This window comes from Papio anubis, chromosome 10 (assembly GCF_008728515.1).
Source record: "Papio anubis isolate 15944 chromosome 10, Panubis1.0, whole genome shotgun sequence".
Classification (NCBI taxonomy): domain Eukaryota; kingdom Metazoa; phylum Chordata; class Mammalia; order Primates; family Cercopithecidae; genus Papio; species Papio anubis.
The window spans coordinates 74,608,467-74,674,054 of record NC_044985.1 but is presented as its reverse complement, the minus strand read 5'-3'; the positions used below and the strand labels follow the sequence as shown (position 1 = coordinate 74,674,054).

General features: G+C 35.5%; 2 protein-coding genes across 6 annotated transcripts; one reads left to right on the top strand and one right to left on the bottom strand.

The window, feature by feature from the left end:
• Positions 1 to 5,115: 5,115 nt before the first annotated feature.
• On the top strand, positions 5,116 to 31,401 carry LOC101006230 (glutaminase kidney isoform, mitochondrial). 5 transcript variants are annotated; one of them, XM_031651881.1, is made up of 11 exons: positions 5,334 to 5,404; positions 8,244 to 8,415; positions 15,143 to 15,176; positions 15,952 to 15,984; positions 16,070 to 16,128; positions 19,803 to 19,869; positions 20,431 to 20,481; positions 23,185 to 23,361; positions 26,561 to 26,692; positions 27,664 to 27,756; positions 28,836 to 29,222. In XM_031651881.1, exons 5-11 carry the CDS (start codon positions 16,073 to 16,075, stop codon positions 28,980 to 28,982), a joined length of 723 nt encoding a protein of 240 aa, XP_031507741.1. In that variant the 5' UTR covers positions 5,334 to 5,404; positions 8,244 to 8,415; positions 15,143 to 15,176; positions 15,952 to 15,984; positions 16,070 to 16,072; the 3' UTR covers positions 28,983 to 29,222. The 5 variants fall into 5 exon arrangements, with proteins under 5 accessions (XP_031507738.1, XP_031507737.1, XP_031507741.1 ...); XM_031651878.1 differs by lacking the exons at positions 8,244 to 8,415; positions 15,143 to 15,176 and having other exon boundaries at positions 5,116 to 5,404; positions 28,777 to 29,228; XM_031651877.1 differs by lacking the exons at positions 8,244 to 8,415; positions 15,143 to 15,176 and having other exon boundaries at positions 5,118 to 5,404; positions 28,836 to 31,401.
• Positions 31,402 to 35,433: 4,032 nt separating this feature from the next.
• LOC116269236 (glutaminase kidney isoform, mitochondrial) lies at positions 35,434 to 61,537 on the bottom strand. The gene is made up of 6 exons (XM_031651876.1): positions 60,894 to 61,537; positions 46,629 to 46,725; positions 46,157 to 46,278; positions 40,383 to 40,512; positions 38,698 to 38,777; positions 35,434 to 35,694 (listed from the first exon to the last, which is right to left on the bottom strand). The coding sequence occupies exons 1-6, from the start codon at positions 61,277 to 61,279 to the stop codon at positions 35,505 to 35,507; spliced, it is 1,005 nt and encodes a 334-aa protein (XP_031507736.1). The 5' UTR covers positions 61,280 to 61,537; the 3' UTR covers positions 35,434 to 35,504.
• Positions 61,538 to 65,588: the final 4,051 nt, after the last annotated feature.

Here is a 65,588-nt window from a genome sequence, read left to right as displayed (position 1 = left end):
CGGCCTCCCAAAGTGCTGGGATTACAGGCTTGAGCCACCGCGCCCGGCCCTAAAATAGTTTAGTTAAGGCAGCTGGGAGTGCTGGGTGTGATTATTACTACATGTTGGTAATTATCGCAGCTAAATGATGGGTACATGGGTGTTCGTATATTTTTCTCTCTACTTTATTATGTTGTATATAGTATTTGAAAGTTTTATTGTGGCCCTGGTTGAGATAGTGAGGATTATTATTTTTTAGTGAGTGTTTTTACTTTTTCTCCTTATAACATTAAAAAATTTGAAAAATGCTTTGTGTTTAATGCTTGAATAACAAATCTTATGACTTTACAGGAATTCAAAAGAAAAGGGGAGGACAAAAGTAGTTAGTTTGATCTGATAGAGATTTTAAGTCTAAACATCATTTAGCTGAGTGCAAACTAAGTTAAACTATTCCCATGGTTTGGTTTCTGTTTTTTAATCTTTGAAGCATATGCTGTGTTTCTGATTGATGAGTTAAGATACAGAATTGAAGAAAGTGAGAGTGAAGGTTGTAGTAATGGCTGTGAGAGATACACTTTTATACTTTTTTCTTTCTGCTGTATAAAAAATGAAATGTGCCTTATACTCATTATTTTATTAGTTTGTAAGATGAAGTCGTGAGACTAGTATTTTCTTATGTTTCTCATCCTATTTAGAGAGCAATTACATTTTCTTTCCCATTTTACCATAACCTTTTTATTCTGATGCTACATTTGGTTTTATGGACATTACCATAAATTAACAACTTTGATAAGGACATCATATGCAGAAGCACTTTATTTACTAAGCTCATTGACATCTAGATTTAATATTGAAAGAGTTAATACTGTTATTCTAAAAATATCAAATATTTTAAAAGAAAAATTTAATACTTTCCATGAACAACAAAGGAGAATAGACGTGTCTAGTGAACTGATTGAGGAAGATACTTAAGAAAAAGAAAACAAATACAGTAATTTGAATGTTTAGAAGATTTCAGAAACAAAAAAAAAGCAAATAAAATGGGCTGGGAGCAAATGAACTTAACAGTATAAGTAATGAATTTTTTTGCCATGTATATTTATGGTTTTAGAAATCATGAATTATTGATACTGTATTCTATATAAGAAAAAAATAAGAAATCGGGAATTTAGAATTGTTTATAATAAGAATGAAACATAAAGTTTAACAAGAGATTTTGCCTCGATATTCATAGATGTTTTCTAAGCCTGAGCCAACACCATGAGTCTTGAAAGTAACGGTAAGGCTGGGTGCGGTGGCTCACGCCTGTAATCCCAGCACTTTGGGAGGCCGAGGCTGGCGGATCACAAGGTCAAGAGTTCGAGACCAGCCTGACCAACATAGTGAAACCCCGTCTCTACTGAAAATACAAAAGTTAGCTGGGCGTAGTGGCGTGCGCCTGTAATCCCAGCTACTTGGGAGGCTGGGGCAGGAGAATCGCTTGAACCTGGGAGGCGGAGGTTGCAGTGAGCCGATATGGCACCTCTGCATTCCAGCGTGGGTGACAGGGCGAGACTCCGTCTCAAAAAAAAAAAAAAAAAAAGTAACGGTAAATACAGGCTTTACTATATTACACCTTCCTGAATTCTTATTAGAGCCTGTGCTCTTGAATCCTGATTTAGTTTAGCCCCAGCAAAAACAATTTGAAGATCTCATTCATATTTAAAATTGCAAGGGTAGATTTTTGGTGAAACCATACACTTTTTGTGTGTGTATGTATATATGTGTATATCTAAAATAAATTTTTAAAAAATAAAAATATTAATGTTATACTAGCTTTATAAGATTGTGGTGATTTATTAAGACTAATAGGGATATAGTGCATAGATAGAGAAATTGTAGTAGTTTTTTGTAACAGTAGGTTTTTTTTATTTGTTTGTTTGTTTTTGTTTGAGACGGAGTTTCGCTTTTGTTGCCCAGGCTGGAGTACAATGGCGCGATCTCGACTCACCTCAACCTCTGCCTCCTGGGTTCAAGCGATTCTTCTGCCTCAACCTCCCGAGTAGCTGGGATTACAGGCATGCGCCACCACCCTGGCTAATTTTGTAGTTTTGGTAGAGATGGGGTTTCTCCATGTTGGTCAGGCTGGTCACGAACTCCCAACCTCAGGTGATCTGCCCGCCTCGGCCTCCCAGAGTGCTGGGATTACAGACGTGAGCCACCGCGCCTGGCAGTAACAGTAGTTTTAAAATGTTTGCAGCATAGAAAGTTTTGGTGGGAGGTGGCTGATATCTTTTATCATTATCAGTGAGCAAACAAGTTACTTTATGGAAATGTCAGTTTTGCAAACTACCATCTCCCAGGGAAGTCTTCTTTTTCTACCTTATAGTGATCAGGTTAACCAACAAATTATTTATATAGCTTTCCTTGTCTGTATTGTTAACAGCTCTGGAGGGTACATGGGCCTTGGTTCTTGGAATAAGTTTTCTGACTACAGGATACAGAAGACAGTTACATATTTCTAATACATGATGGGAGAAGACATACTTAAGCATCGAATACGGTTAATTGTATTATCTTACAAGTATGTAATTGACAGGTGCCAAAATATATGTGCTGATTATATGTATGGAGGATTGAGAAAGAAGAGGAGTTGAGTTAATTTACATGAGGATGACAGGTCTGAATTGATAGGATGAATTTAGGATGGTTGGGAAGAATGTGAGAGGGCACTGCACATTTTTTCCAACCATCCACAATGGGCACTGCACATTCTTCGCAACCGTATATATCCCAACCAGATAGAGAATGTTTTCTCTGTATCTAGAGAATATATTGTAAACGTATGTAATGTCAGATAATTGAGTTTAACTCCAATTTTTACTTGGCACTGTAAAATTCCAATATAATACCTAAAATATAAATATCCAAATTAAATTGGAAACCCTCTTTAATATTTTTTGTTCTTTAGTATATGTATTAGCAAACTTTGACTCAGCCTCACCTGTGAACAAAACCCTTGTAAAGTTCATATGCTTAGCAGCTTGAAAAGCTTCTTTTGATATAATATGAAAGAATGCTGTGTATTTTATTGCCTTTGGGGAAAATAAATACTTGTTAAAATTCATCAGTATTTTTGCATTATAGTTTAAAACATGTCCATAAATTTCAGGTGTCACCCATGTCCATTTTGTTAGTATAACATGCTCTGGTATCTCATTACTTTAAATGATAGCCTTTATTAGTGTCATAGGTTATTTCTGCCATTCATAAATATTTTTAAATTAAAAATTCTAAATTAAACCCATCAACTCCATCTTACCTTAAGACAGAGCAGGATACAAGAAAATTTCACAGTCATAGGTCTTAGACCGAGGTTTTATACTGCAATTAGGCTGGTGTTGTGTTACATTCTCTCTGGCGGGTTTCCAGATGTTCAGATGTCTGGCTTTTGAGCCAAAGGCAGAGTGAGCAATTACGTACGTCTGAAAATTGGGCTGTCATGCCGTAAAATGATTTAGTGTTCTTTAAACATCTTGAGTGTAATTTATGTAGCATTTGCAGAGTATTTATCATTTGGAAAATATTTAATACTCACATTTATGTGATACCGTTTGGAATACATAGATTAGCAGCCTTCTAGGACTGTAGAGTCTAAGCCTGATAATGTCAAAAGCTCTGAAATGACAGATAATGAACATCCATACAAATAAAAGTATAAAGTAATTTAACACAATCTGATTTCTAAATTCTTCTTTTCTCTCTACGTGGGCTTTTCTTTCAGGTGGATAATATTTGGAACATTTTTAGGTTTTGGCCTCCTCATGCCACATAGTATTCTTCTGGAACAGCAAGTGTTCTCATTTTATGTGTTCTCAGAAAAATCAAACTTCTCTTAGTATAATTTGGAATAGGCAAATCTCAATTGTAATAATCAGATATAGCACAAAGATTTTATTTTAACTTTTGGAACTGGGCATTATGAATACACCCAAAATGTATAATTTTTTTCTTTTTATTTACTTTTAATTGACAGATAAAAATTGTGTATATGGTGTACAACATAGTGATTTGAAATATATATGCATTGTGGAATGGATAAATCAAAGTAACATACATTACTTCATATATTTATTTGTAATTAGAAGACAAAGTATGCTTTCTTAACAATTTTCAATATGTAATTTTCAAGTACATATAATACTTGTTATTAACTACATCATGTTATAAAATAGATCTCTTGAACTTATTTCTCCTGTGTAACTGAAATTATGTATCCTTTGACCAACATCTGGCAATCCCTTCTCCCCCCTCCCCCACTTCTGGTAACCACCAGGTAGATAGATTAAGACATTGAGGTTTGCTTGTAAATAGATGTTTTCACTGTCCCCAACAGTTTCGTTTTTGGCGTTTGTGTCATGCAGTGAATGAGAATATAATCAGTTGAGTTTTTACATTCTTATTTATTATAAGAATTAGGAGAACTTTGGGAGGTCGAGACGGGCAGATCACGAGGTCAGGAGATCGAGACCATCCTGGCTAACACGGTGAAACCCCGTCTCTACTAAAAAAAAAAATACAAAAAACTAGCCAGGCGAGGTGGCGGGCGCCTGTAGTCCCAGCTGCTCGGGAGGCTGAGGCAGGAGAACGGCGTAAACCCGGGAGGCGGAGCTTGCGGTGAGCTGAGATCCAGCCACTGCACTCCAGTCTGGGCAACAGAGCGAGACTCCGTCTCAAAAAAAAAAAAAAAAAAAAAAGAATTAGGAGAAGAAATAGGAGTTTGGAAGACTGTAAAGTTTTAAGTAACTTTAAAATTATATAAGAAATACAAATATACCTCTATTGTCAGGAAATATAGAAAACCTAAAAATATCCCCTATAGGCTGTGCATGGTGGCTCATGCCTATAATCCCAGCACTTTGGGAGGCCAAGGCGGGAGGGTTGCTTGAGTCCTGGAGTTTGAGTCCCGCCTGGGCAACATAGGGAGATGCTGTCTCTGCGGAAAATAAAACATTAGCCAGGTGTGGTCTGTGCCTGTGGTCCCGGCTTCTTCGGAGTCTGAGGCTGGAGGATCACTTGAGCCTGGGAGGTCAAGGCTTCAGTGAACCATGATTGTGCCACTGCACTTCAGCCTGGGTGATAGTATGAAACTTTGGCTCTTAAAAAAAAAAAATCCCTTACAATTTTATTGTTCTATGTAAATCACTTGTTTGTGTTTTTAAATCCTTCTGTGTATGTACTTGTATATAAAGATAAAAATAAAGCGCTTAGAAAAAAGCAAAATTGAGTTTACGTTAGCTGTGCTTTTTCCAAGGTTATTTTTAATATATAATATTACTCAAGTGCTTAAGTATTTGAAATAATGGTATTGCTTTTATATTTTACAGATAAACCACATAATCCTATGGTAAATGCTGGAGCAATTGTTGTGACTTCACTAATAAAGGTAAAATGTTGATGTTGCATTTTAACCTAGTAAATTTTTTTTTTTAATAGCTAAGGCATAAAGATGAATCTGGGATTATTTATGTAGAATTGTGAAAAATTTTCTCATGGTGTTAAGAAATTGTCTTACAGTATAGAGTTAGGATCTTTATTTCAAAATGAATGATGTAGTCATTTCAAGGCAAAATTAAAAACAGATGACTCATTGTAAATTCCAACAATTATTTACTCTTGACTTGAAGATCTGGAAAATATTTAAAGTCTGCTGAATAAAGGCATAGAGGCTTTTTTTTTTTTTTTAAGTTTTGGTAATTTTCCTTTCATTTCCTTTTGAGTCTTCTAGAATAAACAGTTATAAGTAGAATTAAAGGCATTTTACTGCATATTTGTTATTAGTATATGTAGGAACAAATGTTCTAGTACTTAAGACAAACTACATTTACCCTCAGATTTTCTCAAGTCTTTGATACTCTCATGAGCTGAAATCACAATTTTTATTGGAACTTGTTTCATTTGGTTTTAATTAAAACAATTAAATAAGGCTTATTCCAATTAAGTTATATTTTCTTATGCTTTGAAATTTGCATTGTGAGGTTTTTTTGTTTTTGTTTTTTGTTTTTTGTTTTTAGTGTTTGGTTTGCCTTAATAATTGGAAGATCTAGTATTTGAAAATAAGTATTTGCAAATGGTTCTTGTGTAATAGATTTTTAAATCTATCACACGATTTTAGATGTTTCAGATTTTTAATTTCTAATTATAAATTTTATTTATATTTAAATAAATTTTATTTATGTTTGGAACATTTGTATACTTCTTTGGTAAATCTGTGCCTATCTATTCCAAGTTAGAGGAAAGCATAACTACATGGCTTTGTAAATGCTTTACCGTGGATGAGGTACCCTGGTTACATGAAGGATATTTGAGTATAAATTATACCCTTGGCCCAGTTCACAACACTTCATCTAATTTGTATACTAGAAATCCTTTAAGAGTTTTATATCTGTGAGAAAAAGCTTTTAAAATAGAAGGCTAGTATCTTAAGAATCTATGTGTTTACTTGTTACTTCAAGGCAAATTCTTTGAAAGTATTGGCCCATTTGATTCTTATAACTCTAATGAAGTAGATGTTATAGTCAAGTGTTTTTAAAATGTAACTAATTGTAATAGGCTATGGAGAAAGCTGTCAGTTTGAGGTGAAAGAAACCTGACAATGCGATTATTTGCAAAGCACAGTCCCACCTTTAGGTAGCTTACTTCATAGTATGGGATATGCAAAAGTAAATGGATCCTTATAAGAAAATCAATAAATGCTGTGATGAGAGAAAAGCCTCATTAATAATTGCTTAGATTTGAACAAGTAACTTAAATTAGAAATAAGGAAAGTTACTATAATGCTTGATGAGAAAAACACCAAAATTGTTTCTTCCCAGAAAAATACCCACATACCATAATTCTACGTAAACTTCCAGGTGTTCACTACTATTGGAGGCTGATCCATGGATCCTAGTTTAAGAACTCTTAAACTGGAGAGAAATTAACATACACTACGTATAGTCTCAAAAAGGGGTTTATGTAAATAATTAATAGAAGACTTCCTTAACTGCACATAGTTAAAAATCTTTCATTTAACGATTCATGGGTTTAACAGACTACACCGAAATGCTGCATGTGGGAGTTGCATATCTGGTTATCATATCATACTATCATTTCATTAGTTTCACTTGCCATGTTTAGTCATGAGCCATAAACTATATATTGAGTTACATTTTAGTATGAGCGATTAGAAACAAAGTTAAAAGATGCGTACAACATAAGTGTGGTTCAGTGTTCAACAGTGCAAAAATTTAATTGAGTCATCTTGTACCTACAAATTTGATCAGTAGTTTTCATAAAAATTTAAATCTATTGGCAAAGTTGGAAATGAGGCTTCAGGGTATGGTTTATATTTAAGGTCACTTTCTCCTGAGTTTTTGTTTTGTTTTTAGCATGTGTTTCTCAAGTGTTTTTTTTTAAGTGAAGTTCATAACAAATCTTGGAGAGGAAAGCCTGATGTAACCCTATGTAAAATTGAATGCCCCATAATGTGTAATATTTTTCTTAGGATCTTTTAGGGAAAGGATTAAATTCATATAAATATCTATAATGTGATCTCTGCAAATTGTATGATCACTTTGTATTTATAAATTGGTATTGGTTTGAAATTTAGGTAATAAAACCATAGCCAAAAGGGCTTAAACATTGTCAAACACAGTTCTCTTACTTTATATAACTGAGGAAACTGAGAACCTGGCAAGGTTGTAACAGCAGTAGAATTGGACTTGAACTAAATCTCCTGATATTCAATTTGCTGTTCATTACAATTCACTCCGCCATATTTAACCTAGGTGTTTGCTATTTCTCTTGATGACATCTTTAATTTTAATTAGCATAGTTGTATTGTCCAAAATGCAGAAGTACTATTTTCTTAATTTGAACTAGTTCAAACGATAGCAATTTATTGGTTTAAAAGTTGTATCTCATTTGATAGCAGATGTTATGTAGTCATTCTTTGGACATTAGTCAGTAAAGAAACAGGCCCTTTTCCAAGGTGCTTGCATCTGAGTACCCAACGCCACGGATACTTCACCATGGCTGCTAGAGGTGAATTCTGTTTTTAGCTCTTTTAATGGATGACCTTAAGACTATTTGTGATTTTTTTTTTTCTTTCAAAATTCAAGAATTTATCATGGTGCCATTAAAATCATTTTCTTCATGTTACTCCCCCACCCCAAAATTAAGTAGAGTCTTTAGTAAGACTCTTGATTTCATAATTTTGTAGTGTTGATATTTTTTCCTTGTAGGATTGGTGGTGATCCTCAGGAAATGGGGGAAGAGGCAGAGCAAATGTTCAAAAGCATTAGCAGATTGTGGAAAAAAGGAGAATTTGGACAGAAGGAGCCTGTTGCATAAATTCTTAACTACTAAGCTTATAGGAAAACTACAATATTTAAAATTTTAAACAAAGCTATATAGGTAAATACCTTTTTAAAAACAAATGTAATTTTATACTTAAAATGCACATAATTTTTAAAATCATAAGGGTACTATACTTCCTCTCTTCTTCTCTGTGGTAGCTACTAACTTTAAAGGAATACTTTTTGTTGTAATCTGTTTTATTTGGGGTGGTGATAATGTGTGATTGCTTGATTAAAAGGAAAGAATAAAAATAAATTTGAAAGGAACATTTATTTTTATATGACATAGCAGTATCCTTACTTTTTTTTTTTTTTTGTCTTTTCACTGGTAAAAATTTCACCTAGTTGTAGTTTAAAAGTTAAGATCTGGTGATAACTTAAGGGTTAAGATAGGAAAATGAGGACAACATGCTGCAAAATAATTGCCACACAATGCTTTTTCATGTTAGAAATAGTAAAAGTTACACTATCTTCTATGTTTTTACTTCTTAGAGTTTTTTGTTTTTTGGTTTTTAGAGACAAGGTGTCTCTCTGTTGCCCAGTCTAAGTGCAGTGATACAGTCATAGCCCACTGTAGCCTCAAACTCCTGTGCTCAAGTGATCCTGCCACCTCAGGCTCCAGAGTAGCTGAGACCACAGGCACATGCCACCATGCAGGGCTAATTCTTTTTTTTTTTTTTTTTGGAGACGGAGTCTCGCTCTGTTACCCAGGCTGGAGTGCAGTGGCCGGATCTCAGCTCACTGCAACCTCCACCTCCTGGGTTTACGCCATTCTCAGCAGGGCTAGTTCTTTATAAAGATGGGGTCTTGCCATGTTCCCTAGGCTGGTCCCCAACTCCTGGCCTAACGTGATCCTCCCAATTTGGCCTCCCGAAATGCTGGGATGACAGGCGTGAGGCATTCTACTTGGCATGCCTTATTCTAGTGGTAGTTTCCAGTTTTTGTCATTTAAAGAAGCTCAGTTTTCTTTTTAATCAAAAGTATTTTTGAATTTTAAAAATTAGGGTTTTTTTTTCTTTAAATAATTTGTAATCATACTCATTGAAAATCAAGACAAGCTTAGTTAATGTTTATGTAATGTTCAATTTGGTCATGTTAGCAATAGCCTGTTAGGTATGCTTATAAGACATGGTTTGCTTATAAGAGTGGTTTGTGACTCTGAGAGTAATGCATAATGCCTTGGACTGGCAACATTCAGAAGACAGGATTATATTGGTTTATTTACTTCACGTTTATATATGCTTTAGTTTTTTTTTTTTTTAAGTGAAAGGTAGAGCATTTATTGTCAAGTAAAAATTGTTCTGTTAACTTTATTTTTAGGGTTAATCTATGAAAATACTAGATCTAGAAAGACATTCTTTTTTACCTGGAGTGTCTTATTTTTTATTTTACTAATACTCTTTAGCTTTAAACCATTTTCAATCATAAGATTAAATTAAGAATATTTCGTAAAATCATTTTTAGTTACCTCTTTTTGCCTCTTCCTTTGTGATGTCTAATTTTTAATTGGCTTGCACCTCCATACTTTATGAATGGAATCAAGTGCGATACTTACAAAATAACTCTGATTGATGCATTGACTTCAAATGAGCCATTTTAGTATTAAATTTATTGACAGATGTCCTTGTTAACAGTGTTTTTCACCTGTGTTGTAAAGTATAATATATGAATCAATTCATAAATATGTTATAAAAAACTGTATAAAAACACTGCAATATAGTTACATTAATTTTTTAATAGATAATGTTAAAACTCAGTGGTGCTTTATCAAGTTTTCATTCATATAGTATTTTTCAAAGGAATGTAAATTCTGTAACTTGACAGGCATATTTACAGAAAAATTTGTATAGTTTTTTAATATCAGGATCTGGTTACCCTTTTCAAACAACCCATATGGGTTTGTTTTTTTTAAATCATTTGGTGAGTGGATTAGAAATTTTGGTAAGTATATTCCAATTTGGTTTATTTAAAAAATGTTTCTACTGTTTTTACTACAAATGATTATAACTTTTTAAAAAATAATACAGTATCTAATAATGCTCATACAGTGATCTTCCAACTGGGATAAACATATCTTTGGATTCCATACTTGGAATTCTTTCCAAGGAATACTGAGGAATTGATAGTTTTAAGATAAGTCAGTTTCAAAATCTGTTTCTATATGCACCTTTTAAAAAATTAATCTGCCTTTAGTCCAGGTGTCCTCCTATTTTCCAAAAGAAAGACATAGTTCTCATGTCTTTCAAATTTTAGTACAGTGCACAGCTTCAGGTTGTAAAAACCTCAACCCACCAGCAAAAGAGGACATTTTGAAATATTAGAGTCAGTGTTGTTAAGGAAGGTGAACCATTGTAATGACTGGTAATAAGTCATGTTGTATACTAGGTTGTTTCTAGTTCTTTGGTTTCAACAAAATCGAAAGAGAATCTAAGTAAGTTGTCAGTAAATAAGAGCATTAGCATAATTTTTGAGGATAGAGTACTGTATGACTTTTGGCATGTAATGAGCTGGAGGCATTAACTGACTAACACTGCTATAATAAAACTTTTAAAATTTCAGTGTACTTATCTATTATAAGCAAAGTTTCTCAATTCACACGTCTGTAAAAATTAAAAATAGGAAGAGAATTAGTTGTGAGTTCATTCTAGCAATAGAAAGATATCCACTGATACATGAACTAAAAATCAATGACTGTTTCAAATGGGAAAGAAAAATGCTCAAAAGGAAAATCTTGCAAATTAGTGTGGGAAATTATTAGCAAATAAATATTTTTCCTTTAATTTTTTATTGTGAAAAAATTCAAACATATATAAAATAGACGAGTATGACCAGCTCTCATATATGCATGCCCAGCTTTTATTTTTGTTAACATCTGTTTCTCCACCCAACTCACCCCACTACTCCATAATGATGAAGATAATGGGTTTTTATCATTTTTAGTTTTGATTTTGCATTGGGGGTGGTTTACTCTCTTTTGTATATGTAGGCATGTGCTTTTCCTAAGAGCTTTGCAAATAAACTTTTTACTGTAACTTTTTCAGAATTAATGTGACATGTTAATGATTATTAGATCTCATCAATCCTTGGGGTACATGAAGTCTTTCCAAGAGATACACAAGCAGATATATTTTATTGACTTAAGTTAAATGCCATTTCCAGGGTAAATTATATGAACAAATAATAATCAAATGCCTTTACATTTAAATGGGGGAAGTTTTGGGGAGAAACATTCTTTAGTCAGTGCACTTATTCAATACAGGCATACCTCAGAGATACTGCAGATCACCTAACTAAAGTGAAGATTGCAAAAAAGCACGTCATACCAATTTTTTTGTTAACCAATGCATACAAAAGTTGTGTTTATACTATAATCTCGTAAGTGTGCAGTAGTATTGCATCTAAGAAAAAATACCAGTGTGAATACCTTAAGTAAAAAATATTTTATAGGTAAGAAATGCTAAGGAGCATCTGAGCCTTCAGTGAGTTCTAATCTTTTTGCTGGTGGAAGGTCTTGTCTTGATGTTGATGATTACTGACTGGTAAGGGTGGTGGTTGCTGAAGATTGGGGTGGCTGTGGCAATTTCTTAAAATAAGACAACAATAAAGTTGCCACATCAATTGACTCTTCCTTTTATGAAAGATTTCTCTGTAGCACGCAATGCTCTTTGACAACATTTTATTCAGAGTAGAACTTCTTTCAAAATTGGAGTCAATCCTCCAAAACCCTGCCGCTGCTTTATGAACTAAGTTTATGGAATGTTCTCAATCCTTTGTTGTATTTCAGTGATATTCAGAGCATCTTTACCAGAGGTAGTTTTCATCTCAAGAAACCACTTTCTTAGTTCACCCATGAGAAGCAACTCCTCATCCATTCAAGTTTTATCATGAGATTGCAGCAATTCAGTCATATCTTCAGGCTCTACTTTCAATTCTAGTTCTCTTGATATTTCTATCACATGTGTAGTTACTTCCTCCACTTGGACTCCTCAGTCATCCATGAGGATTGGAATCACCTTCATTTGAACTCCTGTTAATGTTGATATTTCGACAACCTATGATCATGAAAGTTCTTAATGACATTTAGAATGGTGAATCTTTTCCAGAAGATTTTCAATTTACTTTGCCCAGATCTATCAGACAAATCACTGTTATTGCAGCTATGCTTTATGAACAGTGTTTCTTAAGTAGTAAGACTTGAAAGTTGAAATTACTCCCTGATCCTGCAGAATGGATGTTTGTTAGCAGGCATGAAAACAACATTATGCTCCTTGTACATCTCTATCAGAACTCCTGGGTGACCAGATGTGTTGTTAGTGAACAGTAATATTTTGAAAGAAATGTTTCGTTTTGTTTTTTTTCTGGCTGGTCATGGCGGCTCACCCCTGTAATCTCAGCACTTTGGGAGGTTGAGGTAAGAGGATTGCTTGAGCCAAGGAGTTCAAGACCAGTCTGCTCAGTATAGTGAGACTCCCATCTCTATTAAAAAAAAAATCTTTTTTTGAGCCGTAGGTTTCAACAGTGGGCTTAAAATATTCAGTAAACAATGTTGTAAACCGATGTGGTCCAATCCAGGCTTTGTTATAAGCCCAGGCAGGGTAGATTTAGCTTAATTCTTAAGGACTCTAGGATTTTTGGAATGATGAATGAGCATTGGCTTCAACTTAAGGTTACAAGCTGCCTTGGCCTGTAACAAGTCAGGCTGTCCTCTGAAACCAGACATTAACTTCTCCTCTTTGGCTATGAAAGTCGTAGATGTCATCTTTCAATGAAAAGCTGTTTCATCTACATTTAAAATCTGTTGTTAGTGTAGTCACCTTCATCACTGAAGTTAGGTAGATCTTCTGGATAACTTGCTGCACCTTGTGCATCAGCCCTTGCTGTTGTTTCACCTTCTTCTTTTATGTTATGGAGACGGCTTCTTTCCTTAAACCTCATGAATCAACCTCTGCTAGCTGCAAACCCATTTCTGCAGCTTCCTCACTTCTCTCAGCCTTTATAGAATTGAAGAGAGTTAGGGCTTCGTTCTGAATTAGGCCTTGGCCTAAGGGATATTGTAGCTAGTTTGATTTTTTTTTTTTTTTTATCTAGGCCACACAAACTTTCTCCATGTTACCGATTATGCTGTTTTGCTTTCCATCATTCGTGTGTTGACTGAAGTAGCATTTTTAATTTCCTTGAAGAACTTCAAGAAATGCAAAGGAAACTTTGCATTTACAACTTGGCTGTTTGGTGCAAGAGGCTCAACTTTTGGTCTGTTTTGACTTTCAACATGCCTTTCTTACTAAGCTTAATAATCATTCTGGCTTTTTAAAAGTGAGAGTTGTACAACTCTTCCTTTCACTTGAACATTTAGAGGCCATAGTAGGGTTATTAATTGGCCTGTTTTCAGTATTGTTGAGTCTCGGAATAGGTGGTCCCAAGAAGAGGGAGAGAGATGGGAATGGACAATCAGTGAAGCAGTCAGAACATATACAACATTTATAGGTTAAGTTTACCATTTTACATGGACATGGCTTGTGGCACCCCAAAACAAGTGTAATAGTAAGCAAAAATGACTGATCACAGATACCCATAAGGCATGTAATAATAATTATCAAAATGTGACGCAGAGACGTAAAATGAGCACATACTGTTGGAAAAATGGTACCAGTAGATTTACTTGATGCAGAGTTATCACAAACCTTCAATTTCTTAAAAAATGTGTATCTGTGAAACACAACGAAGTGAAGCTCAATAAAATGAGGTATGCCTGTATTTTGTTTTGCTCTATTTACATAATCTGTCTAGAGAATGTTGAGTACCCAAAATGTTATACTGTATAATGCTAGACATTGGTAAATACCAGTTGTTTCTTAAAAACAATGTAAGAGCAAAACTAATTGTGCTTTAATTTAGTAAGTCACAAAATAGACCAATTATGTTACCATAGTCTAAAGTTGAATGGTTTTTATTTTTGTATATTAAACATGACAGCCCAATGAAGACAACTTGTAAGAGTTTCGTAGGGTACAGTTTAGGTCACAGAATGAAAGTTCAACATAACGTGTTTATTTTACATTGATTGTTTAACCAGTAATTATCCATATGACATCGCAATGCAAATGCTGACATCCGTTTCCAAAAGAGTTGTTTTTTTGTGCTTTTTCTAAGGTTACAAAGGTTTTTGTGGTTTAAATGTTGTTACATATTTTACAGCATTAGGATCTATGGAATATTTTGACAACTGCAACAGTTCAATGAAGTTGGTAATTTCTTCTTTTAATTATTTTTCATTGAACAGCTTTGGAGTTACATTTCTACATTTTGATTTCTGGTATATAATATAAGGAAAGAAAAAATTATGTCAAAGGATACTTTAGAGAAAATACACAGCTAGTGATTACAATATGGCTGTAACTGAATTATCCTTAATCTTGTTGAAGTTTTGTTAATGCCTAAGTTTGATGAAATAGTATGGTGGTCCTTCTAGCTACTGATTGTATAAATGTGATTGCACGTCTTTCTTAAATAAGGTGATTTGTAGGTTTTCACATATTGTCAGCCACTCTCTAATCCTCTTGTAAAGAATGAACCTGGCTTTATTCAATTAAATAATTCTCTGGTACAGGTTTTCCTCCCATAATATTTTAAAGTATAATGTTTTAGATTTTTTTGAGGGTAAAGTAAAAAAAAATGTGTTTTAAAAACTCTAGTTGTCAAATTATTTTATTTTAAGCCTATTTTAGAAATTAGAGATGTATTGTTTCTTTTGGGTGCATATCACCAATTAATACGTTTGATTTCAGATCTACAACTTACTGCTTTGTAAACTTCGCCGAGGTAAAATGAAACCGTTTGGCTACTTGAACTGATCTACGTTACATAGGTTTTTCCTATTGACATTTGCAATAGATAACATGTCAGAAATGAAAGTGATGAAACAATACATCTTCCATACTCTGAATTGGCATAATGCTAAATACAATAGAAGCTAATTTTTTAGACTGTGAAATATAATTTTTTTTAGTTCAAATATTATTATAACAAGTGAGAGCTATTAGGAATAGAGCTTTCTCTACAGTAGTAAAATGTAACCAGAATGTTTGCATATACTGGAATTATAAAAGATTAGTTTTGCAGCATAACTCATTTTTCTAACTCTAATATTAAAGGATTTAATAAAATACAAATAGATTTTTCTTAATTGAAATATTTTATATATACTTAATTCTTTTCGAAGGGTGAAACTTTATTTTAAGTTTTTTAAAATATAAAATTAAATAACACATTTTAGCAAAATTATGTACTGTCATAAAAGATAAGGGAATTTCATGGTAACTTGTAGTTAAATTTCTGTAACTTTGGGTTGGGTAAAGATATACTTAAAATAAAGCATTCCCTTTGTAATTCTGATGCATTCTCAACAACATATGGGTATTAAATAACATGTAAAAGAGTTTATATAAATGTTAAATTACTTTAGAACTATTTCTTAGATTTAAAAATACTAATGCAGTATATTATAATGGTAGCTGTTTGAAATTTTGATATTAGCTTGAAACTTAACTGTGGTGGTACCTATATTAACATATTTATGTCTCTTATTTTTTTGCAGCAAGGAGTAAATAATGCTGAAAAATTTGACTATGTAAGTGCAACATGTAATTCACTTTTCATGCCACATTTTCTATATATTTGTTTTTTGATTACTAATTCCTAATTTTGGTTTATAGGTCATGCAGTTTTTGAATAAGATGGCTGGTAATGAATATGTTGGATTCAGTAATGCGACGTGAGTGTTTTAAATGCTGTTTTGTTACGTAAAAACACACACTGTATTTAGAATTGATCTGCTCTCTTTTCATTAGAGGGAAATGAATGATTTCTAAATTACCTGACAGAAACACTTAAAAATACTTTAAATAGTTTTGACAAATTTCTTATAGGTAATCATACAATCAGAAGAGACCCCAAGTTTATGTCAAATTACTGGTGCTTATTCAGTTTTATCTTTGCTTATAATACCTGTTTTACCTCTCTTCTATTTCTGTTCCAGGCTATCTGGATTTTTACCCCAATTTTTTATTTTAAAATTTGTCAGTCTATAGAAAAGTTGAAAAAATAAATCTTTTACTTATATTTTACTTATATTTTCTAATATTTTGTCTTACTTGCTTTTTCTCAACCTCTGTCTCTTTAGATAGATAAAAATATGTATGTAGGCCGGGCGCGGTGGCTCAAGCCTGTAATCCCAGCACTTTGGGAGGCCGAGACGGGCGGATCACGAGGTCAGGAGATCGAGACCATCCTGGCTAACATGGTGAAACCCCGTCTCTACTAAAAAATACAAAAAACTAGCCGGGCGAGGTGGCGGGCGCCTGTAGTCCCAGCTACTCGGGAGGCTGAGGCAGGAGAATGGCGTAAACCCGGGAGGCGGAGCTTGCAGTGAGCTGAGATCCGGCCACTGCACTCCAGCCTGGGCGACAGCACCAGACTCCGTCTCAAAAAAAAAAAAAAAAAAAAAAAAAAATATGTATGTATACCTCTGCATACAAATATGTAAATATGTATGTATATAGATTTTTTTCCCCTAAACCATTTCAAATTAAGTTGTAGACATCATGATACCTCACCCTTGAATAAGAAAGCACATACAGTCTAAGAATAAGGACATTCTCCTGTATAACCACAATATCATTAACACATGTAAGAATATTAATGTTAATTTTAAAATATCATGACATTAATCAATATATAAATGTCCCCATCTCTTCCCCAAGTGTCTTTTACAACTTTTATTATTATTTTTTAGATTCAGGAACAAATCAAGGTTCTTACATTGTATTTATTACGATGTCTGTTTTGTCTGTTTACTTAGAACAGTTCTCTGCTCTAGATCTTTGCTTTTAAATATTTTTATATGGGCTTTTATTTATTTATTTATTTTTTGAGACAGAGTCTTGCTCTGTCGCCCAGGCTGGAGTGCAGTGTCGTGGTCTCGGCTCACTGCAAGCTCTGCCTCCTGGGTTCACATGTTCTGCCTTGGCCTCCCGAGTAGCTGGGACTACAGATGCCCGCCTCTACGCCCAGCTAATTTTTTTATATTTTTAGTAGAGACGGGGTTTCACCATGTGAACCAGGATGGTCTCAATCTCCTGACCTTGTGATCCGCCCGTCTCAGCCTCCCAAAGTACTACGATTACAGGCATGAGCCACCGCGCCCAGCTATGGGCTTTTATTTTTAAAGAGTGCACGCTGCTTGTTTTATAGACCAGGGGTTGCTGACTTTTTCTTTGAAGGACCAGACAGTAAATAATTTATGTTTGTGGACCATACGGTCTGTGTCGTAACTTCTCAGTTCTGCTGTTTAGTAGAAAAGCAGCCATAGACAATACGAGGCTGTGTTCTAAAAAACTTTATAAAAACAGGCAGCAGGCCATATGGTGGATATTTCCCATTTTGTATTTGTCTGATTGGTTCCTTGTCATTAGAAACATTATTCTGTTAAACATTATTGTAATATTATTATGTTTTAGCATGTATACTACTATTTTATTCTTATTTTGCACTTCCTGCTTTGCATTTCAGGGGTAAGCATTTTAAGGTTGCATGCCTTCCCAACATTAATTCATCAGCTTAAGTATCTTTTCCAGGAAGTATTCCATGAATCTCAGCTTGCCTCTTTTCTGTGCTCTCCTATTACCATATTTTATCAAACTTATTACATGTCTCTCTGCCCCATAATCACCATTAGACTCTGCCCTCCTTAAGACCTAGATGGAATGTTGTGTCTTCCAGTTCATTTCTGTATGCATGTTATCTGGCAGATAATAGGCACTTGAGATAGTGTTGAAAAACTGTGTCAGTCACTTTGATAATTGCTGACTAGTTAGTCATTTATCTAAACTATGTTGATTTTTTTTTAAAAGTATGGCAAATTGATAAGAGTTTGAAATGTTAAAATGTACAATTAGAAGGGGCTGTCCACCTCAGTGATATAAAGAACATTACCCACAGTTCCTCTAATATCAGCAGCCCTTTTAGACTTGTAGGGTAATTCTCAAATATAATGCAAATTAAATCTGTCTAAATCAAAACTCATTCTCTTTCTTTCCAAACTGCTCTTTGCTCTACAGATAGATCCCTATGTCAGTTAATATTATCATGCTCTCAGGCTATGTTAGAAATTCAGGCTTTGTATCAGTCTTTACTCAGTCTCTCCTTTTCTTCATCAGGTTGGAAGATTATCCAACTACTTGCATGTTTGATCATACCTCTCCTTCCATTCCTATCACAGCTGCCTAAATTCAGGCTTTTGTAGCTCTCATTACAGTATTCTTTTAATAGATCAGTCATCGCTTCTTTTTCCCCTTTTTCAAACTGATGTCAGTTATCTTTCTAAAATGTAGATCTGATTAGGTAACTTGTTTGAAAGCCCTCAGGCTTTTGTTTTGTGGGTAGTAAGGAGCTATTACATTATTCGACATCTATTGATTTTGATAATTTTGTCCCAGTTTCCTTCGTTTGTTTGATGTTTTCCCACTCTTCTCCATGTGTGTTTCCTGGTTACATCAGAATATTTGCCATTCTTCAGTGGAGCCGTGTCCATAATACTTTTCTAACTGTTCATGCTGCATGGAATTTGCCAGTGCCTAGGCCTCGATGGTCTCGATGGTCTCGATGTACCCTGGAATCTGTTAGTCCATTGAATCCTGCAAGATCCATTTTGTGTTTCCCACTTTCAGTGAAAGTTCCATGATTATATCAAGTTCCCTGATTATGTCAATTAAAATGGATTCTTATTGTACTTTTGGGTAGCCAGAGGATTCTGCAGTTTTTCAGTGTATTTTAATGGTAGAAGATTTGAGAATTTTTTTTTTTTTTTTTTTTTTTTTGAGACGGAGTCTCGCTCTGTCGCCCAGGCTGGAGTGCAGTGGCGCGATCTCGGCTCACTGCAAGCTCCACCTCCCGGGTTCACGCCATTCTCCCGCCTCAGCCTCCGAGTAGCTGGGACTACAGGCGCCCGCCACCGCGCCCGGCTAGTTTTTTGTATTTTTAGTAGAGACGGGGTTTCACCATGTTAGCCAGGATGGTCTCGATCTCCTGACCTCGTGATCCACCCGCCTCGGCCTCCCAAAGTGCTGGGATTACAGGCTTGAGCCACCGCGCCCGGCCGATTTGAGAATTTTAAAATTATCCTTTTTATTTACAAAATATGAAGACTTGAATGGGCCTGATTCATTTCAGTCATTTTATAGCCAAGAAAATGAAGATTGAAAGAATTACCACTTAAAAGACTTGTCCAAAGCTACACAAATAGCCTGTTGACAGAATTGATTGGAACTCTGTAGTCCTAAATCTTAGTGTTCTTCATGCTGTACATTGCTATACAAATGAAATTATGAACAATCACACTTTTAAAGAAAGTACATAGAGCAAATGTTTTTTGTTTTTTTCTTCTTCCAGGTTTCAGTCTGAAAGAGAAAGTGGAGATCGAAATTTTGCAATAGGATATTACTTAAAAGAAAAGAAGGTTTTTAAATTTTTGTTTCTCTTTCAAATTATTCTTTCATTTAATAAAATACATGAAGATGTATGCTAAGAATTCAACAATAGCCTTTAAGCAACTACCTATTACTATTTAAGGTGCAGAAGTTTTTGCAGAGTGCTCTTGAGTCAGTATTATCAAATTGTTAATGTTATTATTAAATTGATTTGTATCTGGCAGTATTTAAATATTTGACTAATTTTATTTATTAATGCAAATTTTGTTTGAGGTTTAGTCTATTTTTTCAAAAGCATAATAATACCTGATTAGTGTTAACTACTCTTGATTTTTTTAAGTGGCTGGTCTAGTAACTTGATTTATACATCGAGAATCATTTTATCATTGTCGGTTAAACTAGTATCTAAAAACTTAAATAATGTGATAAAATTTTGCTTTTTTGTTTCATGTTTATACTCTTTTAGAAGTTACATGCTATTTTATTAATTAAAATGAAACACTTGTGTACATTTGAAATTTTTCATGTATTTCTCTACTTATGTGCATTCCTGTGTGCCTGAATTTTTAATTGCCTTTCTATTTTTTTAGTGTTTTCCAGAAGGCACAGATATGGTTGGTATATTAGACTTCTACTTCCAGGTAATTTAATTATATAAATTATATATATAAATAGATGTGTTGGCTGGGCACGGTGGCTCACGCCTATAATCCCAGCACTTTGGGTGGCCAAGGTGGGCGGATCATGAGGTCAAGAGATTGAGACCATCCTGGCCAACATGGTGAAACCCCATCTCTACTAAAAATACAAAAATTAGTTGGGTGTGGTGGTGCCTGCCTGTAGTCCCAGCTACTCGGGAGGCTGAGGCAGGAGAATCACTTGAACCTGGAAGGCCGAGGTTGCAGTGAGCCGAGATTGCGCCACTGCATTCCAGCCTCGTGATAGAGTGAGACTCCGTCTCAAAATAAATAAATGGATGTGTCACATTATGCAAAATATAGGTGCCTCAGAAATCTTGGTTCTAGGCCATGAGAAAATACATTTTTCATTGACTTTCAAAAATGTCTTCATAAAAGGCAGTCTTATGTCCGTGTTGCCTAAAATATCATGCCTCAAAATGTAATAGGGACAATTTTTTCTGTAAACATATTGAAGAATTGTCAAAAATAATGTACACTCCCAGAAATTGGCACTCCTAATTATAAACTGAGCTCTAAATTTTTTGTAGCCTTTACATTTTGTTTGGGAAAAGTTTTTTTTTTTTTTTTTTCCCCCCAAATAATCAGAGGGCTCTTATTAAGCATTTAAAAGTGTCAGTGTCTCAGCTGACTTGGTATCTTGTAATTTCTTTGTTACTGCTCTATCCTGCCTTAACTGGTACTAGTTCATTTCTGCAGGTCATATGTCAGGCTTTCTTCTAAGTTAGAGTAGCGCTCAATATTGAGGGGGCGGGACTGGGCAAGAGGGACCATGTTACACAGTGGGCTGTGGTATAGAACTCAGTTTAGAATAGCCTTCCTGGAGATCTCTTCTCTCACCCACATTTTCAGTTCAATTTATTCTTACAGATTTAACACAGCTGGTGCCACTGATGAGACTGTAATGTGAAGCCACATAGGAGTCTACATTATTGTTAATTTCCAGTTCACCTTACATTTGCCTGTCTTTAGTTTTAAAAGTTCCTTAATTTTAACCTTTCAGTAATCTTAGAGAATATATAAGTGAGGTTGATAATGAGTTAGATTTTGATAGATGTCCAGGTTGCAGCTTTTCATCTGCCCAATGTAAAAAACCGTAAACTGGGAATCCAGACCATCAATACAAAATTTAAGGTCTAGCCCAGCGACTTATTAGCCATGTGACTTAATTTTAGTTACTGATCCCTAGTTTCCTTATCTGTAGCATATGCCTGACCTGTCTTGCCATATTATGTGGAAGATAACATGAGATGATGTGTGAAATTCCTTTGGAACTAGCCTTTATTTTTTCCTAGTCTGTATGAATTTTTTCCATAAGCTTCTTTTCCTTTGGAATACATATTTAAATTTGGCTGTTACAGAATCTACTATAATGTGACATTTCTGTACTTCATGGCAAAAGTCAAGAAATGGCCATAGAAGTGATACTGACTTTTTTGGAGAAGGGGTGCATCAAATTGAACGACCATTGAGATTTGCAGGAGAGTACCCAAGTTAGCATTGGGCAAATTAGTAATGTGCTGTCTTATGACAAACAAAATTCCAATTAATGTTAAGTATACATTAGGAAATGATCATTGGAATTGAGAAAGCCTTGTATGATTAAGTTGACCTTATAACAAGTCTTTGCTCTCTGGGTCAGTATTATAAGTCGATTCTGTCGTTTTTGAGAAATAGGGAAGAGATTTTTGATATAAATAGGCAATCTAGTCAAAGTTAAACACACAATGTTTTAATTCACTATACTTAGTTTTCCTCCTTGCTATTTCCAGACCTCTTTGTGCCTCTTGTAGATCTTGGAGTATGGCTGAGGAAAATTTACAAGTTGAGAACCCATTCTTCTCCTATCTACTTTCTTTTTTGACCCCATCTCATCCCAATTTTGCTTACTATTAGCTAAAAATAAAATGTGGAAACATTTATTTTCATTTTATGGGTAAATTTAGGTTTGGTATGGTGAACTATTTTCATTATTTTGATTATGTTTAAATGCAAAAATTTCATCCTAGAGGGTATTTTTAGCACCCGTAGTAAATATCAAATAAATATTAATAAGTGGTCTAAAGGATAACATTTTGGTTTAGGCTTACAGAGCATCTGAGACAGATCTGCTTTATATTTTTCTTCCCCTTTGTCCTTTGCCTGTTACCATATAAATGGGGATACTGAGCTTTGTTATGGGTGAAATGTCAGGCACTTTAGCATTTTTTTCTAAAATGATGATTTCTCATGTAGACACTATCATAATCCTCATGTATGGTGCTTTACCTTAAAAATATTTCATGGCTCATTTTTTTCCCTGTTGAATTAAAAGTAATTATGCTTGTGTATTCCACAGAAAGTATTAATATTTAAGCAGATTTGAATATCACATGGGATAATAACAAATCTTAGTGTTTAGAGGCTGGCACTTCCTAGTCTAGTTCTGCCATTAAAAGACTGAGTATCTTTGGCCAAATCAGGGTAAACCTTAAAAGGGGGTAGGACTTTGGTCAATTAAAATCTTTAGAATGTCCTCAAGTTTATATTAATCACTTTGGAATAAATATTTCAGATCTGTATGAAATACCAAATAAAATAGATTATCTTAGAAGTGAACAGTAATATTAAAAGTAATATGAGAATTCTGCTTTTTCTTTGTGTTAGCTGTGCTCCATTGAAGTGACTTGTGAATCAGCCAGTGTGATGGCTGCGACACTGGCTAATGGTGGTTTCTGCCCAATTACTGGTGAAAGAGTACTGAGCCCTGAAGCAGTTCGAAATACTTTGAGTTTGATGCATTCCTGTGGCATGTATGACTTCTCAGGGCAGTTTGCTTTCCATGTAAGTAATTGTTTAATTTTAATTTTCTCTGGCAAGAAACTAGTCTGAACTGGTTCTTTGAAAAAATGCAGTTTGAACTTAGCTTCTAAAGCTGTATATTAATTTTTGAGAGGCTTGTTTTTAAGGTTAATTTGTTACAAGATTAGTAAGGAATAGAGCTAAGGTCTACCAGAGGTTCTTAAGAACTTGGAAGTTTGATTTGTAGAACCTCATTCCTTCTGCTTTTAAGGCAATCCAGTGTACAAGGTTAGTACAGTCTTTCTTTACTTTTAGTTGTTAATGTTTAGCATTATGATGATTATGTATCTTAAGAATTCTTTAAGTTCAGAAAGTTTGCAAAGATGTGATGTTTCACATTTCACATCTTTGATTACAGCCATAGATGTTTTAATGACTAAAAGTATATTAAAGTTAAAACTTAACAAAAATGTACTGCTTTAAGCTCTGTTGTGCATTTGCCACTTCTAAAGTGTATTGACTTTTCTTATTTCATTCTGCTCATGTCAAGTCATAATGCCATTCTAAAAGCTTTTTTTTGTTTTGGAAATTTTCAAACATGTAAAACAGAGAGAGAGAGAGAGAGAGATGCATTTAATGTTATCCATCACTCAGCTTCAATAATTATGAATACATGACCAATCTTGTTTCATCTGTATGTGCATCTGTTTCCCCATCCTTGTCATGTTTCAGCATATAATTCTAAATAAGGACCCTTAACAAAACATAACAATAATATAATTTTTACATATAAAAATTAAATATTACATATCAAAACTTTAATATCATTATTAATATCAATATTAAATTGAATATCATCAAAATATTTAGTCAGTGTTCAGATTTCCTGGATTATCTTGTAAATTATTATTTCTTTTTTTTTTTTTTTTTTGAGACAGAGTCTGACTTTGTTGCCTAGGCTGGAGTGCAGTGGCATGATCTCAGCTCACTGCAACCTCTGCCTCCTGAGTTCCAGCGATTCTTCTGCCTCAACCTCCTGAGTAGCTGGGATTACAGGCGCCCGCCACCACACCAAGCTAATTTTTGTATTTTTAGTAGAGATGGGGTTTTGCCATGTTGGCCAGTCTGTTCTCGAACTCCTGACCTCAAGTAATCCACCCGCTTCAGCCTCCCAAATTGCTGGGATTACAGGCGTGAGTCACTGCACCGGCCTATTATATTATTTTATGGTTTGTTTGACTTGGGATACAAATGAGGCGCATACATTGTGATTGGGTTGTGTGTCCCCCCCCTTTTTTTTTTTAATCTATTGGTCTTTTGACCGGTCTCTCTTTTTTTCTTGTTTGGTCGAAAAAACTGGGTCATTCAGTCTATACAGTTTTCCACTGTCTGTACATTGCTGATTACCTCTGTTCCATTGTCCCTTGTATTTCCTATAAATTTGTAGATCCAATTCAGGTGGTTTTTTTTTTTTTTTTTTGTCTGCTTGTTTTGTTTAGTTTTGTGTAAGAGTACTTTATTGGTATACTTCTTTTATTTTTGTTTATTTATTTATTTATTTATTTACTTATTTTGAGATGGAGTCTCACTCCGTCACCCAGGCTGGAGTGCAGTGGCGTAATCTTGGCTCACTGCAACATCTGTGTCCTGGGTTCAAGTGATTCTCCTGTCTCAGCCTCCCGAGTAGTTGGGATTACAGGCACCCATCACCACACCCAGCTATTTTTTGTATTTTTTTAGTAGAGACAGGGTTTCACCATATTGGCTAAGATGGTGTCTATCTCTTGATCTCATGATCTGCCTGCCTCGGCCTCCCAAAGTGCTAGGATTACAGGCACGAGCCACTGCACCCGCTCTTATTGGTATATTTCTATCCAGAGGTACTTACTAACTGAATGTTAGTAAGCAGTTAATGAACACTGCCCTAATGACATTAAGTTTTGTTTTTATCATTTGTCAAGTTTTGCTAATATAACTTAAATTTTTTGAGGAGGAGTAATTTTAAATTACCATTTTAGAAAATCTTTTAAGAATATATAACTTTTTATTGTTTTCTAATTGTAAAATATTTAAAAAATAATTTGTTATATTTAAAAACAATACATTTATTTAGAACAATTAGAAAATATAGTCAGAAAGAATAAAAGCATCCATAGCCTCACAATTTAGATGTAACTGCTATAATTCCTTAGAGTGTATCTTTAAACAATTTTTCTATATTCATATCTATCCCAAACTGTTTTGTAACTTTTTTTTTTTTTTGAGATGGAGTCTTGCTCCGTCACCCAGACTGGAGTGCAGTGGGGCGATCTTGGCTCACTGCAACCTCTGCCTCCCAGGTTGAAGCAATTCTCCTGCCTCAGCCTCCCGAGTAGCTGGGATTACAGGTGCCTGCCACCACACATGGCTAATTTTTGTATTTTTTGTGGCGACGGGGTTTCGCCGTGTTGGCCAGGGTGGTCTCGAACCCCTGACCTTAGGTGATCTGCCCACCTTAGCCTCCCAAAGTGCTGGGATTGCAGGCATGAGCCACCGCACCCAGTCTTATAATTTTATTTATAAACATGTTGATAAAAATTTTTCTACAATATTTTTAATGTTGAAATTCTATGATATGTATGTATATGTATAATATTTTATTTTATTTTATTTTTATTATTATTTTTTTTGAGAGGGAGTCTTGCTCTCTTGCCCAGGCTGGAGTGCAGTGGTGCCATCTCAGCTCACTGCAGGCTCTGCCTCCCAGGTTCACACCATTTTCCTGCCTCAGCCTCCCGAGTAGCTGAGACTACAGGTGCACATTTTGGGAGGCTGAGGCAGGAGGATCACGAGGTCAGGAGATAATTTTTAATTTTTAAACCGATTTCCCAATTTGTTTTTTTTTTTTTTGAAACTGGATCTTGCTCTGTCACCCAGGCTGGAGTGCAGTGGTGCGATCATGGCTCACTGTAGCCTTGACCTCCTGAGGTCATGTGATCCTCCCACCTCATCCTCCAGAGTAGCTGTGACTACTGGTGTGCACCTCCATGTCTTGCTATTTTTTGTAGAGATGAGATCTTCCTGTGTTATCCAGTCTAGCCTCCAACTCCCAGGCTCAAGTGATCTGCTTGCCTTGGCCTCCCAAAGTGCTGAGATTACAGGAGTGAGCCACAGTGCCCAGCCCCAATTTCCCTATTGTTGAACATAACATTTCTTATTTTAAAATTTTTACCTGAATACTCTTTTACTGAATTATTTGTAGGTTGGTCTTCCTGCAAAATCTGGAGTTGCTGGGGGCATTCTTTTAGTTGTCCCCAATGTTATGGGTATGATGTGCTGGTCTCCTTCTCTGGATAAGATGGGCAACAGTGTTAAGGGAATTCACTTTTGTCACGTAAGCATATTTTCTTAATGAGAATAATGATGATATAAGTTGAGCCATCCAATGATTCTTTTTTGTAACCTATTTTCCATAGTTCATTAACTCTTGACCTTCCACCTATAGTGTGCCAGTTATTAGGTAGCTGTGGAAATACTCCCAGAGGAGCTTCAAGTTGCCTCTGTCAGATAGCTCCCATTTAATTATTCCCACAGATTATATTTGTTAGATGCTAATATTTCAATTTTCATGGTTAGAATTAGTATCAATTTTCAAAAGCTCAACAAAAGATATTAAACTTGGAGAAGTAATTTAAAAGCTAGTATATCTTAAGAATTATTTTGGTTTATCTTTAATCTGCATTTTTAAATATCTTTATCCATTGACTACCTTTAAACTTTTTTTTGAGGAAATAAGCACTGAAAATTAAAAAAAGATTAAACAGTTTTTAAAGTGTTACTGCTCTTGATAGTTCTGTATTTTGTTGTTACCTACTTCCTGCTAATGTTTGAGCTTCTAGTTTTAGTTACATTTATTACTTTCCAGAGTTCATATTGAGTGCCATACTCAATTAAACTTGTTTTATTTTCCAGTCTTTTATATTTTACAAAAACTAGAGTATGACATTGGATTGCATATAAAGTATAGTAGATTGTAACCAGAGTACTTACTTATATTTTAATGTTGCTTTACACTTATTTGATAGAAGAATTCTTTCATGGGGCTGGTTATAAACCCTATTTTGTAGAAGGTGAAAGATGATTTGATTGGCTGAGCCCTAGGATCATGTTAGTAAGCAGTGCCCTTAAAACTTGTATCCATATCTTACTCTGATTTTCGGTCTCTTATTGATGCATTATACTACTTTATTAGCATGTAGTGATGATTTCTAAGCTGGACAATATAAGCAGAGTTTGTTAAAATATGGATATACATAACCAATGAATAGCCAATTTCTTATACCTGTTCTGTATAACTGTTTACAGGATCTTGTTTCTCTGTGTAATTTCCATAACTATGATAATTTGAGACACTTTGCAAAAAAACTTGATCCTCGAAGAGAAGGTGGTGATCAAAGGGTAAGCAAAATTCTTATTTAGATAATTATATAAAATTTTTAAGAAGAGAAAAAGTGATATTTGCCTGTATAAATAAAATCTTTGTTAGTGGCCTCGGGTCTTTGCTATTCATAAATGAGTGTAAACAAATTGTTGACATTTTAATCCGGGATCACCAGTATTAGATATTTAAATACTGCTTAATAGATAGTTAATAGATATAGATATTTAAATATTACTGTTTTGTTACTTAAATTGAAACTGGTTAGCCTAGTGTCAGGGTTTTCCCCTTCCATTTTCCACTATTTGAAGCAAGATTTTTAGAATTGATTCTGTTAAAAAAAAAAAAAAAAAGACATTGAAACGTGCTACATGCTATAAAGCATTGTTTTAATATTTGTCAGTCCTAAATTGAAGTTTATTTTAACTTCTTGCATACTGTGTAGATGGATATGTAAATGAAAAGGATTATCGTATTAGTAAGAGACCATATGAAGCCTCAAAAGTTTTGTTAAGTCACTGTAGATGAAATATTTTTTTCCATTGTGTTTAATGCAGTATTCCTAATAATCTTACGGTCCTATTTGTGTTTTTATCAATGTATTTGGCTTCATACTCTTGTACACATATATTCCTTTTTTAGAAGTAGTATTAAGAGTCAGGACTTAACTTTTGGTCTATATTTTATATAGTTTTTCACTGCACCAAGGGGCTTGTGTTGAGAATTTTGATTCAGTTTCTTTGCGTACCATATTGAAAATGTTTGTAGTAAAATTACCTAATTAGACCTCAAGATAATATGAAGAACTTGTAAGTAGAAAATATTTTTAATACATACTAAGTACATTTTCTGTAGTGCTAAACTAAATTTTTGTTAGTTTTTATCAAATTAATTTCTGTTACTATGTAAGAATTATGCAAAACCAACAGAATAGAAACTTCCGTGGGAGTTGACCTGAGTAACATGAAACAAAATGTCAGAGGTGGTGGTTTAAAATGTTAACATTTTAATAATGTTCATTGAAAAATACCATTTTATAGCTTGGACCTTTCTTCACTCAAGTGCACTAATAAATTATGTATGTTGCTTGAACAACTAGCATTCCCTTGGACCATTGGACTATGAAAGTCTCCAACAAGAACTTGCTTTAAAAGAGACAGTATGGAAAAAAGTGTCACCTGAGTCAAATGAGGACATCTCTACAACTGTAGTATATAGAATGGAAAGTCTGGGAGAGAAAAGCTAAAGAAATGGGTTCTAGTTTCAGAATGTTTCTTCATTTAATCTTTCAACACCTTTAGCTTTTTTTTTGCAAGTTATAAATATTTATTTGAGGTATTTTTTGTTCTCAATCTTGGGTGCTGGAGCCATAAAGCTTTTTTTTTCTCCTTTTAATCTTTGTATAAAGACAGTAGATTAAGAAGTGCATTTGTTGGTCTTTAAAAAATATTTACAAGTACATAAATTTGCTTTATTTTTAAAAATACAAAAAGGAAAAATTTAAATTTTTCTTGATGTAATTAAGATGTTAACTATGTGGTCAGATAATCCCATTTTACAATAGTAACAGAAAATTGTAATTCTTAGTTCTAAAATTCACAAATTAAACTCATAACTTTTGTTGCATTTTGTTTTTTCCTTTCCATTTTTAAAACTAACTTGATATCTGTAGTGGCAATAGAAAGTACTTCTATGCTAAATACAAAACTAAAAAGGCAAAATAATGAACCCCAAATTATTTTATTTAAAATAGCAGTGGATAAAATTAGCTTGCATTTACATTTATGCCATTTTTAGTGATAGATTGGCTTTACATTTAAAAAAATTTATTTAAAATTTTATCAAATGTTTTAAAATATACCTTTTTTATTTTGCAACTCCTCTGTTCTGTCAGAATTGTTATATACAGGAGTGTCTTATGTTACTAAAACATTCCAGCCAAAGAATTTCAGATGTGAGATAATGACATTTCATTGATAAAAAGCTATAATGGTTAGTTACTCAGAAGGAGAAACAGTGAGTGTCTTCAAGTGAATTGTTCACCTAAACAATTTTATTTTCATATTATCCACATAACTTTTTCTATGTTATATTTAAATATGAATGGCAAATTTTGGTTTTTAGCTTTTAAAATTTTATTATCCTAATAATTTTATAAATGCTAATATTTCTTTTGTTATAAGTTATAGCATCTCATAAAGTTTGTTCTATTTGAACTCTTTTAGAGTACTTGAGAAATGAATTTAGTCTGCAGGTAGTAAGTATGCTACTAAAATATGTTAGATCTAAATCCTTTTGTTTGATAATAAAAATGCAATATTGAGAATCAAAACTTGTTTTTAAGAGAACTATAGATTCTACACAACCTGATTTCAAGTAATTATTCATAGTATTTAAAGTTGTCTTGGCAAAGTGATTGTAAAATCCTATAGGACCTATTCACACTTCTTCCTTCTTCCATATACCCCTCTGGTTTTCCCCGTAGTTCCCCTACAGTTTCAAGTTTGTTGAAACCTGTTTATTTTAGTGGGGGATTAGAAGAAAAACTTGGTGACTTCTTAGCATGATGGTGTATGTGGTAATGGAAAGTCTGTAAAAGTAAACATAGTGTAACAAAAAAGATGTCACTGAGTATTTTAGATACTAGTGCAAATAAAGATAGAAAATCTTGATCATAATGTCTTGAGTTTGGGAACTGTGATATTAAGAAAAGAAATTCCCTACCAGAGGTGCTGGCCAAACGCCTTTTGGGCTAACTTAAGTATTAAATTTATATATTTAAATAATTATATTTTAAGTTGTAGAGGATTTTGCCCAGGATTTTATGCTTACTTGAATGTTCTTTGTATGTTCAGATGCATATCCTAACTGGATGCTTCTCAAGGCCTCACTGCATATTTGTGTTAGTTGCACCGGGGCCATTTGTAGTTTGGGCAACCAAATGCCTTAATTGGAAAAAAGGCATTGTGGTTTCCCCTATGATCTAAATTGTTACATTTTACCATTTCATTTAGAAATTGGTTTCACTTTATAAAATGAAGATTTAGTTTTCATATTGCATACATAGCTGTATAGATTTCAAAATTAGGTTGTTAATTTGTGGCACTTACTATTTTGGTGTTGGTAATGCTTAAATGCATACTTAAAAATGAAGTACTGTTATCTAAGCTACTGTGTTTAGAAAATGTTAAGAAGGAGCATCCAGAAATTTTTATAGAAAAGTGTAAATGGAAGAAGAGATAAGATACTGTGAATAGGCTCTCAAACTTAAAAAAGAAAAAACTTTGCCAGTTTTAAGGACATATTTTGATTCTTTCAGTATTCTTAACACCTTTTTAAACAAAGTTCTTGAAAGTACCCAGTATTATTGGGTTTGTTTTATGCCATTATTGATTCTTGATATTCAAGCATTTACAATGTAGCATATTTGATTTTCTTTTTTCTTTCTTTTTATTTTTTGGCATCATTAACATTTCATTTGAAATGCATATTGTTCTTGAAGTACTTTGTTTTTAGCATAAATGTTGTGCATTTTATCTTAGTGTTTGGATGAAAACATTTGTGTTGTTTAGCTTTCTTTCATTTGCTTTGTATATTTAATAATGTACCTTTATTTTCCAGTATGCCTACATTTTGTATTGTACAATAAATTTATTTTAAGCTGATTTTATTGGTTTTTTTTTGTTTTTTTTTTTTTGTTTTTTTTTTAATCAAAGCAACTTCAACATTTTAGGTACAAATACAGTTGGGATTTTAACTTAGAAAAAATTATTCTTTATGAAGATACTGTTAAAGTGTTTGCTATTCTGAAGCTGCCTCAAAGTAAACTAGAAGTACTCAAAAGGGCTTTATTTGATTCTTAAAAATGCAATATAGCATTAGTGGTTTTTTTGGGAGGAGGACTTTTCCTATTGGTTGTACTAGAAGTATTTGAATAAAAACTTTTCTCTCAATTTTTTTGGTTGTTTTTCCATTTGGTAACTTAAAAAAAATGCAACCCTATTTGTAGGTTATTTTTGCTTTCCAAGGAGGAATATTGTTGTTATTCACTATGTAACTCTCATTTTATCTGTTGTTGCCTAATAATAGGAAAAACATTGCTAAACCAAATGAAGAGTATCATTATATTGCTGTAGAATAAAACTGTTAATCTCAGTAGAATTTATATTAAACAGAATGACAATGATCTAGAAATTCACCTTAACTGGTTTCTGAGGGGATTACATTTTCAGAAGGAAATTTGTATGTTTGTACAGCATGATCCAAATTGTAGTAGAAATTATAGAGGCTCCATGTATTGTAGGTCAAATATAGTACTTTATATTTTTATGTTTAATTAAATCTGCCATTCATATTCTGGAGGTTTCCTGAATATATCGTAGAAGTTTTAAAACCATTTGAAAGGGGAAATATTGTTGTTTACATGAATTTGTATTAATCTGTGGGATTTTTAAAGGAAGTTCTTTTAGAATTAGTTAATAAGGAATTCCAGTATAATAATATATTCAATATATGTAACAGTTTATGATTACTTGCTTTTAAAGACTTTTTTAAAAAATTCATTTGAAGCAAAGAGAGAGGAGACTTAAAATGCCTGGTGATCTTGATCTGACAGTGTATATTTAATAGGCATATATTTATGTGGAAAGAACTGCTGAAATACACTGTTATGTCAGCCTATATCCTGATAATTTATATATAATGTATGGGTTGCATATGTTTGTGCATATGTATGTTTGTGCATACATATATATCATTTCCTTATCTATATACCTTAATCTACCCATTCATATTCTGAAAATGACAAGCAATTCTTTTCACATTGTATATTATGTATAAATTATTCATTGATCTATTCCTGTTCCAAGCTTTGACACAAAAGAACCCCTAAAATTTTTGCTGCCCTAGAATTGGTAAAGTATAACATACTTTACCATTTGACTTCTTCAATTTGACTTTAAAGATTTGTGGTTTCTGTTACCACTCCCATTCACTACCAGTACTGCCAGGGTAAGAGAGTAGTAACAATATTGGGGGAACTCTGGAAAAGTGAAACCAAGAATATTAGATTTCATGTGGAATCTGACTTTAAAGCACTTTCCAAAATCTATTACAAGGAAGGATTGTATTTTTAAAATTGTTTTTGACTTAAAAGAAGTAGCGCACCTCTCATGTTGAGCAGTTTATGGAATAGTTTTATTTAGTTCACTGTGGTACAATTTTTAGTTTTAAGAATCTGTTTTACTATTCATTTGTAAAAATTTTGGTTTTTTCTCCTAGATGGCCTTGAAAATGCTAGAAAGCATTTTTTAAAGGTATATGATCGGTATACTTAATTTGTGATTTATTCTCAATTCCTTCTCTACCATTTTGGATTAAATGTTATATTTGCATTGTGTAATAAAACCAAAACTAGATGTTGGAGATGTAGCATAAATGGAAATTTGTTACCATGCATCATGGCCTTATGCTCAGATTTTCACTTAGATTTATTGAGAATGGACTTTACCTTACTCTGTCTTTTCTCTGTCATGTAGTTCAAGGGTACAATTATACATAAACATAAACTCAAGTATATCCAAGTTCAACTATTTTTCTTTTATTTCAAATTGTAACAAAGTTAAAAACCTTTGTTTCTTACATTGCTTAGAAATGGAAGGAATTTAATTGGGTTGGGGGAAGTTCTTTTATTTTATACCCCAACCTCCAGTCAGTAGTTTATTAATCTGAATACCATAAAATGCACATGACTTTGAGAAATTTAGAAAACTACTCTAAGAGGATCTGAGGCAATATTTATCCAACATGAAACAGCGGGCAAAATGTGATGTTTCTTAGAATTCTTAACTTTTTAAATAGTAATAGAAAAGGTACTTATTTTTAAAATAGTATGTTAAGTAGACTGTAAATGCTTATTTAACAAAGTGATTCTGTTACTATGGTCTTAAAATGTTTTCTGTTTCTATTTTGTGAACATAGGAGAGGAAGAGAATTTAAGTTGACTTTGTTTACCGTTTCTATTTTATAGATTGTAGATCTACTTTAGTAATTTTTGTAAGTTGTAGCTAATAGAGATTTTTAAAATATGCCATGTATAGAAAACCTGTTTTCATAAAAAACTTTTATATTGGCTTCCTGAACCATTAACCCTTCACCAAAATGAATAGGATACTAATTTAGCACTTGGATTGCATTGCTTTTTTGGCAGAATCTGTGGTTTCTAAAATTTCATTCAACAATAAATTACAGAATACTTATTGAAAACCAGTATGTATTGCTTTTAAAAAAAAAGTATGATCTTGTCCTCAAAAGGCAAGTATTAGAAATGGGTGAGCTGGTGCCAACTGCTTCTGTCGGTTAATCTTGTAACATTCTTACTATACTTTTAACTCTAAATCTCATTTACTAATTATGGAATTTTTTTTTAAGAAAAATTGTATACCACATCTCAATGGCAAAGAACAATTTATTTATTTTTAAGCCATATTTCAATATCTGAGGATATGATTTTTCTATATGTAGTATGATTAAAAATAATGGTATTTTTTCATTAGCTGTTTACCTTGCTGAAATGCTTTCAGTCCTTAAAACCACAGATAATTAAAATTATCTATTTGGAAGGCTTAGCTTTTGAAAGAAAAAATTCTTACCCAAAATAGTTTTTTAATTTCTGTTTTCATATTACATTTCTGGTGATTTTTGTTTATATAATGAAAATCTCCTCTGCCCAGCAATTATATTTGGAATCTTGAGCTATAATTAAGTTTATATTCTGTAAATAGCTGAAGGCTTTCTTTTATTTTTAAAACATAGTCCAACCTTTCTTGAATTTTGATGTACTTTTATTTACCATAATCTTACATATTTTTTAGAATCACAGATTTGAATTTGAAAGTAATCTTGAATGTTATCTGGTACAAACTCCCACCCCACTCAGGCGCCCTTTTCCAGGATTCCTAGCACTTTGCTTTTTCTATTAGCATATTTAGATTTTTTTCTCTTTTGAGGGGGTTGGTCTGTTGTGTGTTTTGTTAGGATGGAGTTTGTTTTGTGGTTTAGTTTTAATGAGAGAAGCATAATTGGCGGTAGTTAATGTGACTATAAGTTATTTGGCAGATGGTACCATCAGCATTTATTAAAACTAATTGTATTTTTCTAGTAAGCAGTCTTATGTCCCAGTTGTTAAAAATTAGTAAAGTTGGCCGGGCGCGGTGGCTCAAGCCTGTAATCCCAGCACTTTGGGAGGCCGAGGCGGGTGGATCACAAGGTCAGGAGATCGAGACTATCCTGGCTAACATGGTGAAACCCCGTCTCTACTAAAAATACAAAAAACTAGCCGGGCGCGGTAGCGGGCGCCTGTAGTCCCAGCTACTTGGGAGGCTGAGGCGGGAGAATGGCGTGAACCCGGGGGGCGGAGCTTGCAGTGAGCCGAGATCGCGCCACTGCACTCCAGCCTGGGAGACACAGTGAGACTCCGTCTCAAAAAAAAAAAAAAAAAAAAAAAAATAAACTATTTTAAAGCAAATCTCAGGCATTTTGAGATTTCACTCTATTTCCCTAAAGGTGGTTATGAAGAGAAGTTCATATTCTCCCTAGCCCACTTCCCAGTGGCATGAGATGCCTAAAATAATCATTTTTAAAAGCAGGTGATGAAACTCTCTCAATGGATTGTATAGAAATCACATGACAAATATTAATACTTCCAATTTTAATCAAAAAATGTTTAAAACGACTTAGATTTACATAGGAAAATGAGACATTTCTTTTTTCAACCAATGTTCATGTAATTCTTACCATCTTCATTCAAAAATAGTTTGTTGAATCTTAGTCCACTCGGCTCTTTTCCAACATATCGATGCACATATTCAGTTCCAAGATCATTAACAGCAATGGCATATTTCAAAGGTTTTACACAGGACTGAAGACAGAAGGGAACTTTGGTATCTCCAATAGAATGCCTATTTAAAAGGAGATTTTAAAAAATAACATCAACTGGGAAAAAAATGTAAACTGCATAGTTGGAATTATTCTTTTTACATGTTAATTCCAATTCCAACAAAAATTTTCCCATAATTCAACCACAAGTTTATGTCAAAATTAGAGAATAAATTTAAGTACAGTCATCCTTTGATATCTGTGGGAGATGGATTCCAGGAATCTCTGTGATACCAAACTCCATGGACACTCAAGTCCCTTATATAAAATGATAAAGCATTTGCATATAACCTACACACATCTTCCCATGTGTTTTAAATGATCTGTAGATTACTTATAATACCAAATACAACATAAATGCCATATAAACAGTTGTACTGTATTATTTAGGGAATAATGACCCATGTATCCATGGGTGCAGACCCCATGGATACAGAACTGACCTATGTTTAAGAGAAATACTGTCAAAAAAAGCAAAAGCATAAAAGTATTCACGTAACAGAATAATGGTTTTAAAGTAGGTAATAAATATGTAATGTGGAAATTTTCCTCTGAGGGCAAGAGAGTAAGAGCATGCTCCTGCTTACTCCCACGTATATTCAATCACATAAAATAAACTAGCCCTTTTAGAAATTATTCACCTTTTTTTTTCAACTCATAGCTGTAAGCTGTGACTAAACCATGGTTAAAAAGTTAAACAGAGCTCAGTTTAGATTCAATACTATTTTCTGAGACCCTGTCTACAAATGCCTCATCTTACAAGCCACATCCACTCACAATCCTGGCCCCATTAAAAGAAAAAGCACCCAGTTTTATAAACCTGACAAAGCTGGCACTAAGTTCAGTAGGCAGTCATCATTACCATGGAGATAAATAACAGAGCAAAAAGAAAGCTTTATATTACCACCAAACTGAGAAGTACTTGAAGTAGAGAAAAGATTTGGGAATGAAAAAGTTCTGGCCAACCCAATTATAATGTAAGCTTCAGAAAGGCAGAGATCTTTGATTTACTTACTGATATATCCCAGGTTCCCTGAACAATGTCCCAACACATCACAGGCATTCATTCATAGTGAAAGTCATTCATAGTTAAACTGGGCACTATATTAATAACCACCCGAAGCAGAGGGTGACAGAGACATCAGAGGTCAAACAGGAATGCATACCCACCTCACTTCTGAGTATACTATAGAATATAAATACATATGTATAAATACCAAAAGAATACTTTTCCTATCAAATTTATTCATGTGTAACTATAACCTTAAACTATATAGTTATACTATGTAAGATTATAACTTCAAACTTGACAATCATTCTAAAGAATGATTAAAAGCTTGTCTTATTACCTTTGGATTTAAAAATACATATGTTCTAGTTCTGAAGTCAACTTTTTGAATTCTCTAGATAAAAAAACTAAGAGACATAGAGAATGTTTAAGAAGAGAAAAATCATATTCAATATTACATGATAATAATTTCCTTCAAATTCAAAGACTTCCATTTCTTGATAAACTATTTCCTAAAATGCAAAAACAGGAATACCATTCCCTACTGGAATTTGCTTCATGGTTAAAGCCACCATGTCTTTTCATTTAATTGTGTCCCTTCATAGCACACAACATTTAATTCAACACATGGTGACTACTCAGTACATTTTACAGACCCAAATGACGATAAAAGCATATAATAATGTACGAAAAAATAGACTAGAAGTTAAGAGATCCAGGTGTTCATTTCACCTTTGCCAATATCATGTCAACTATGGGCCTCAGATTCCTTACTTTCAAAATTAATGGGCTAACCCATATATTTTTTATTGTAAGTACTTGAGGATAATTAGCAAAAAAAAAAATTAAAATCACCTAAAGTGAAGGTCCTTAAGAGTCACAAATTTTTGGCTAGGGGAAGAGGCTCATGCCTATAATCCCAGCACCAAGGCAGGAAGATTGCTTGAGGCCAAGAGCTCAAAACTAGCCTGGGCAACATAAAAGATCAAATTTTCATAAATGGAAAAAAAGTTTTTAATTGCAACATTATCTTGAAAAGTAAAATCTAAAATTACTAGGTTAAATGACTTTTGGTAGTTTTAACAAAATTTAGGTAAATTTACAACTCTGATATAAAGTTTTCAAGCTGTATTCACTTACAAGTTATACATCTTATGTAAGTTATATTTTAATAAAACAGAAATACTTTAATAAAAAAACAAAAAACAAAGGAATACATCTATGCGCTGTCTTTAAATGAGTGAAAAAAGAATACTGATTTTTCTCTTTAGCATAATTTTCTGATAAAACTAAATTATAAGGTGATAATAATCTTTATGTCTAATTCCCAGCACAATGAACAGTGTCATTCTTGAAAAAATATTCTAGAACTTTACCATTTTCCAAGGGCCTCTCTTAATTCTTTGATTTTTAAATCAAATCATTCTCTTTAAAGTGCCCTCACATCACTATCCTTTTTATAATTCTGCAAGTTCCTCATCTGTCAGCAGCTGTGCCTGCAATGTAAGCAATTCCCAAATGCTGCTTTCATGGACTTCATGAAATCCTACATGTTTTCAACTGACTTTTAACTTTGCAAATGAACAAATGAATAATGGGATACGTTATGTTGTACTGTCTTAATTCTCATGCTAATTATATCAGGAACACAAGGAACAAAGACAATGACAGATGGGTTACCAATGTTAAGTTGAGAAATAGGGACTAATTTTATTATAGTGTCATGTTTTGACAAGTCTGCTTTTCTGAAACAAATTGGTAACTGCAGGTATTTGAATAATACTCAAAAAGTGAGACTACAACTGTGACTAAAATAGATATAAAACTTAATATAATGTTACTGTTTCAGTTGAGTTTTTAAAACTTAAATTAAAATCTAAATTTACCTTTTGAAATTATGTCCTGTTAGGAAATTAGTCAATTTTCGTTATAAAAGATGATCTTCTCCATGTCATTCTCACCATTATACAAAAGTTAAGGCTTAGAGTTCGTTTTCATGAATTTGAAATAAACTTACCTCTGTCCATCTATTGTACAAACAGACACACCCCACAAATCAGGACTGAATTTGGCCAGTTGAGGAATATAATCTGCAACCTATCCAAAAGATTGGAAAGAAATGAATAGATATAATATTGGCAAATAATATATTTTCTTCCACCAACAAATTTCTTATCTCATTTACCTTCTACCAATGACTAGTTATTTTACAACACTCAGTGGCTTCATAGTCTTCTATAACAATGCTCATGAAAACTAAAGGCAAAACAGAATTGAGAATTATGAGATCTAAAGTGACTTCTCTCAGTCTCTATTATTTATTGTTTTCCAATGCATTCTTTCTTTCTAATGCATTCTTTCTTTCCCATGTGTAGCAGGAGAGTCTAGCAGAGGAACTTGAACTGTCTTTTTTTGTTTGTTTGTTTTTTAAGCAGGAAAAAAGTAAAAAATTTATTTAATCAGGGTCATGGGTGCTAGTAGGGTTTCACTAAGACATTAGGAATCAAGTACTTAAAAATAAGTAGTAAGTATTTACACTGAAGTTGTTACACAGTTGAATCTTAAACATGGACTCAAACTTCAAAGAGTGCACTTATATGCAGATTCTTTTCTGCCTCTGCCACCCCCAAGACACAAGACCAATCCCTCCTCTTCTTCTTCAGTCTAAACACAAAGATGATGACAATGAAAACTTTCAAGGTGATCCACTTCCACTTCATAAGTAGTAAATGTATTTTCCTTGTGATCTTCTCAATACCATTTTCTATCCTCTCACTTTATTGTAAGAATATGGTATATAGGCCGGGCGCGGTGGCTCACACCTGTAATGCCAGCACTTTGGGAGGCCAAGGCGGGCGGATCACAAGGTCAGGAGTTCAAGACCATCCCCGCTAACACGGTGAAACCCTGTCTCTACTGAAAATAGAAAAAATAGCCAGGCGTGATGGCGGGCGCCTGTAGTCCCAGCTGCTCTGGAGGCTGATGTAGGAGAAAGGCGTGATCCTGAGAGGCAGGGCTTGCAGTGAGCCAAGATCGCGCCACTGCACTCCAGCCTGGTCGACAGAGCCAGACTCCATCTCAAAAAAAAAAAAAAAAGAATATGGTATATAATAAATATACAAAATGTGTTAATGGACTATTTATGTTATTGGTAAGGCTTGTAACAGTAGTTATAAGTAGTTAAATTTTAAGGGAGTCAAAAGTTATACTCAGATTTTTGACTGTGTGTGGGGTTGGCATCCTTAACCCCTGCTTTGTTCCAGGGCCAACTGGATTATACTAAAGCTACCCAAAGTTAAAACAAAAGAAAACAAAAACTTTCTATATGAAAATCAAACAGTCCCTAGTATTATTTAGAGGATTTTTAAAACTAGAAACATTTCATTTAATACGGCAGCATATCAGATCTGCAGAAATTCTGAATAAGGTTTTTCAAATTAATTAAAATTTTAAAAACCATCACCATCATCTGAAAATAAAAAAATCTTTCTCTATTTCTCTTTAGCCAGAATAACAAAGTTAAACATTTAAAATATTGTAAAAACACTAAATCCAGTGGCTTCACTTAACTTAAATTTCTTAAGCAAAGCTAAAGTGTTTTCTTTGGCAAAACGCAACTACACAATTTACTCTCTAGACCTCAAATTGAGCTGAATTTATTAAGTGATTGGGTTATGAAAATATGTACATCAAAAGCATTACCTTTCCTCCAGACTGCTTTTTAGCACTTTCATATAACTCATCAATGTGTGAGGTAAAAGACATAAAGTCAGGAATGACAAACTTTCTTCTAAAGGCTTGTGTCAACAAAACAATGTTGCTCTGAACACACCTGTGGAATGTAAGAAAAATAATTAATAAATTGGGTACCTTTCAAATATCAGAACTTGGTAATAATAGTAACAATTAGGACACTGTTCAATAGATAAATTTATCATTTTATACAACTAAACTCCATAAATTTTGCTTTCTATATTATTTTCTTTCCTTCTAGCAGTCTTTCAAGCAGTTGCTTGTAAGCTGTTCAACATGTAAGAGAAATAATCTAGATGTGCCTAAAATTGTGTCAAAAACTAAAAGACAAGGCATTCCACCAGGTTTAAGTATTAAGACCATCTGAAACAAGCTTCTTACTCAGAGTTGGTAAACATTCAGCATAATGACATCTGGTTAACAAAATTCAACTGCCTTGGTTGAGATCTTGTTTATTTATCAAGTAATCTCAGAAATACATCTCTTAGTTCTTATATAGCTATTAATAGCATTTCATTTAAAAATTAAACATTTTGCATTTTAACATATTTTTCCTTAATTATATAAACTTTGTTTAGTCAGATTAATTTACCTCTTAAATGAAATGTCTGTTGAAATGCTTGCAAAAATAATGTATAATTTGAAATAAAATTTCATATGTAGTATAATAAATTTTATATTATTTGAGTCACCAAAAATGTTATATTACAATATTCTATTTAATATAAGATATGTAAATACAATGCAGAATAAAAATGTTTCACTGTTAAAAAAGTATTTTTAAAACATAGTAAACCAAGTGGATGGGAGAGCATGACATTCTGAAATCTAATAATTTGAACTGTATTCTGCTTTTTGCTAAAAAGAATAAGCCAGAAAATCAGTATATTAATGTAGCCTTTAAAAAGTTTTGCAAATAGATTACAGCCAATCGTATATTCTGAGCTTCTTAAGTCTCTATAACACAGTAATAGAATATTTAACTAATATTTAATTAATAAAGGAAGACTTGCTAACCATGGTGTTAAGCCATAATACCAACAATAACAAATCTTTTTTTTTTTTTTTTTTTTTTGAGACGGAGTCTCACTGTGTCTCCCAGGCTAGAGTGCAGTGGCTCGATCTCGGCTCACTGCAAGCTCCGCCCCCCGGGTTCACGCCATTCTCCCGCCTCAGCCTCCCAAGTAGCTGGGACTAAAGGCGCCCGCTACCGCGCCCGGCTAGTTTTTTGTATTTTTTAGTAGAGACGGGGTTTCACCATGTTAGCCAGGATAGAACAAATCTTAAGAGTAAGATGCTCTCAGTATTTCTTTTTAGTCTGTAGTAAATGAGAAATTTTTAAATCTCAATATTTTAATTCAGGTTGTTCTAGATGAAACCAAATTAAAGTTAAAAGCCAGGTTTCACAGTTTATGAATAAGAATTCAGAATAATATAAACTCATTTGTTCAATATAAAATTAACGCACAGTGGCCGGGCGCGGTGGCTCAAGCCTGTAATCCCAGCACTTTGGGAGGCCGAGACGGGCGGATCACGAGGTCAGGAGATCGAGACCATCCTGGCTAACACGGTGAAACCCCGTCTCTACTAAAAATACAAAAAAACTAGCCGGGTGAGGTGGCGGGCGCCTGTAGTCCCAGCTACTCGGGAGGCTGAGGCAGGAGAATGGCATAAACCTGGGAGACAGAGCTTGCAGTGAGCTGAGATCCGGCCACTGTACTCCAGCCTGGGTGACAGAGCGAGACTCCGTCTCAAAAAAAAAAAAAAAAAAAAAAAAAAAAAAATTAACGCACGGTTTAAAAATAAAATCCCAATAGAAATGACTACTGTTTCAGTCATAAGGATCTCCCTATTGACATTAAAAAATTATAGTCCTAATTTCCATAAATTATATATTACTGACACGCTAGAGCTAAGAAATATTTACTTCAATAAACAATCATTTTCAGATAGTTTCAATGTTAATCTCAAAAATGTTACCATTGTCTTAATATTTTTAATGTTTCAAAAAGCTTCTAAAATCCAACTTGCAAGTATCAGAGTTGCAAGAGATATACATCAAACACCACCTTTCTCAGAGGAAAGAAAAATAGAATTCCTGATCTTAAACCAGTATTTATATCTACAACAAATCAAATATATTTCCTCATTTTTCAAGAAGTTATAAATGCAAAAATGAGAGCTGCTGAACAAATTTAAATTATTAACCTACTACCATTTAACTATTTTAATCAGCACCTTTAAAAGGATTTATAATTAACAAAATTATACACTCAGTGAAACTTTATGAATGTTCTGCTGTAGCAGAAGGTGCTGGTAAAGCTGTTGCAACAGCCTTCACTGGTAAATTAACAGGTGACAAAGCCAATCTTGCCTCTCAGGAGAGTATCTAACTGCATACTGATCACCATTCCAAACAGTAAGGTTTTTCTTGGGAGTTATTTTAATATAGATACCATGAGTCTAACTAGGAAATTAGAAGTCATATAAAATGAACTCTGAGGAGGTGCTTATGCTTTTCAGCAAGTTATATCTATCTCTGTCCTTTGTTCAGTTTTCTTATTTGTAAGCTGGGAATAATCATTTTCTTTCCTCAAGTGTTTATAACTAAAAACTAATGAAATGCACAATGATTTACAAGACATTTCTCAACAATAATATTTCATTTGTAAAATAACATAATAAATATGAAATCTTTAAGAAAATCAAACACACAAATGAAAGGCTACCATTCACTTTCTTGCAAAACAAAAAGATCAAAAAATTATGATCATACAAAGAAACAGTTCTAACACCTATAAAGTTAAAAATGCATGAATAAATAAAGGATTAGTTTTCAACACAAATACTTTTACTTCTATTAGTTTTAAGGTTTACTAGCATTAAAAACAATTGACTATCAAGCGGGGTACAGGCAGTCTCCAACTTTCAAACAGGTTATACTCCAAAAGTATACTTAGAACGTATTTTCCCAAGTTAAAAAAAGTCACACATAATAGTTGTTTCTCTGATTACCGAAAAAGTCTAAAAATATTAATCTACAATGTATTTTAGGTAAAATATTAATACATTGCTTCAACCAAACCTACGCAACTTTATAAATTATTTCTCTGGGGAAAAATGAATCCCATGTTTTAACATCTCCTCCCCAGCTGCATGGAAGGGAGAAGTTTATTTCGGGCAACACTAACTAGATAACTTCTTATATTTGAAAACAAAGAGGCCGGGCGCGGTGGCTCACGCCTGTAATCCCAGCACTTTGGGAGGCCGAGGTGGGAGGATCACAAGGTCAGGAGATCGAGACCACAGTGAAACCCCGTCTCTACTAAAAATACAAAAAATTAGCCGGGCGCGGTGGTGGGCGCCTGTAGTCCCAGCTACTCAGGAGGCTGAGGCAGGAGAATGGCGTGAACCCGGGAGGCGGAGCTTGCAGTGAGCCGAGATCGCGCCACTGCACTCCAGCCTGGGTGACAGCGCGAGACTCCCTCTCAAAAAAAAAAAAAAAAAAAAAGAAAACAAAGAAGGCCAGGCGCAGTGGCTCACGCCTGTAATCCCAGCACTTTGGGAGGCCAAGGCGGGCGGATCACGAGATCAGGAGATCGAGACCATCCTGGCTAACCCAGTGAAACCCCGTCTCTACCAAAAACACAAAAAATTAGCCGGGCGTTGTGGCGGGCGCCTGTAGTCCCAGCTACTCCGCAGGAGAATGGAGTGAACCCGGGAGGCGGAGGTTGCAGTTGAGTCGAGGTCGCACCACTGCACTCCAGCCTGGGCGACAGATACAGGCTCCGTCTCAAAAAAAAAAAAAAAAAGAAAGAAAGAAAAGAACATCTCTGAAGCAATCATCTTTCCAGGTGACTGAAAACTATTAAAAGGTTAATAGATGGAGGTTTTGAACTATCTCATTCTAAGAATAAAGAGAGAAATAATTATGCCTATAGACTTGTACTTTTCTACTGGTTGCTCTTATAGACCATAAAACATTTGTCAAGTTAGAAACTGCCTGTATTACAAGCATAGATTTTTAAAAATTGGATTAGTGTTTAAAACAATAGCAATTACTATCTCTTAATATAATTGCAGGTAGAAAATTTAATGTTTGCAGTTCCCTGGCTTAATAATCAAAGGATTTAAATTGTTTTTAATTTCATATTTAAACACAGCAACATGTTTATAAAACATAAATATCTTTTCAAGTATTAAAAACGTGTAACTTTGGGAGGCCGAGGCGGGCGGATCACCTGCGGTCAGGAGTTTGAGACCAGCCTGGCCAACGTGGTGAAACCCTGTCTCACTAAAAATACAAAAAAACCAGGCGGGCACCTGTAATCCCAGCAACTTGGGAAGCTGAGGCGGGAGAATCACTTGAATCTGGGAGGCAGAGGTTGCAGTGAGCCAAGATCATGTCACTGCACCCAGCCTGGGTGACAGTGAGACTCCGTCTCAAAAAAAAAAAAAAGTGTAAAATACTGCTTCCACTTAAAATTCCAAAGCAGTTCCCCCACTGATTATCAATAGATCTACCTATCATTACTCTAACAAACTTCATTCACAGACACAACAAAATAATGCCCGCAGAAAGCACTTTAATCAGAATATTGTGCAGATAGCTCATGAACACGAAAAATAATCCTTACTGCAAAGACACAAATAAATTTAGAAATGATGTTTTTCTGTCTCTTAAAAAGCAGGTTCTGGAGAGTCAAAATTCCTAACACCAACTGCAACACAGACCTAAAGTCTACACTTTAAGGTCAGCTAACAGAACCAAGAACCTCCTGGTGAAAAGCTGCCAGCAGTGCTTCACAGCATGCCAGGAAACTTCAGAGAAATACAGTTAAATACTTATACCTTCAGATGACTTAATACTCCAGGAGATATCTAGAACAAATCACCCAACCCCCCCCCCCCAAAAAATAAAACAAAAGTAAATACATCCATACATAACAAACTTTCAAAGTAGATGTAGAAATTTTTTGGATCCATGTCTGGAAAAAGCCAATGTCTTATAGTAGTATTTACAGTTTTATACTAGTTTCGACTTAAACAGTAGGAGTTTAAAATACTATTTGATTCTTTGGGATCCATTACACACATGTCCATTAAATCTTTAAATAATCAAACTAATAGAAACACATTAATGAAGATAAATAATAAATATATGCAAATACAGGAACATCTTAAGGCTTTAATCTCCAATGTTGCCTTTAATTCTTTACTGTTTTGAAGAAAATGAAAATAGCCAAAAGTCTATGTATTAATATGTCTGAAGAGAGAAGCAGACAATGCAGATATGTAAATGTGAGGAACACAGTTCTGTCTGAAGCCCTCTCATTTTACGATGTCACCTAAATCACCTTGTGGAAAAGAACTAGAGACCGTGCTGAGAAAGCCTGAAAGTCATGCAGATGAACTGGGGATCAATATAAGCAATGACAGGACAAAGGATGTGCTCTACTCAAACTGAATGCAATCTCCAAGTACTGTAAACTGGAAACATCAGTGGCTAAATTTCCTTAGAACAGATTTAAAGAAAGAATACTCTTAGCCTGGTGTATTATAGAACCTAATGTGTACCAAGTTCTTCAAACAAATGATGTTTATAAATCCCCTTTTTCCATTACACAGGAAGCAGTGGCCTTCAAAGATGCAATTTTGTTTTAAAAGCAGAATCACCGTATAGCATAGCAAATCACCATTAAAGGTTTGGCAGAAACTTTTACTTTTTAAAAAGATCTTTGTCTAGCATGACACCATCTGATGTTGTTTGAAGAGTTAATCTTAACATATCCATACACTCTTTCAACCTGGGATCAGACGTTCGCAATCCTGTAGATTTGAGTGCCTGTTTTTAAAAAAATAAGAGTTTGTAAATATATAGTGCAAATAACGTATATGTTTATACCAACTATAAGATTTTACTCCTGTATATAAAAACTTCTACCCAACACTTGAACATGAATATGGCATCTTAGTGTCACTATTACCCACTTTCTGGACAAGTTTCTCATTGTTTCTTTCTTTTTCTTTCACTGATTACCTTGAAATGAGCATGATAAAAATTTGAAAACATAATAAGAGAAATAGTGTCAGTCAGAATCTACATGTCAGATGACCTTTAAGACTATATTTCAATAATACTGTATTTATTATTACTGATTTTTTAAGTTAAGATAGAAAACTATAAAAACTTACTGTAATAAATTTATGAACAGGTATTTTCTCTTGTCCTTCCGCAATTGTATAGAACAGCAAATCTTCCAAGCTAGGTAACAGACCCTGTTTTATTTTACTGAAGAGGTAGAAAGAATACAAAATTAATCTTTGTATGAACATTCTAATGGATTTTAACTAAATCCATTGTTAAATAACCATTGAACTAGACTACAGCTGAGCTGATATACCCAAGACTACAGTTATAATAAAAGTTGATTTGCCAAAATCAAATCAGTACCACTATAAACCACACTGAAAAACAAGTTAAAAAAAAAAAAAAGAAAGAAAATTATTAACACATATTTTTTAATCCCAGGTTTTGAAACCCTGATCATCAACTCTAGTTGTGCTAATGCCCAGCCATCCCTTATGATGATGCCTTCCTATACAGCCCAGTACAATCACCCAATACAAATTACAGAGCTCAGCAAACGTTCCAGTAAGACTCAACACTGTTCGTTGTTTTGGGGGTTTTTTAAACATGATGACTATATTTACATATTATTCAAATAGTTAACCTGATTATAAAATCTGGGAGAGACAGCAATTAACTATTGGACAGCAGTTAAGACCAAGTGCACAAGTTCTTGAATCCTGGCTGTAATACTATAGTTGTATAACCTTGGGTAAATGAATTAACCTTTCTGTGATCCAGTTTCCTCATTTGAGAAAGGGGATAATAGTGCCTCCCTCATGGGGTTGTGGTGAGTATCAGTTGGTTCAATACATTCAGTATCTTTAGAACATGCCTGGCAGAGAGTAAGACCCCACTGACAGTAGTTGTAGTTATCATTTCTAAAGTGATCTAGGTTTACATATCCTCGTCAGCCCTTTGCATCCATAGATTCAACCAACACAGATAAAAAATATTCAGAAAAAAAAAACATACATTCAAAAGATAGTATAAGACCTATGTACATGGCATTTACATTTTATTAGGTATTGTAAGCAATCTAGAGATGATTTAAAATATAGGGGAGGGTATATGTAGGTTATAGGCAAATATTATGCCATTTTACATAAGAGACTTGAGCTGTGGGGGTCCTGGAACCAATCTCTTAACATATACAGAAGAACAAGGCAAGACTGTATACATCAAATTCTACAAATCATAAAGACTATTAAAAGAAAAACGTTACCAATAAATATGCTTTAAAAATCTTAATTAACTAGTGTAACACTAAGATGCTATGATTAACCAAACTTTTAAAAAATGAATGTCACACAAATGTTTTTTAAAAACATATAGCTTTATCATTAAAATATTTAATGACATATCCTGATATATAATTATTCCCTGAAACTATTTTTGCTCTTAGACAACTTTAAAAAATGCATTTGGAGCTGGGTGCGGTGGCTCATGCCTGTAATTCCAGCACTTTGGGAGGCTGAGGCAGGAGGATCACTTGAGGTCAGGAGTTCAAGATCAGCCTGGCCAACATGGTGAAACCCCATCTCTACTAAAAATAGAAAAATTAGCCAGGCATTGTGGCAGGTGCCTGAATCCTGGCTATTTGAGAGGCTGAGGCAGGAGAATGGCTTGACCCAGGAGGCAGAGGTTGCAGTGAGCCAAGATCGCGCCACCGCACTCCAGCCTGGGTGACAGAGTGAGACTCCGTCTCCAAAAAAAATACATTTGGGATGTTTTAGTAATAATAACTACAATATAATGATCACTTACTTATGTTCTACACACTGTGCTAAGTGTTTTACATGCATTCTAACTTAATCCTCCAAGGATCTTACGACAGAGGTACTATTGTTATCCAAAATATAGTATAATTTCTAGTATATACTAGAAGCTCAACAAATTTGTTATTTGTTCAAAAAAATGAGTACCTCTATTCCCATTTCACAGATTAGGAAAGAGAGGCTCAGAGGTTAAGTAGCTTTCCAAGGTTACACAATGGCAAAGATGGATTTTTCTGACTCCAAACTAATAGTACACTATACTGGCTCTCTAACTTACCAGCTTGTTATTACTTTTATAAGGTACAAACAAGTTTTCTCGGTCCTACCCTGATCTAATACCATTAAACACAGCTTAACAATACTCACTACCTAATATTTAAAGAAAAACGGAACCAGCTGTCAAAAAATCAGTGGATAATAACATACCAATTATTTACAGCAAATGGTTGCTCAAATACACTTCAGATAGTGGTAGTTTATCACTTTAAAAAACTGCAGAATAAGCTTTCTATGTATTTATCACACCAGTAAATGGTATTTGCTTTGCCTAAAAGCTATGTAAATAACGTAAAATATATGCTTTTTTAGCCTTTGGCTAAAAAATTAAAGTGACCATGTTATTGCCATAGCTAGCAAAAAAAGATAAATGTTTACTTGCTTTTAAATCAGAAACTAATTTTTATCTATAGAGGAAAGAATTTAAGCCAGTCCTAAAAAATAAGCTCACAAAATAAGCTGTCAAAACTGATAAAGGGAAATTACTACCTATCTCAGCATTTGAAACCTCAGATTTTGATCTGAGAATGATCTAGAGAACAAGCATATTCAAATATTCTCCAACTCTCTACCAGGCAGAAACTACTCAAGATCATTCATGTCTTACCCCCTGCCTTTCTCTTCCTAAATTAATTCTTTCTGGTAATTCTTCACAATAATGTATTTTTCACTAAAATTCAAAAGCTAAAAACTATAGCTTTCAGTAACTATATAGTAACTAGGAAATCCTTGAGAAAAGTATTTAAGTTTCAACGACAAATAGGATTAATCGTCTTTCTAATCTTATCATCAACAATTATGAATAACCCAAATGAATCCTCCAGATTCCTCTGGAGAGAAAAACATAAAATGGTTATGATATTCAGCAATTCAAATAGGATATAACAGAAGATAATCTGAATGAAAATCCTTATTTCTCACCTTTTTACTACTTCTCCAACTTATACTCTCTCTCTCATTTCCTTTCTAAATTCTGCCTTTAAGATCATTTTACCATCATATTATTTCTTTTTATTACCCATTCCTTCCCCTACTTTAGCCTCACAAAATAACTGTCTTAAAAAATAATTTAATGAACTTTGGGAGGCCGAGACGGGCGGATCACAAGGTCAGGAGATCGAGACCATCCTGGCTAACCCGGTGAAACCCCGTCTCTACTAAAAAATACAAAAAACTAGCTGGGCGAGGTGGCGGGCGCCTGTAGTCCCAGCTACTCGGGAGGCTGAGGCAGGAGAATGGCATAAACCCGGGAGGCGGAGCTTGCAGTGAGCTGAGATCTGGCCACTGCACTCCAGCCTGGGTGACAGATCGAGACTCCGTCTCAAAAAAAAAAAAAAATAAAAATAAAAAATAATAATAATTTAATGAAAAAGAAGAAAAATCCCAAGTATTTAACTATGCCATATATGACATCATGTTAGACATCATTTACAGTCTAGAAGAAGTAGGAGACATGTACATAAAAAGAGGATTTACAGGAATGGATCTATGACACCCAGACTTTGGAAAACTACTTCACTGTGGTATAATAAGGTCAAGCTTTTTTTAGATGAAGTGGAATTTGAGCTAAACCTGAAAGATGGGTAAAAGCTGGAAGCATGGCAACAGAAAAGGATTTCTGGCAAACAGACCAAAGGGATGAAAGTAAGCATTTATTTAGTGTTTATAAAGAACAAAAAATAGCTACAGCACAGAATATGTGAATTAAGGTGCTTGTTTCTACCTAAAAGCTATTATATGAATACTTAATTTTTTAGTGTTGAGAATACATATATATATATTCTGGTAAATGAGGAGACTACCTTCCAAAAACTACATTATGTTTAAATGAGGGGCCAACTTCTGCAACATGAAAAAAGGAACTGTCTTTGCTTACCCCACTGACCAAATTAGTTTCCCCATACCAAAGGGGGAATTCATATTCCTCAGTCTGGTATGCAGTTCTCTATAAATCAGCTTTACACTATTTATTCCTAACTTATTCCTTATAATTCCCCAATGTAACTGACTAGACTCATTGACCCGTAAATAAGTACTGCTATCTCATCTTTATTTTTTTTTTAACCTATCATCCTTCTGTTTAAAACCGTCCTCTCCCTAAATCTTTAAGCCACCAATGATCATTTCAATTGTTGCACAGGACTTTGCCCCCACCAGATTCTCTACACTCTTTAGCATTCTCTGGTATCACTAAGTGTTGTCATTTTGTTGTACCACTTATTACATGCCAAGCAATAGTGATAAAGATCCCTAAAGTAAGGTTGTGGTCTAGGAGAAATATGACAAAAGCCATGTGGCAAATACTATGGTAGAAGTGTTTTTCAAAAAGTATCATATTAGCAAGTACAGATGAAGTATTTAATTTTGCCTTTATGGGCAGGGGAAATCAAGAAGGTTTCTAATCTGTAATTAGGAGCAACAAGGCAAACTCATCTTCATCAGTTCAAAAATCTTATAAATAAAAAACTATCAAAAGAAGAAAATTTTTTTAAAAAATCCTTACTAAGAACTACAAAATGAACAGAGGAAAATAATTGAAACCAACTGTACAGTCTTATTTTGTTAAATAACATTTCATATCACCCAACCGCCCCGAACTATAAAGCTTCAAGGCTGGGGTCAAGTCTTCCTTAATTTTTTTTTTTTTTTTTTTGCATAACTCTTAAAACACATAGTATAGTATGGTAAACCTATGAGACAATGAAAAACTATCTTTTCAAGTGGGATTTTTAAAAAATGAGGCCTAATGCCGGGCGCGGTGGCTCAAGCCTGTAATCCCAGCACTTTGGGAGGCCGAGACGGGCGGATCACAAGGTCAGGAGATCGAGACCATCCTGGCTAACCCAGTGAAACCCCGTCTCTACTAAAAAATACAAAAAACTAGCCGGGCGAGGTGGCGGGCGCCTGTAGTCCCAGCTACTTGGGAGGCTGAGGCAGGAGAATGGCGTGAACCTGGGAGGCGGAGCTTGCAGTGAGCTGAGATCCGGCCACTGCACTCCAGCCTGGGTGACACAGCGAGACTCCATCTCAAAAAAAAAAAAAAAAAAAAAAAAAAAAAAATGAGGCCTAATAACATAATACAATTATGCCTTCATTTAAGAATAATGATCCTTCAGATGATATTTAGGGTTGTTTTAAAATCAGTGTATCATTTTGAATTTATAGTAAGCTGACTGGTAACTGTCTACCAACACCAGCAAATCAGCAGATTAATAAACCTATTAGATGGAAAGTTGAATTGATGGTGGCTGACCATATAATAAAATAGCATATTAGAATGAATGTTAAGTCTAACAAATTGACAAATTCTACTTATCATCCAAGTGATTTTGCCCCAAGGTGGAATTTAAAAATAAAAACTTACATCTTTTAAGGCTTTACTGCTAAAAAAGGACTCTCACTTTCTATCATATTAAAACCCTATGATGTAAATTAAGGTGGGTTAATTGTACCCAATGTACAGATAGAGTCCTAGAAGAGTGTGGTGGCATGCACCTATAGTCCCAGCTACTTTGGAGACCGAGGCAAGAGGACTGCTTGAGCCCAGGAGTTCAAGGCTGCAGTGAGCTATAATGGCACCAATGCACTCCAGCCTGGGTGACACAGTGAGATTCCATTTCTGAAAAAAATTTTTTTAACTTAAAATTTTTAATTTAAAAAAAAAATTTGTTTTAAGAGTATCAAAGTCAAGCAGCATGTCCAATGTCACATAAATCTTAAGTGGCTGGACCAGAGTTAGTCCTATAAAGCTCATTCTTTGTTCCCAGTTCCAGACTCTTCCTGCTCTGCCACCTCATGCTCTCAGTGGTTAGCACTCTATTTTAGGAAGAATATCTGTAATTCTTGAACAATAATAAATTTCTAACCAAAATGCAAATAAGAGAACTAAATTGGTCTGCCTTGATAAAACTGCATCCTGTCAAAGCAAAGATGAGATTATAGTCAATTAGGGCTGCTGTTTTGACTAGATTTTATAGCAGAAATTCATTTAAAAGCACACCAAAGTAAAAAGCACAAAAGCCACTTTATGTGAGGAAATGGTCAGGCTGTCCTTGTCAGTTCACAGTAATCTTTCCGTACGTTTGCATGACTTCAGAAGTTTAACCCAAAAGGCAGTCTGGCTGTCTCAGGTGGGAAGACTACGATCTGGAGAGATCAAGTCTATATAACATCCAACTCTGTTAGTTTTTCCAATAACTCATTTCTTCAGCCAAGTATTCTTTAATAAATCAGTCTAGATGGAATAATACAGATACTATATGAATTCTGTCACTGCAATCACTCTGATACCACTATAGATGACCTGTTCAGAATAACTAAAATACATAGGTAATTACTGAAAGACTTCAGCTACACACAAGGAAAAATGAAACAGCTATAAAACCGGAATGGGCTGCCTTCTAAGGGAGTCAACTCCCTTGTGAAGGCAGTATTCAGGAAGAGATGAATAACAACCTATAGGGAGTACGTAACAGAAGAGAAGAAAGCAGCAGCTGGGGAGAAAGGTTTGTAAGATCTCTTATAATCCTGAATCTAAAAAAATTAATTATATAAATTGAATTAATTTGCTGCTAATAGACGAAAAAAGAAAAATCAAAACAAGTCCTAATACTGTCTGAACTTGTTTAGGTCATTTAATATCTGTGGGCAGCTTATATAATATGTAAAATGAGCTGGAATTAAATGTTCTTTAAAGTTACTTCCAAGCCTAATTCTCAGTTTTTGAGTTGCTAAAAATAGATTCCTCCAAATCACTACATTAAAGTGAGATCACAAACTTTATTCACTCACGACTTACATACTTTTATTTTACACATTAGCATATTCATCTAGGTCCTAAAACTAACAGAAGTACTTAATGTCACTGAACTAGGGAACTTAAAATGGTTAAAATGATAAATTTTATGTTATGTATATTTTATCACAATTTTTTGAAAAAGCTAAGCAGAACTGGATACAGAAGGTGAGAGTGAAGGATTGTTAAAGTGGAGACATGAAGAACAGTCAAACGATACAAGATACAAAAATCCACAAAAGAACAAACCCACCCTTAAGAGTACTGGTTAAAGCAGAACCAATCAAGGCATGAGAGAACTTACCAATAAATACATTTTAGTGCAGGGGTAGGCAAACTACAGCAGGGGCCTCCTCTTGTTGTAAATAAAGTCTTATTAGAAGACTGCCACATCCATGTACCTATTTTTTGTGGCTATTTTGCTACCACTGAGTAGTTGTAGTAGTGACTAGAGAACCCCAAAAGCCAAAAATATTTCCTATTTGGCCTTTTAGGGAAAGTGTGCCAGCACTTGTCTTACAGTACCACTGTATTATAGTGCAGTATAATAATGCTTCCTTAAAATACACATAAGTTGAACAAGAAATGTTAAACTCTACTCATTACAATGTTTTAATATGGCAGAGAAATATGTAACATTTACTAGGGAGACTTATATCAAGAATAGTTATACATTTTTAAAGTTTGATGTTTGAGGGTACCAGTGAATATGATTGGACAAAGCTGATAAACAGGAGCTGTACAAATTCATACATAACCTATTTTCATACTTTTCTTTCAGTGTAATGGTGCTTACTATTCTTATACAACCAGAATCGGGATATTAGAGTAGAAGAGGAGGCAGTAGAGATTTACAAGTTCAAAATTTAACAGATGTGGTTCCTTTGATTTTCAAAACTATGGAATGTTTTTTACTGTTTTGGATGTTTCCCACTCATAATGGGGGGGAAATCTTAAAAGTATCAAAAGGAGGCAGGAAAAACAATGCCGTTCTCATAACAATGTCATTTTGGCTTATTTCCTTCTATTACTTTTTCTGAGCTTTTAAAAACAGCTTGAGATCATACTGCAAGGAAAATTCTGTATTCTAACTTTTGGCCTAACATTACCTTATATCCCAAAAAGTATCTGCAAACATTTTAAATGACTACATAAGAGACTCTCATATGAATGTACCATAATTTACTTAGCTATCCCACTAATGTTGAACGTGAGTTTTTCTCTAGTATGGAAAACACTGCACCAAAAATATTAGGAAATAAATCTTTCCAACACTTCGGTTTATTTTGTGAACTTAGATTCCTAAAAAGGTATGAATACTTTTTAAGTTCCTCATAGAGCTTAAAAATTGCTCTTTAGAAAGTTTACAATCCCATCAAAAATTGAAGGACGCGGCTATGTCACTCAAAATATCACCAAGAAGACAGTTTTAAAAATCTTTTTTAGAAGCCTGTACCAGAAATAGGCAAAAATATATTTCTTAATCCTGAAAGCTATCAGTTTTATTTATCATGCAACATCTACAGTTCCATGTTTCGAAAGTAATGCTTTTACTATAAACATTTCTTTATAATGAATGTTACATATCAAGCAGAGGACACTTCCAAATGGAAGTCAAGGTACATTAACATTTTGCTTCTACTACTTTGCAGGGGGTCAGAAAATCACTAAGTGCAGTGATCACTCATAAGTAATGTGTTCCATAACCAAAGCAATTTTACACCTGAGTAGATTTCAGGGTAAAACTGTAGTAGCAGTATCTCTATGTGAAAGCTATGTATCTCACTTAGAAATATCAGTAATTAGTAACTATTTTTATAAATACATCTGTTCACTCAGCTTTCTTAAGCATTTCTCTTACTAGCAAATGACTTAAAGGTGAAAAGGCACAGACAGGCAACTGTAAAATATAACCTTAATTTATATAAGATTTAACATGATTGAGCTCCCTCACACAAATTCTATAATTAGGCTTTCAGTTTATATAGTCATAATTTTTCTTCATTTCAAACATCACGAGAAGGAAGTAGTACAGCCTTTTACTATGAGCTTTTTTTTTTTTTTTTTTTTTTGAAATGGAGTCTCGCTCTGTCACCCAGGCTAGAGTACAGTGGCACGATCTCGGCTCACTGCAACCTCCACCTCCTGGGTTCAAGCAATTCTCCTGCCTCAGCCTCCTGAGTAGCTGGGATTACAGGCGCCCGCCACCACGCCTGGCTAATTTTTGTATTTTTAGTAGAGACAGGGTTTCACCAAGTTGGCCAGGCTGGTCTTGAGCTCCTAACCTCAAGTGATCCACCTGCCTTGGCCTCCCAAAGTGCTGGGATTAAGGGCATGAGCCACCACGCCCAGCCTGATTTCTTTTAAATAACTTTTTAAAACTCAAAGAAACCCACAAATACCTTCAGCAAATTTCTTTCGAGGTGACATTTATCTTTGGACCAAAATAGTGCCACCCCTCCCTTTTAACTGGCCTACATATTGCCTCATAAAAAAGGCTGAATTCTATTTGGTAGTCATTTCATGGATAAGGTGACTTTGAGGTAGGCAGACTTCTCTATAAAAGAGTAAGGTCTGGAAATATGCAGCTAAAACTCAAGGAGACTAAATCCCTCAGAATCTAATTATTGTTCTTTCAGTGAATTTCATCCAAATATTAATAAAATTATATATCAACAGCATGAGTTTGTTAATTACAGATCATGAACAAAGTTATCAATGACTAACTGAAGCACATTTCAATATAATATTAGGCCACAAAATGTTATGACATATAGTTATTGGTACCTTTTTCACTTGCTTTTATAAAAACAAAAAACTGGGCTGGGTGCAGAGGCTCATGCCTGTAATCCCAGCAATTTGGGAGGCCGAAGCAGGCAGATCACAAGGTCAGGAGGTTGAGACCATCCTAGTTAACATGGTGAAATCCCATCTCACTAAAAATACAAAAAAATTAGCCGGGTGTGGTGGCACGTGCCTGTAGTCCCAGCTACACGGGAGGCTGAGGCAGGAGAACCACTTGAACCGGGAGGCAGAGGTTGCAGTGAGCTGAGATCGCAGCACTGCACTCCAACCTGAGTGACAGAGCAAGACTCCATCTCAAATATAAATAAATTAAAATAAAATAAAATAACAAAAAACTAAAACTCACTGATAATGATCAACTAGAAAAAAAATTTAATAATGAAGAAATCAAAAATAACTAAGGAAAAAATTAAACATACTTTCCAACTTGATTTTAGTTTAAGTGAATTGTAAATGTTAACTTTTAAAATTAAAAACAAATGCAATACTGAAGGATCATAAAAACACATGCCAAGGTTTTGTCATTCAATTCTAAAACTTAATACTTATATCTGCCAAATACTAACTCAACTTCCTTACTAGTATTGTTCAATCTACCCAATTCAATGTTTGCTGAAATTCATAAGCATTTCATCTTACTTTGAAATTCAATTTTCAGGCTGGGCACGGTGGCTCACGCCTGTAATCCCAGCACTTTGGGAGGCCAAAGAAGGCAGATCATCTGAGGTCAGGAGTTCGAGACCTGCCCAGCCAAAATGGTGAAACCCCATCTCTACTAAAAACACAAAAATTAACCAGGCGTGGTGGCGGGCGCCTGTAATCCCAGCTACTCGGGAGGCTGAGGCTGGAGAATCGCTTGAATCTGGGAGGCAGAGGTTGCAGTGAACCAAGATTGTGCCACTGCACTCCAGCCTGGGTGACAGAGTGAGACTCCATCTCAAAAAAAAAAAAAAAAATTCAATTTTCGTAGTATACACCTCGACGATTTTCTTTGCCCTTCATTTTCCATTTACTAAATATATGAACTATCAAAACATAAAGCTGAACTATCAAAACATAAATCCATACTATCTAAAGATAGCTAAAATCATTTTTGCTTGCACTTTTACTTTTAAATACAAATATATTTTAAAGTATGCTTATTTGTGTAATTACAAATATTTCTGAATGCCATGACTTCACGTAGATGTGCAAACATCCAACTACCACCTCACAGGTATGCAGTTTTTAACAGAAACTACCAAACTGCCCTCCAAAGTAACTGAACTAGTAATTTATACTTCTATTAGCAATGCAAGAGTTCCTATTTCCCAATCACTTGATTTAATATCTGCCAATCTGACAAGGGGAAACTGACCTCATTGTTGCTTTAACAGAAGACTTTCAATATTGCATCCTGTATGAATTATCTATTTTCCAACAGCATACATATGCTGGTATTTTTCCAGCCCAATTTCTGTTATGTATCTGTTTTCCTTTCTCATTAAAAAATAAATGTCCAAATAAAAAAACTTAACACCCCTGTACCTCTATCCCTCTGACTCTTCCTAGGGACTCTTCACTAAGATAGGATATATACTTCTGGACTTTAAGGAAATAAGTATAACCAGCTTGACAGAGAAAAGTATGATAAAAATGTCCATATGGGCAAGTGCTGGCATAAACCATAACATAGTCTGTGACTTTAATATAATGCTCATTCCAGTTCCTGTTGGTCTTCTGGAAGTAGAGTGATATTTTCAAATTAAAACTCTAAAATTAATCTCATAACAGCATGCAAAATAGGTTGAATTGGAGAAAAGAATATTGGGGTACAGACTTAAAATCTGAAGTCATCGGATATGTGGCGACAAATGTAAGAATAGAGCTTTAGATTAAGAGATGAAGTATTACCTACACAAAGATGAGAGTCAAAGCTGAAATAAGGGATATGCTGTTGACAAGGTAGACAAGTGGGAAAGGGGCAAAGGCCTCAGCCTCAGGGTTTACCCAGTAAGGAAATCCAAAAAGAATTAGGAAAGAAGAGAGAACAATTTTGAAAATGAAGAGAGACAAGCAAAGTTGGTTTTCAAGATGACAGAATGAACCATAACAAAATTAAGTAAGATCACTATAGAGAAAACTGAGCAAATATCATTACATTTTTCTATATGATATTAAGATGTTCCTATCCTAAACTACACTAAAGTTGTGTAATGGAAACAGCATAGTCTAAGATGACTTTAATTCTGAGTTTATGAAAAAAAGGTAAGGTAACTTGCTTATATCCCACCTCCTTTCAGAATATAAAGCAAATAAAATATAAAGTCAGGACCAAGGAAAGGAGGAATCGCAAATATCTCAGTCATGTGAACTGATGAAATTGGTGTGGTTAAGCATCAAAATTACTCTGAACTTATTTATCAACAGAGCAAAAGGTAAACAGTGCAACTCACATAGTTTCATATAAGACAGATGTATAGCAATTTCTCAAGATAAACATTTTTATGGAAACTAAAAACATTAAAAACCTTCATGTGCAAGCCTGAAATTCAAAGGTCAATCTCTTTAACAGGCTTTACAAAAATGAAGCAGCAATTTTTTCTCATTTATTTAATAAATAGTTATGTGTCATTTAACACACGCCAAATACTGTTCTAAGCCTTTTACAAAATGTTAATTTAATTTTCTCATGGTTATTTCTTAATAATACTACATAAAATCTGGCACAGTCCTGAGTGAGTGCTAGCATACCAGGTGGACTGCTGATTGAGGGATGACCTATGCTTTGGAGGCTAAGCATTAGAAAGGATAACAGGATCAACTGGGAGCTTATCTCCCAGGATAAGAGAAATGTTTGTCACATAAAGGCAAAATGAAAGGAGCCAAAGGAGGAAAGCTACATTTGGAAACCAGATCATCCAGGAAATAGAAACTTTAACCAATTAAAATACTTTCTTCACAACCTTGAGGCCATTGCTAAAAGGTGACTTGTATTAAGAAGGCAATGAAACTAGAAACTTCTGAACAAGTAAATCACAGAAGAAGCTCAATTTCCTATTTGACAAGTGGGAAAAAGGAGAGGCACTAGAGCCACTGCAGAGACACAGACCTGAAGACATAATTTTACTAGAAAGCAATTCCCATCCTGTAGCCTTTAAGATTAACTTTTAAATGGTAGTGACTGCATTTTGCAATTCTGTAACTTGGGCACTTGTATGTAAACTCGTTACTTGCTTGGTAAACCCGATGATGTTAAAGTGAGTCCCAGATGAGATTAAGTATCACACTAGTCCCTAAAACATGAGAGAAGTACAAATTTAACAGGAGTATAGCTTTTTAGAACTTGAAAGGATTTAAGTCATCTAACCTAAGATATTAAATAACTTGTCCATGCTCAGGACGCTATTTCGTGGCACAAAACCAACATCACAAAATACCACAAATTTCGCCCTTCATCAAGTGCTTTTTTCAAATAATCTTTTTCAGTATAGGAGAAGAACTTCAGGAAAGTTTTTGGAAGGTCCCAACTTCAATTACAGGAAAACATCAAGCAGGCGTGAGATTGAAATTATAAGAATGTTCTCACTTTCAGTTTGACTCTAGAGCTGGAACTCTAGAGCTGGAAATAGCAGCAGAAATAAAAGGGAAGCAAAACAGGTTAGAGTGTCAGCGTACAAAGCCAGAAAAACAGGTATAATGAAAGCAGCCCGGTAAATTTTTACCCATTTTCGGAAAACAGAGTGGTCCATTTGTATTACATAAGACTAAAATATTTAGGAGACTGCTTTGCATATTGTTTAAGAAAAACCAATTTTGCTTTAAGACTAAACTACTGCGCTGTACACATACAGGATGAGTCAACATCCTATCACAACTAAGTCACAAAACCTACTTAACTCAGATTTTTCACTGAGTTAGTGTATTATGTCACATTTCATCTTGGCTATTTAACTTTTATTTCTAAAAATCTCCCCATCTCACGGAAGACCTGACAGGCCAAAGCTGGTCCCTAATGCAAACAGGTGGTCTATACTGTGTGCCCCATCTTCTCGGCCACATGACCCGATTCCTCCTAATCTCACTTCTGAAACATTGTTTCCGGTGCCCCAGATGGCTCTACACGTGCCTGATGTAGCCACTTCAGAAATATAAAGAGCTCTCTGTCACATCTGGTTTCCAACGGGATGATGGCAGAAACCAAGGGAGGGCAGGCAAAGCGGAAACGAGCCAGGAAAGGCGACAAGTCAGGAAGGTAAAGGCTCTGCTGAACGCCCAACTCCTGAATGTCACTCGGTGGAGATGTTCGTGCGGCATCGCCCACGAACGGCTGGGGCGGGCGGCCAGGCGCTGCAGCCGCGAGCCAGGGAGCTGAGCACGCGGCGCGGGCAGGGGAGCGGCCTCTCTTGCGCTAGGACGCCAGGCGAGCCCATCAGGCCCCACCGCGGCCCCACCCCGGCGACCCCCGCCGGGGGCGGAGAAGGGAAGTGGGAGCCTGGCGGAGAGACGCGGGCGGGGAAGGCTCGGGCGGGGCCGGGCCTAATCACATGGCGCAGACGGCGCAGGCCGCCCGGCACCTCTTTCTTTCTCTTTTCTAGAACCTCAGTTCCTATCCCGCCCCACCGCAGGTCCCCACACACCCCCGAGCTTGGGCCCCGAGCGGAATGAGGCCTCCTGCGCCTCGCGGATACACTCACTTTTCACCTGAGGCCACCAGCTCTTTGCCCTCGCTGTTGCCAAACGCGTCCGTCTCCCCGGGGCTGTCCTTGGGGCCGGGCGCCGCCGGGGCAGCGGGTGGCGACACCCCGGGCTGCGGATGCGTGCTCCCCTTGCCCAGCTCCTGCAAGATCTCCGAGGGAGAGCTGGACAGGCCCCGCGCAAGGGGCCCCGCCGGCCAGCCGCCCCCGCCCCACCACGGGTGGAGTCGCGCGGCGGCAGCTGGGCCCGCGGCCGGCCGTCCCCCGCTTCGGGGACGCCGGCACAGGGTGACCAGGGGCTGTGCCCGCCGCAGAGTCACGCTCACGCCGGCTGGCGACCGCAGGAGCAGGTCCCGCAGCATCGCCGAGCCTCGCAGCCGCATCATACCGCCGGGTCCGTCAGCGGCCGCTCAACAGGGGAGGATGCTCCGGGCGTGGGCTGCCGCTTTCCTCGGGGAACGCGGTCTGTGGCGGGGCAGTGAGATGACAAGAGGAAAGGGCAGCGACGTGGGTGTGGTTCTGGCTCGGACTCCCGCAGCGGATGCGGGTGCTGCTGCTGCTGCTCCTGCTGCTGCTGCTCCTGGTCCCTAGGATCGCCGCGACCGGTTCTCTTCACACCGCCTAAGGCTCTGCACTGAGGCTAAAGCGCGGGGGAGGGCTAGAGACATTCGGCTCTCGCCGACGACCCGCCCCCTTCGCCCGCTCCGATTGGCTGAAATCCTCGACCTCTCTTTTGATTGGCGATTAGGGCAGTCAAATTTTTCTCGGCTCTGGGTGCGCGGAGAGTAGGGCGGGGGATTGGTGGGGAGCGGGGAGAGGAGTCAAACTGACGTGTGCAGCGGATGAGCCAGGCCCGGCTCCTCAGTTGCCGCTTTCCGCGCGCCGTGCCAACTCCGAGGCTAGCCTAGTTGGGTACTAGGGGCTCTGGGTTCTCGCATTTATGAAGCGATGGGCTCCTCAGCTCCGGAGATTCGAGCTGTTGGGGAGACTCATGGGCGAGAGCCCCTGCAGCCGAGGGCTGTGAGGTCAGCAGGTTTGGCGGGGCTGAGTCTGGCCGAGCTGTCGGAGCTCGACCGGTCCCAGCTCGCATCTGGCTCCCAGGTCAGGGCGTCTGGCGACTCCTCCGAGAGCAGCCCCGGACGAGCTTCATCCCTCTCCCAAATGTAATATTTGCTTGAAACTTTCCATGATTGGCTACTACCCAGACGTGAAATGTTTTGGAAAAAATGAGTACAATCCTTTCAGCTATGTGACTTAAGCCAATGGAGGGTGGAGGTGGGGGGAGGACGACGAATGGGGGCGGTGTGGAATCCAGAAAACGACAGCTTTTTAAAAATTAATTTTTAAATGTACACCGATACTTCAAAAATAGTTTTGAATAGCAATGACTCCGTTAACGCTAGTTTGCTTGAAAGCAAAATTGTAGATACTTTTCTATTTTAAAAACTGCTTCACTGTTTTTAAAATAGAAGCGTTGGAATACGGGTTCTCTAAGTTATTTCAGCATCACTTTATCCATTTATCCTTTTGGACCTGTGGAAAAAGAGCCAAGAACCTGATAAACTGAGTTGTTCCCTGAGCCTACATACACATTCCATTCCAGGACAAAAAAAATGTTTTTAGACGATTTCCTGAAACAATTAGGTTTAAAAGGCGTAGATCCACGGAGTTTAGTAAGATGTTTTGGGGGTTGGTGTGTCGTTATTGTGTCGTGTGTGTGCCTTTTGAGAAAGGGTGTCACTCTGTCGCCCAGGCTGGAGTGCAGTGGCGTGATCACGGCTCAATGCAGCCTTGAACTCAGGGGCCCCGGTGATCCTCTCACCTCAGCCACCACCTGCTAATTTTTTTTTTTTTTTTTTTGGTAGAGATGGGGTTTCGCGAGGTTGCCCAGGCTGGTTTCGAGGGATCCGCACCCCCTGAGTCTCCCAAATTGCTGGGATTACAGGCGTGAGCCACCGCGCCCAGCCTAATGAGATGATTTTATGAAACTAGAAGGTGTATGTCAGGTGCGTCATTAATTGATCACCGGATTTAGTAATCTAATGAACTGCAAAATATTTTAATAGATTAATAATTAGGAAATCTGGCTGTACCCACAGGTTATGTGACCTTTGGCATGTTACAGCCTTGCTGTGTTTTAAGTTTTTTTTTTTTTTTTCTATCTGCTGTTTAACCAGAGGAACATGGAAAAAACTATCATGTGTAAAACATAGTCACCTTTTTTATTTAAAAAAAAAAAAAAAAAAAAAAGGCAGTTAGGACAATGGCAAACTACTTAGATGGCTTTTATTACTAATGTTACTTGTCCAAAAATGTTGATGAATCCAAGTAATGATATATTCAGGAATAGAGACATCAAGTTTCGGAGGAACGGTAACAAATATTACCCCTGCCTAAACCCTGACTTGTTAATGACTTGCGAACTTTAATATTGTCCAGTATCTTAGCTGCAATTAGTTATCAATTTTAACTGCCTCCTTTTTCTCAACAACACGAAGCAACTGACAATCCAGTTACTATTTTCCTCTCAGTTTTTCCCTTAATTTCTCCGAGTTTCTTGAAAATTATTTTAGATGTTTAAAGGCTTTATAGTACACTTAACAAATAAGAAAGCTAACCTAGTAATAGATTATTTTCTAGAGTTTCTAGTTTCTAGAGTTTTATTTTTTAGTAGTTTCTAGACTTTCTGCTTTTGGGGAGAATGGACAGATATTACTCCCAAAATCTGGAAGAATTGAGTTCACTGAAATTTAACCCCTTGTTTGAGAAGGCTAATGAAAAGGTTATAGACAGCCAAGAAATTATTTTAAATTGAATAAAAATGTGACTCAATACTTTCATTTGATTATTTTCTTCATCTTATATAATTTTTTTTTTTGAGACGGAGTCTTGCTCTGTCACCCAGGCTGGAGTGCAGTCTCCGGATCTCAGCTCACTGCAAGCTCCTCCTCTCGGGTTCACGCCATTCTCCTCCCTCAGCCTCCCGAGTAGCTGGGACTACAGGCACCCGCCATTTCGCCCGGCTAGTTTTTTGTATTTTTTAGTAGAGACGGGGTTTCACCGTGTTAGCCAGGATGGTCTCCATCTCCTGACCTCGTGATCCGCCCGTCTCGGCCTCCCAAAGTGCTGGGATTACAGGCTTGAGCCTTATATAATTTTTTAATCTTTAAAGATATTTTTATTCTACAACTTTGTAACCATTACACAACTTTGGAGTTTCAGTTATGTTAAATTGAATCATATCATCACGTAAAATAAACTCATGTAATCATCATGTAAAACATATAAAAATATTTGTATACATACAATAAGTAGTCCACCAAAATATCTGCAAATAGAAAAAGGCTCTCCACATTAACTATGGTTGAGTTGTCAAATCTACTCTTAGACTTCCTTTTTGCTTCTAAGTGCAGCTATACTACAAAGAGTTGCTGTCCCATAGCCATCATGAGGTAATCAACCATCAAAGGGAGTAGTTGGAATTTATGCACTTTGTTCCTATTCTAACTTGAAGAAGGGTTCCTGTGCTTCTGTGTTCCTGAGCTTCTCTGTTCTGTCGAAAATTACAAAAGGCTAATGTTTCAAGATCATAATAAAATCCATGTATAGGCTGGGCACGGTGGACTCATGCTGTAAATCCCAGCACTTTGGGAGGCTGAGGCGAGCGGATATCAAAGTCCGGAGATTGAGACCATCCTGACTAACATGGTGAAACCCCGCCTCTACTACAAATACAACAATTAGCTGGATGTGGTGGCACGCACCTGTAATCCCAGCTACTCGGGAGGCTGATGCAAGAGAATCCCTGGAACTTGGAAGGCCGAGGTTGCAGTGAACCGAGACCACACCACTGCACTCCAGCCTGGCAACAGAGCAATACTACATCTCAAAAAAATAAATAAAATAAAATAAAAAGTATATATATATATATACACATATATATATATATATTCATTCCAGGTTGTGCCTTCACAAAAACTTATTTATTATTTGTTGACCTAGAACTAAAAAGCAAGTAATTCTCCTTTGACTAACAGCTTAAAAGAATTGCCTAAGCCTTTTTTTGAAATTCTTCTGTTTGGAGAATAGAGCAAGGTTCAGGAAACCTCTAAACAAGCTTCTGCTACTACTTCCCTTTCTTCTGTTGGTTTCCTGCTTTAACTGGCCAACTTCCTAGCCTCACTGATAAGCCCTGCCAAACATGGCTTATTTTTCCAATACTGAATATAGATGTGTACTAAAGTAAGTACGGTAAATCCTTCATTTATAAAAAGGGGATAATATGGCCAGGCAAGGTGGCTCACACCTGTAATCCCAGCACTTTGGGAAGCCGAGGCAGGTGGATCACCTGAGGTCAGGAGTTCAAGACCAACCTCGCCAACATGGTGAAACCCCGTCTCTACTAAAAATACAAAAAATTAGCCAGGCATGGTAGTGTATGCCTGTAATCCCAGCTACTCGGGAGGCTGAGGCAGGAGAATCGCTTGAACACAGGAGGCAGAGGTTGCAGTGAGTCAAGATCTAGCCATTGCACTCAAGCCTGGGCTATGAGAGCAAGACTCCATCTCAAAAAAAAAAAAGGGGGGGATAATATTGGTACTTACAGGGTTGTCATGTGGAATAAATAAACAACACATATAAATCACCTAGAATATGACAGTAGCACTCTGTGTTATAGCTATTATTATCAAACCA

Excerpts from the sequence above, each read along its gene's own strand:
- LOC101006230 (XM_031651877.1), top strand. The coding sequence starts at position 5,321 with ATGGTATTGCTTTTATATTTTACAGATAAACCACATAATCCTATGGTA. Across the intron at positions 26,693-27,663 it reads AGGGAATTCACTTTTGTCAC|GATCTTGTTTCTCTGTGTAA; the intron begins GTAAGCATATTT and ends AACTGTTTACAG. Across the intron at positions 27,757-28,835 it reads GAGAAGGTGGTGATCAAAGG|CATTCCCTTGGACCATTGGA; the intron begins GTAAGCAAAATT and ends TTGAACAACTAG.
- LOC116269236 (XM_031651876.1), bottom strand. The coding sequence starts at position 61,279 with ATGATGCGGCTGCGAGGCTCGGCGATGCTGCGGGACCTGCTCCTGCGG. Across the intron at positions 40,513-46,156 it reads GACAAAGATCTTTTTAAAAA|GTGTGTTCAGAGCAACATTG; the intron begins GTAAAAGTTTCT and ends TACATTCCACAG. Across the intron at positions 38,778-40,382 it reads AAAAGCAGTCTGGAGGAAAG|GTTGCAGATTATATTCCTCA; the intron begins GTAATGCTTTTG and ends TCTTTTGGATAG.